Source organism: Trematomus bernacchii, unplaced genomic scaffold (genome assembly GCF_902827165.1).
Source record: "Trematomus bernacchii unplaced genomic scaffold, fTreBer1.1, whole genome shotgun sequence".
Taxonomy (NCBI): Eukaryota; Metazoa; Chordata; class Actinopteri; order Perciformes; family Nototheniidae; genus Trematomus; species Trematomus bernacchii.
This window is the reverse complement of record NW_022987720.1, coordinates 23,177,585-23,249,673: the sequence shown is the minus strand read 5'-3', so window position 1 is coordinate 23,249,673 and position 72,089 is coordinate 23,177,585. Positions and strand designations below refer to the sequence as shown.

General features: G+C 39.7%; 3 protein-coding genes across 4 annotated transcripts; 2 read left to right on the top strand and 1 right to left on the bottom strand.

Moving 5' to 3' along the window:
- The first annotated feature begins 27,294 nt into the window (after positions 1 to 27,294).
- Positions 27,295 to 40,010, top strand: sgsm3 (small G protein signaling modulator 3). Its single transcript, XM_034143362.1, has 21 exons — positions 27,295 to 27,456; positions 30,965 to 31,047; positions 31,347 to 31,432; positions 31,673 to 31,736; positions 32,904 to 33,115; positions 33,317 to 33,424; positions 33,679 to 33,822; positions 33,995 to 34,190; positions 34,429 to 34,574; positions 34,865 to 35,098; positions 35,273 to 35,455; positions 35,640 to 35,795; positions 35,909 to 35,963; positions 36,064 to 36,113; positions 36,262 to 36,414; positions 36,496 to 36,566; positions 36,841 to 36,889; positions 37,014 to 37,099; positions 37,230 to 37,352; positions 38,065 to 38,125; positions 38,275 to 40,010. Exons 2-21 carry the CDS (start codon positions 31,041 to 31,043, stop codon positions 38,356 to 38,358), a joined length of 2,268 nt encoding a protein of 755 aa, XP_033999253.1. The 5' UTR covers positions 27,295 to 27,456; positions 30,965 to 31,040; the 3' UTR covers positions 38,359 to 40,010.
- gtpbp1 (GTP binding protein 1) lies at positions 39,677 to 46,684 on the bottom strand. 2 transcript variants are annotated; one of them, XM_034143363.1, is made up of 13 exons: positions 46,312 to 46,684; positions 44,617 to 44,728; positions 44,330 to 44,510; positions 44,033 to 44,216; positions 43,747 to 43,911; positions 43,333 to 43,456; positions 43,046 to 43,160; positions 42,821 to 42,965; positions 42,505 to 42,687; positions 42,091 to 42,226; positions 41,599 to 41,777; positions 41,160 to 41,321; positions 39,677 to 40,716 (listed from the first exon to the last, which is right to left on the bottom strand). In XM_034143363.1, exons 1-13 carry the CDS (start codon positions 46,504 to 46,506, stop codon positions 40,603 to 40,605), a joined length of 1,995 nt encoding a protein of 664 aa, XP_033999254.1. In that variant the 5' UTR covers positions 46,507 to 46,684; the 3' UTR covers positions 39,677 to 40,602. The 2 variants fall into 2 exon arrangements, with proteins under 2 accessions (XP_033999254.1, XP_033999255.1); XM_034143364.1 differs by having other exon boundaries at positions 41,160 to 41,267.
- A 2,984-nt stretch (positions 46,685 to 49,668) lies between these two features.
- On the top strand, positions 49,669 to 54,581 carry lgals2a (lectin, galactoside-binding, soluble, 2a). Its single transcript, XM_034143402.1, has 4 exons — positions 49,669 to 49,759; positions 52,466 to 52,545; positions 52,882 to 53,053; positions 53,938 to 54,581. Exons 1-4 carry the CDS (start codon positions 49,754 to 49,756, stop codon positions 54,082 to 54,084), a joined length of 405 nt encoding a protein of 134 aa, XP_033999293.1. The 5' UTR covers positions 49,669 to 49,753; the 3' UTR covers positions 54,085 to 54,581.
- The last annotated feature ends 17,508 nt before the right edge of the window (positions 54,582 to 72,089 follow it).

Genomic DNA, 72,089 nt, shown 5'->3' with positions numbered 1-72,089 from the left:
TGTAGGGCTTCAACTTTCTTGTGTTGTTGCTCTGACCAGATCTCAGCCTTTACTGTTTGTTTCCCAGTGTCAGTTTGATTCCTGTTGGGAAAAATGGTTTATTGCTCCCCTTCCATAGGGAGGTCAAAGGTCAAAGTCAGCCCAATACCACTTCAGCAAAGTGGATGTTTTGTGTCAAGTGGGCCTGAACTGACTTGGCAGTGTAAAGCCTGAACCTCTTCACACCACATACTGCTAAAGGCTTTACCGATGATGATTCATTCGACTGAAAATGCAGTATACACATGTATGGTGTAAAACAGAGAAATCTTAGTAGCTCAACATTTGGTTGGTCAACATTGACATAAACAATAGTGTCATCTCTATTAATCAACATGGCAAAAATATTGGTTTACTTAACCCTCCTATTGTCTTCGTTTCCCCCCCCCCCTTACTTTGGTGTTCGTGGTCAAATTTGACCGATCCTGTTTTAACTGCTATTACATTAACACAAAAACCATTAATCATCACCAAATTTCATTTAACACCCTTTCAAACTGTAAATATTGTATCAGACTACTGGTATACATGAAAAACTGCAGTTAATATACAAAGAACAGACACTCAACATGTATTGCGTGTGCCAGGTGTGATCCATGTGGGGGGATGGGCACATAAGAGCGGGAAATGTGTCAAATTGTTCTGTGTGTGTGGCCGGTCGGACGACATGGGCCGGAAGTCACTAGCACCCCCCCCCGTTGATAATTCATTTGCGGTACCGAGGTGGGCCGGCGGTACCGAAGTGGGCCGGTCGAGAGTCCCGGGCTGATTTGTACAACCTGATCTCACCAGAATGCGTGACTCCACCACGACTCCTTAACACTGCATTGCGTGGTGGAGTCACGAACTTTGTTACATTTACGTGTCTGCACCACGCAAACAACGCCAATGTAAAGTGAATGAGGCTCCTTTGTCGTGGTGCACACACGCATTTCTACAACGTCCAGCAGTGAGCTTTTATTCTATAAAATGTTTTTAAAATCTACTTTATAGCTTGTAGTAACTCACAGGAGGCTTCTTTTATTTTATTTGTATTCATAATAATTTTTATTTTTCGTCAGAATGTATTATGGTGCATTATTCACCAATGTTTGTTCTCAAAAAACAATGTATTGTATGTAATACAACTGTGATTTTTATTAAATTAGTTCGTTTTTAAGGAAGGCCAGAGCTTCAGCTGTGTCAAAGAGATTGTTCCCTTTAGTTAACGTTATTTAAAAGATAATTATATTCCTATTTGATTAAGTACCCTTTATTTTGTTACGGACCCAAAGAGCTGAGCGTCCATTCCCATTGGATAACAGAGCATTTTACACCCGGAAGTAAGTATTCTCCTTACTGTCCATTGATTTTATTTACAGTGATATCTGCACTACTCATCAACTCAAAAACACCAGATTATCCTTGTTAATTACACAACATTGATTGGTTTAAATTGTGTACAATGCTTTTGTATTTTCCCCTTTCGATTCGGAGAAACAAATATGTTTTCGGAGTGTGTGGATGGTAGAAGACACTACACTACCCAGAATCCTCAGCTATTGTTCCGCTTTGCCTCAAGCTCTGTGATTGGTTGACCTCCAACTGCATTCCAATGAAAAAAACGTTTCGTCAAAGATCAAATCATACTTTATTCAGCAGTGCTTGCTTTACTCTTTGAAAGTCATCACATGAATGCATTGTAATGAATGGTTTGGCTGCATTAAACATTACACATCTGTCGTAGTTCTTTATTTATCTACAGAGATCGGGCCTCAGAATGGACCGGAAACTATTCTTTTACCGTTCTATTTTAATTTCACAATAAAGTTAGTAGTAATAATTTGTTTTGATATTATTGTTTTTTATTAACTACTAGACCGCTGGGTCATGTTAAGACCATCTGTTCTGTGTTGCTGTGGGTTTTTTACATCGCTTTTGTGTTACAAATATCAAAACAATAACAGAATATATCCGTCGTAAACTAAACCAGAAACAGCAGTATATTTTATTTTGTTAACACTGTAAACTTGACAGCTTTTTAACCCGCACCTCCTACTGGTTAAAGCACGTTATTACACGTTTAGAGTAATGCAATGCAGGTAGATTGGGTTGCTTTTTATTGACTGTTTTAAAATGCCTTTTTCTTAATGTCTTTCATTTTTGTAAAGCACTTTTGAATGTGTTATATTTGATGAAAACATTTAAATATTAAGAGTACATACTCTTAATATAGTGGGAAAGTGGAAGGTCAATGATATAAATAATATAGAATAGAAAATATCAAGAAGATACTGTAAGTGATCTCTACAATAAAACAGTTTAGTGCCTGATAGGAGGATGTGCAAAACAGACAAACTAATAAGGCTTTATTTAAACATTAAAGAATACTTTAGGTTAAGGTCTTCTTTTAAATAAGAAAAAAGCTTTGGGGGTATCTACAGATATTAAGCCTGACAAAGTACTTAACGTCTAATATATTGCATGGTTTGTTTTGGAACTTGACAATCAACTTTCCTTCAATGTTAACTATGTTGAAGCACTTATTTTAACTGATATTATACATATTAATTATACTCTTATAAGATGTATGTAGATAGTACAAGAAATGTGCAGAATATGTTTAATGGTGGAGGTACACAGATATCGATAGATGTCTTGTGATGCACTGTTGATGAACCTGTGACCCAAGTGTTTCATTCATTGCATAACTACACCGTAGTTGTGTATATGATATGTCAATAAACCTTAGAAAATCTTGAAATCTTGAAAGGGATGTGCAAAATAGCCATTATATACAGTTTTTAATTAACTATTAGTAGAAAATAACGAGTAATGAATATGCTTTAGGGATCTGCAGATAAATATTTAGTCTTCTCAAGCACCCACTACCAAATATCTCGCCTGATTGTTGGCTGAATTCACTGAATTTTACTCAGGTGTAACTAAAGTCTGATTTAAGGGTTGTTTATATTTCACATCATTAATCCAAATCTGTAAAGTAACTAAAATAAATGTAGTGGAGTAAAAATACCAGGTTAACCTTAAAGAAAGCCCTCAGGATTATAAAAGACCCCCATCACCCCAGCCACAAACTGTTCTGTCTGCTGCCGTCTGGCAGGCGGTACCGCAGCATCTGGACTAAAACCACCAGACTCAGGGACAGTTTCATCCCACAGGCCATAAGACTATTAAACACCTGAACTTAGAAACAACATCCATAACATTCATCTGGCTGCTACTTAGAAATGATTTATCTAATATATCATAATCCAATCACTTGTATATAGACTCGTATTGCACTATTTCACTTTTTACTATTTTACTATTTTTCTTTTTGTATTTACTTGCACTATTTGTTCTGTGTAGCCTATCTGTTTTATTGTGTTGCACTGTTGGAGGAGCCTGTGACCTAAGGGGGGGGGGGGGGGGTAGGACACGTTCTAAGCACATGGTGTAGTCCCATAGCTGAGGATTCTGGGTAGTGTAGTGCCTTCTGCCATCCACACACTGCGAACAAATATTTGTTTCTCCGAATCGAAAGGGGAAAATACAAAAGCATTGTACACAATTTAAACCAATCAATGTTGTGTAATTAACAAGGATAATCTGGTGTTTTTGAGTTGATGAGTAGTGCAGATATCACTGTAAATAAAATCAATGGACAGTAAGGAGAATACTTACTTCCGGGTGTAAAATGCTCTGTTATCCAATGGGAATGGACGCTCAGCTCTTTGGGTCCGTAATACAATAAAGGGTACTTAATCAAATAGGAATATAATTATCTTTTAAATAACGTAAACTAAAGGGAACAATCTCTTTGACACAGCTGAAGCTCTGGCCTTCCTTAAAAACGAACTAATTTAATAAAAATCACAGTTGTATTACACACAATACATTGTTTTTTGAGAACAAACATTGGTGAATAATGCACCATAATACATTCTGACGAAAAATAAAAATTATTATGAATACAAATAAAATAAAAGAAGCCTCCTGTGAGTTACTACAAGCTATAAAGTAGATTTTAAAAACGTTTTATAGAATAAAAGCTCACTGCTGGACGTTGTAGAAATGCGTGTGTGCACCACGACAAAGGAGCCTCATTCACTTTACATTGGGGTTGTTTGCGTGGTGCAGACACGTAAATGTAGCAAAGTTCGTGACTCCACCACGCAATGCGGTGTTAAGGAGTCGTGGTGGAGTCACGCATTCTGGTGAGACCAGGTTGGATTTGTAGTCCCAGTCCGCACCTGGTGCCAGGTATAATTCACATGGGGGGATTGGGCACATAAGGGGGGGGGGACACATCTAGAGTATGTGTGTGTGTGGGTGGGTGTTTGTGTGTGTGTTTTATCTGATCCGGATGGTTACTAATTCCTTTTCTTTATGGCGGTCATTTTTGACCGGGAACACCATGGGTGTTACAAATGGAGGACTGAACATGACTTAAGTATAAATAAATAAATAAATAAATGTGTAAATAAATGTATGAAGAAATACAGGAATAAATAAATAAATATGTAAATAAATAAATACAGGGATAAATAAATGACTAAATAAATACAGGAATAAATAAATACAGGAATAAATAAATGACAAAATAAATACAGAAATAAATAAATGTTGAAATAAATACACAAATAAAAGAATAAATAAATAAATAAATGCATAAATAAATATGGAAATAAATACACCAATGTATAAATAAATAAAACAGAACACACGTTATTATATATCTTTCATATATTTCTACATTTACTCGACATACATTTATTTATTTATTTATGTATCCGTATGCTAAAGAGGTGGGCGGTCCTAACCTCAGTCTGAAGCAGGATTGGTTACAGGAGTGTGTGATCATTTCTGGCAGAGGGCTATACTAACGCCTGGCTAACCGCGCTGATTCGAATGCAGGAGCTTTACTGTTTAGCCCTTATCTTTATACATCCATGGTTTATCCACAGTTGTAAGGATTATTTATGGGTGTTGGTTTAAGAGCCATTGGAGATCATTAGCGGACCATTTAGAAAACGGAGAACCAAAAGACTATGTCCTCTCTATGTCCAGTTTCGTGTGGAACGATGTATAGAGGACTTGGCTCAGCTCGACATGGATGTGGATGTTAACCCAGCTGTGTTTGAGAATTTTCAAGAGGTTGCCCGCCAACTTGAAATCCTCTCGGAAACAGAGGAGGCGACCCTTGGGCGTCCATCTTACATGTTGCCCCCAAACGTTATTGAAGCACAATAATTCGTTGGGGGCACACCGCTGGGGACATCGCGAACGGGTGTGCGAAAGAACAATTATTAAAGAAGCCATTATTAGCGAGTTGCCGTGGGTGTACACTGTACACAGAATGAACAGATGTGACTTGCCACGAATCTCTTGCTTCTGCCTGGCTCCAACAATTGGCGAATCCTGCTTCAGACTGAGGTTAGGACCGCCCACCTCATTAGCATACGGACACATAAATAAATAAATAAATAAATGTATGTCGCGTAAATGTAGAAATATATGAAAGATATATAATAACGTGTGTTCTGTTTTATTTTCGACTTTTATTTATTTATTTATACATTGGTGTATTTATTTCCATATTTATTTATGCATTTATTTATTATTTTATTTATTTATCTGTGTATTTATTTCAACATTTATTTATTTATGTATTTATTTCATCATTTATTTATTCCTGTATTTATTTATTCCTGTATTTATTTATTTATTTATTTACGTATTTATTTATTTATTCCTGTATTTCTTCATACATTTATTTACACATTTATTTATTTATTTATTTATACTTAAGTCATGTTCCGTCCTCCATAGTTACAAAGTTGACTAAATCATCCAAAATTCAATGAAAGTGGTGAACAGCAATTTGTTATGTTCAAATGTCTACTGTGAAGGATATCATACAGCCTTAATGCAATCAAATCTAAAACAAAAAAGTTATGATTGATGAAAGTAGTAAATTGGTCAGATTTGACCCGAAGACAACAGGATCCACTTGTTCATGTCTTTTATACATCAACATGTGTCCCCTCTGTGGAAAGAGATTCTGAAAGTTTCATGAAAAAATATTTGCTCACTTTTTGTCCTGATCCATTTATTTAAAAACCTGTCTGAAAATGAGCTGATCAGATTTTGGCCACTTTATGATGTCATAACGATGTGTTAACCAGCCAAGGTAACCCCCCCCCCCCCCCCCCCCCACCTTATCACCTGAATCTCCTCATCGAGCACCATTGTGTTCTTTTTAACCAAATATCTCTCAGAGGGGCGTGGGGAGGGGCTCCTTATTTTCATCTAAAGTATCAGACAGAGAATCAGCACTTTTCAAACAGGGCTGAAACAGAGGGGATTATGGGATGCTGCAATGATCTGTTTGGTGTTTGGAGCCAAACACTTCAGAGACATGTTTTGTATATATCTGAGACCTATAATATATTGATGAAAAACAGTATAATAGGGGACCTTTAATGCCAAAATAAGACAAAAACTGTCTACATGTGGTCTTAAATGAACAATAATGGTCTGTCAATGAGGCTTGATGAGTTCAAGTGTCATATACTCACCGTTTTCTTTTATCAATGTATATATTTTGGAAGGCAGCAGGATAATTAGTAATAAATAAAGCCAGAGTCATGATTTATTTGTCTTTTTTTTTTTCATCTCCATTGCCTATTGCCCTCTTTTTCCGGGGCATATAAACTTCAAGGTACCAGCATGAAAGTTATGTTGAGACCATTAAAAATGACATTTTCTTCATTGAACTGCATACAGGCCTCCTGTTTCTAAAGAGACTAGGGGCCTGAGTCCACAAAGCACCTCTTTTAGGAAGAAAGGCGCTGGTGAGAGCCTTCTCCCAGCCTTTCATCAGATAAACGCTGCCAGTTTTATTGTTTCATTTATGTCAACAATGTTCTGACAACACATCGCTGTGTTGTATGACAAACTGGCATGTGTTTGTACTCCGATATAAAATAATAAATACAAAATTAAATAAATGTGTCCAACTCGTAGCACAGCGCTTTTCCTCAAAGAGCCAAAACTGATTTTCAGGCTGGCAATAACTGCCAAAATATGATGATTTTGAATATAGGCTATTTTGGGATAAGTATTTCATTCACTGAATTATTGATTTTTCTCATACAATGTACTGTAGGCGTCATTATTTTTTTCTTTTAGGTCTTTTAAGTTCAACTTCAGATCTCTAAGAATCTTTTTTCATCACAAAAATCATCTTATATTTCTGCTTTATCTGGGGCATAACAATTCAAAACACTGGGAAGCAGAAAATACCATCCGTATTGTTAGCAGGGACCTGTGTAAGGGTTAGATGTCCACAGTTTGAGATATTTTCAGACAGGTGAGACTTTCAAGAGAAGCTACCCTGCCAAATTTCATTCAGCCATAGCATCCCCTGCTGGCAAGCAGTCTGTCGTTGTGGCACCATGACTTGTTTCTTCCTGTGTGAGCATCCTTAAAGTTGACTCACCGATATATATATATATATGCATTGGTTAGTGTTCATTTGTATAGCAATTGAAATGAATTGCTAGAAAATCTGCCAGGAACCTGCTGTGTTTTGGTACTCTCCCAATCTACAATGGAATAACTGACATTAATGAATCGTCTATGAGACAGTCCTGAATCACTTTGATTTAAGGACTTATATATAAAATAATGGTGAGTTAGTAGAGAACAGACTCGAAGATACTATAATGAATCATTGGTATCATTTCTGCTTCAAGTGTTTCCACTTACTTTTTTCATAGGAGAGTAAAACACACTATTATGTTTCCGTGTAGCTCAGATATTGTATTGATTTACAGTCTGGCTCACATGTTTCTCAATCATTCTCTAAAGTTCAGACGGTAATAAGCAATTAAAATGTTTTCCATTCATTCTTTAAATATTGAAAACCTTTGTGCAATATTGTAATCCAGAATATATTTAAGCATTTCAACAACATATCTTTGCTACTACCACATGGCAAATCACTCTAAAATCCTCTTGCATTTTTATAAATGTATCAATGGCAGGCTTGCTCTATGCCAAATATTTCACAGAGCTCTAGAGCATGAGCTAGCAAGCCAAACAAATAAATGTTCTGGGCATGAATTATGGCATTATTCATATCCATGTCTTGCTGCTTCAGCACTCCTATTGAAAGTGAAGCAAGTGAAAGACAGCCTTACATTTCATTACTATATTATAGTGGGGTACTAGCCACTCACCAGAGTGATGACTCATGGTAAAAATAGATAAATCAAACACTCTTCAGTCTTATGTGTGTGTATGTGTATGTGTGTGCATGTATGTGTGTTTGTGTGCGTGTGTGTGTGTGAACATGTGTGTTTTTACTCTGTGCAAGGATATTGTTCTTGCCTCCTGGTTTCCTCCCTACACCATGCAGATTCTTCGTGTGCAGCAGGGAGGGGAGCCAGCGAAGCGTGGCATTGCACTACACTGCTTGTTATCAGGTGGGGGAAATGAGGACAGAAAGTGGGCAGACGGGGCTGGTGAGTCGGGGGAAAGAGGTGAACGGAGGGGTGAGCACAGATTGAGAAAAATGAGGGAGAAAGGCACGGATGACTGGAGAGACAGAATGAGAGAGGATGGAGGGCAGCGGGCATGGAAAAATGACTGGGAGAGTGAAGAGAGGCAGACTGAGTGAGACTTGAATCTGTGCTGAGAGCATATAAGAGACACCATGAGAGCCTTGACTTCAATGAAGATGAACAGAGATGTGAGGAAAAGGAGAGAAGGGGAACATTCAATGATTTACAGGAGATCTTAGTTGCAGAAAGAAAAGTACTTTCTTAAATATAACAGCGGAAACAGATATCGTCCCTCCCCCTTAGCGTTTCTAAGAGATATTATTGTTGGTGCTGCTGTCAAACTTTCTTTTTTGCTAAGAGCTACCAACAACACTGGACACAATGCTTTTGTCAAGGTATCATATTTTCTGTCCGTTGATTTTCATATGAACAGGAAGATAAATATATAGCTAACTAGCAGCCAAGCTAACGAAAACAACTCTGAATACCATAGACCTAAAAAGCCCTCAGAGCTGTGGTTAAGGCATATTAAAAGACACAGACAGTGGTATTATTATTTCGGAGGTTATTACTTCCTGATACAGTCTAGTGGAAAGAAGGTCTTTTTTTTTATCACCCCCTCTTGGCCTTTTCTTCTTAGTCAACAGGGCTTTTTCGTTCGGAAGAGTTTCCACATCTGACCTTATATGGGGTTTTCCCTCACCTTAGGATATTGACCGTTAGCTAGTTTGTTGAGCTGGTTGTAGGGAGAACCTGATATATTATCAGGGGAACAAAAATGCTCTATAAAGTATAAATGTCACATCTCACAAAATGATCCCTTTAAAAGTCCCTGAAAATAAACATTTTCAGGGAGGTTCACATAGAGGACAAGTGATTAAAATGTCCAACACCTCAGAACTACAAACGAACAGCTGAACCCGGGGAAAGCAGAGTGGTTCAGAGTTCAAATGTCTGCAGTAATCCTATCACTGTGTAAAATGTACTTCAAAACTGTCTAATCTTTCCTGTCTTGTGTCCAGAAACAGTCAGTTGTTGTCATGTCACATGTGCTTTTAATGCCCAGAGTGCATCAAACCAGTGCTTCCACTGCATATGCAATGTACCTCCTATCTTTTACACACACACTTGCACATACAACATGTCAGCATATATATCAAAAAGAAGGAGAAGAGTGTTTTATCCCCCTGATGTTCTAATCCCTGTAGGCTTCATGTTTACTGCAGAGCTTGTGAGGAAAGGGATAACTAGGCAGCATGACTTTAGGTTAAACCTCTTCTTGATCACATTATCCACAGTCAAAGAATTGGCCAAAGGATCTTGAGAAAGGACAGTGTGCATTTCAAAAGTATTTAGTGTCGTCTTCATCTGGTCTGTGATAGTTTTTGTGTTTTGCGTGTCCATGTGTAGTTTTGCATGCATGCTTGCTCCACACGTGTCTCCGTGTGTAACTGTGTGCACTGTGCAGCATGGTAAAGTTATTTATTAAGACACAGACATTCAATATTTGATTTCCTGCCTGTGCTGGAGAAAGGATGAGTGAGGTGAAAGATCTTAAATATTTGATCAAACCCAGGTAGCACACACTGCCTCAACAAAGCATTCTCTGTCTGCTTGAAAAACAAAGCAATGCACTGACAAGAAATTCAAAACATTAATTCTCATTTACAGGCTTCTTGCACCTTTTTCTACAATTTACACTGCAATGTGAATGTTGTCATACAATCAGTACCTTACTTGGCTTTAAATCGAATAGCCTGCAGTTGTCCCAAGAGAAAATGCATGAGCACTGAAAGCTTTTGAGTTTGTAAAGTCATTATATTCACCCCATTTAATGTAGGTAATGGAAAAGTAATTCAGCCAGTCTCAGTGATTTTATGTACAAAGCAATTGAGTTCACCAACTAGGTAGTGTTTCAAATAAACCCTATACTCATAATAAAACTAATAAGTAACTCTTATACTGAAAACATCATCAGGGAGAGAGATTTTAATAAAAATGTATCAAGCTGAAGTCCAGCTGATGAAAAGCATATGATCTACTGCTCAATGGTACATTATAGGCTTAATGGAAATGTAAACTGCAATATGCACTTAATCATATTCATAAGGGTCAGGTCACATCTGGAGAATGAATAAATAAATAAAACCCTTCAGCATTCATTAGTTAGCATGTAGAGCATGCACTGAAAGCTTGCTTTTCGTATGACGAGAAAAGTCTTGACTTTTTTGATATTCTCTAAGGGAAAGAAGAGTGTTAATCTAAAAAAGCAACTAAGGGGTTTTATACATACATAATTCAGAGCATTAATATACAGTAGCAGCAAACACGTATTTGCTATGTGAATATATAGTTGTATATGGCATCCAAACAGGTCACTCTCCATGTGTGTGTGTTTCAATCAGAGTTTCTCCGTTATTTGTATTAATTATAGCTGGGTTGGCCATGCATGTATGTTAGTGGCTGTGAGTCCCTGATTGTGTGTTTCCCAATGGCTAGCTAATTTCCACCACTCTGCACTGGCTCATGCGATGGTTAATGCTGATTACGCCGTCATACTGTAAGCCATCATCCGGTCCCCCTCGATTGCCATTGTTAGCTCTGTCAGCACTGTTGCCATTGTTCGCATGTTGAAAGCCGTGTGGAGGCAATTACTCATTCATAAAATATGCTCTAAATGTATGTACTACCTTTAAGTCAACAACACAGCACTCTGGATTGACTACTCTTCTGATGAGGAAAACCAACACTTAGCGAAAAGAAATATGTTTTTGCTGACCTATATTGGTTTAGCAATTCACCTTGTGGCAGTGATGTAAAGGTGTACTCCAGGGTGTGTCAGTACACTGTGACATCACCGGTCTTACAGGGGTTACACAATTAAGACTTGACAAGTGCTTTCCTACCGGGTATTAAGTTAAGACTGAAATTATAAACAAGACGAGAAGTTTTTTCTTGTTTTAAATGGTTTTGAGGATGAAAGGTAGTATTGGTTTCAAACAAGCTCATGTGTAATTGATTATACTGAGTACGCACCCCTAGAAATGGAACTCAACAGTCCTGAACCGGTTTCATGCAATCTACAGTATAACGGAACTACATCTAATGTAATGGCATCACATATGCAGACACACTAAATCATATATTAGGGCACAATACTGTGTTTACCTTTAAAGGGCTTGTTTGTGGTGTCTGGAAGTTGTGTTGATATTTCTTTTTGCAACCCCTCAGTATGAGTACACACACCATTTCACAGCAATAAATAAACCATTCGCTCAAAGCTCATTGCATTGTCCTTTTCAAACACATGCTAAAATGCATAGAGACACGCATAAAGAGATCCTAACGAGAAAAGTCAGTTGCATTCTGAAGGAGATATTACCACAGAGTTGGGTTGATTCCACTGAAATGGGTGTTAAAAAGGTCTTTCTTCGTGTTACGGCTTGTGATTTTAGACATTGCATAACATCATGAATACTGAGAATTCAGTATTATTTTGTATTCGTCTCGTCTTGCTCCATCTCCACCTTCTTCTTCCTGCCTCCTCGTCTTCTTGTGATTTGCATGTGAATTAAAGGTGGCGTCTCACAGATCCCCCCCCACTCACTTTTAGCAATTGAACAGACCTACCAAGAAACATTGGCAAGTCTGAATGCCTGGATTCAGATGAGCCCAGCTGTTACAGACATATCCAACAACACTATCACTATCAAATGTGCCAAAAGAAAGTTTCCTCAGGAAGTTATTTCAGCAGAAAACTCAGTTAAAACATTTGTTATTTTACTTTCGGCATTCATTAAAAAATTATATTTCTTTAGTTACCACTGCGGTTAAAAGACATACAAAAATAATGTAAATATGTCATTCTCAAACTGTGCTTAAGATTTCTCCATACAGGAAGCATGTATGTGAGCTGATATTTGGAAGGCTTCATGTATAACCATGCACATATTCATGAACATGCCCTCAAGCAGACTACAGTACATTCTGTCGGTGAATGTCTCTGAGTGTTAACCCAAATCTAGGTGTTTAATTATGTCTATTTATCCTTGAAATGTTGAAAATATTTTACCTACATGTGGAGTTATTCAAACTGAAAGGCATTAGTGTTGCTTGTTCGGATCAGATACCCACCGGGGTGCGTTTTCGCAAAACAGGGTTTAATGAAGTCTCAGTGGTAGCATCTCAGGCGGTAGTTCCATTCAAATTGCTCCCAGTGTTTTAATCAATTCTTAGGTTGCACAATTTTAGAGTCTCTGTGTGTCTTTTGATGATGTGGATGTTTGTTATTCTTTGAACGGTAAATGTTAAAGTTCCATAAAACATGGTGTGATCTATGAGCTGCTTTGTGGTTTTTCTTATAGTAAACAGGATGTTGAGAGCTTTTTGTGTGATCTCTTACCCAAGAGCAACAAAAGAAAGGTTAAGTGACCTTTTTTTTAACTGGAGGGCACGTAGCCATACTCCCACTAACACATTTGACCATGACCTCTTATGCAGTAATATAACTGTATATAGGGACACATGTGTTTCTCACTGCTTGCAATGCATACTCTTCATTTTGTGACACACTCTCATATCCCCCCTACCACACAGTTACTCCTTCTTCCATTTTTGTTAAATATACTGCAAAAACAAACACAGAGACCCAACAGCATTTATCAGCAGCTAGTGTTGACAGAAAGTAAACAGCACTGTCTCTATCAGCGGATGTGTATCAGGGCTACAGGGACCCTATTCATTCCTATTATCAGTGATTACCATCACTGTGTGCTCCTTCTGCTCCTGATTTGTATCTGTGCCAGCAAGCCAAAAGACCTTCCACAGACACTAAAGGTTTCAACATTTATGTTCCCAATTATTATCATTTTCAATTAAATAGACAATTAGGTGCAACAAGAGGAAGAGGGGGATGGGTGTCCCTTTCAGAACTTGCCTAAAGGGTTTGCACGTTTGTTGGAATGAGGTTGTTACTACACTACTTGTGACTACAAGTCAATACATACCATTTTTAGTTGATGGTTGATGCAACATTTGCCAACATTCGGAGACATCTCAGAGGAGTCAGGTAGATTAGGCAAACTGATGTGGAGATTAGCTTTGAAGGAGGGTGATGAAAAGAAAAAAGGTGGAGCAACAAATACAAAAATATCATAAAATATAGTTAGAAAATATTAAAAGGGAGAGGTTTTTGTCTGTATGGTGGTAGTATGTATTAAGGAAACTAAAAAGGAGCCTATATAGTGCATATACACTGAAAAAAAGGACTTTTTGGCTTTGTAAATATTACTTTGATTATATGTTTAAATTCTACAATACATTAGTATTTCAGTAATTTTACTCCAAATGTCTCCTTTTATTTAATGTGTTACTTGTGTTTCTATGTAATTTTGAATCTTCATTTTGATAAGTGAATTTTAACAATAGCACCAAGTAAATATTACCTAAATTATTGTATTGACTGTACAACCTGTTAAAGCTATTAAAATGTACATGGGAAATGCAAGTTAACTGTGGGTGACGTCATAGGAGAGTATTTCCCGCACGTTGCCCCCGCAGACATGCACGGAGTGGACAGTCTACTCAGAAGGTTGACATTTGAGTGGAACTTGAAGACTGCTTGGTCGACCATTTCATTTGAATATTCATCGATGTGGAGTCATGTGAGTATGTTTATGTGCTTGGTTAACTTGTTATATTCCTATTAGCTTGTCAGCTGAAGTCAGTATTTGGTTATTAAAAATGTAAGGCTAAGTTAGCTAACATTAGCTGGTTAACTAGCTCATTATCGTGCTAGCAAACTTAGCCCGGTTTCATGCAAGTTGCACACATCAGATATAATATATTTTTTTTAATGGCTTATTTGAAGCTTCAAAGTTGTCGGCTACGACAACATTCGCCGTTTATAATGGAAACTATGGCGCACTTTTAAAAATTTGAATAGTTTTTTATTTCGGGAGAGGGGGGTGTTCATGGCTCCAGCTCGACAAAAGAAATACTCAACAGTATGTGCGACGCTACGTGATGCGGTCAGTTTCACTGCAGCCTAGAGAAGGACAAAGTGGTCAAGGAATATTATATTTGCAATTAAATATGAACAGCGCGATTTAAAAGGTAAGTGTGTCTGTGTGTTTGCCTCGATGGATTCACTGTTGGCGCTTTTCCAGTGCAGCACTTAGCACAGTTTGGTTTGACCCGGCCCGTAACAACATACTGATACCGGTTAGTAAAAACCATGAATTAATGCTTTGACAAGTCTGCGTTTTGTACTTGTTTCACTTTTGTCTAGTTTCTGAACAAATATGAGGAGCTGTGAGCTCTGAGTGCTAACAGCTAACGGCTGATGTTCCGGTGTGAACGCGGCTATTGAAGATTCCTGCAGTACAGGAAGTGACGATCCTGAACACGTTTTTTTCCCGGCCCCCCGAAGGACTCATCACGGAGGTGATGAGTCCGCTCACCATGCACTTTGGGTCGGCCTTGGTCAAGCCCTTTTGACCCCCCCAGCCTGGTTCTCGTAAAAGCCATTTTTCGCTCAAATGATACCATGGAGGAATGTAACGGGAGTTGACAGGGGACTCTCCCCGCCTCACGAGTGCCTATTTTCGGACACTTTTTTTCACATTTTCCCCGGTTCTATTCATTTTTATTTTGTTGGCTATTTCACCCGGTTCCTTCTAACTGGGACACTGCCCGGTCCGGGTGTCCCCCCACGGCCAGTGTCCAGCCCCCCCTCCCACTCATCCATATATTAACAGATTTTGACATGTTTTGTTGCATTTTTCTCCTCTCCGCTCTGTGATCGAATGGCAAACGCGACCCACCATGCCCACGGCCTAGTTCTGCTGCTCTGGCGGTTGGTTCTTCCGAACTGCGGGTTCGACTCTGATGACCGGGAGGGTGTGCTGCGTTGGGGTGGGGGACTTCCCCCACTTTGCGTGTCTCTTCCTTCCCGGCCGGCCGACAACGCACGGTCTGACGGGTCCCACCACGGGTCCCGCAGCGGGGTAGAGGTTCAGGGCTGGAACCTCCCCACCTCCGCCGCGGTGCACCCGGCCAACACGGTTGTTTGTCGAACCCGCCACTGTTGTCTAGCGGGTGTAACTATACAAGATATCGTTATTTATTTATATAAAAGAAAAAAAAAAATATATATATATATATATATATGTGTCATTGCGATTTTATTTTGTATTAGCGTGCATTTCCTGTTCGGAAAGTGGTGCTGTACTGAGAGTAAACAATACAATTGAAACAGTTGAGGGGAACGTGCACCTTTTGCACACAAACAAATTGCGTTTGTTTTGCTAATGTACCATTAGCTCCTGGGTTTTAGGCGGCGGAAGTGACGTAATCTGCCACCCAGGACAAGAGATAAAAATAACGCCATACTCAGAGAATGTATTCCTACGGTTTAAAACACATTATTGTACATTAAAGTTACATTCTGATGATTAGTGACATTTCATTTTATTTATTTCATTATTTGAAAAACAAAACACTTTCCACTAGGGAGGAAAAGGTCGGCGCCCTTTATTGACCAGCCGCCACTGATAACAATACTATTTCTGTGTCTCATATATATTCATCCTTTCATATATATATATATATATATATATTCATCCTTTTTTACTTTATATTAATTGCAATGTCTTCTATAGTAACAGTGACTTTAATGATATAGGGCTAACTAGATGTGCTTGCATTATGTTAGCTAATCATGCTTATCTGTTCCCTTCGCTTTTCAGTTTTGTTTTTGTTCTTAGGCAACATTTCATTTGATGGTTGGTGTTTTCCTCCAGCAGCCTGTTGAAATTACAGTGCCCTCTCACTGTACAACAGCATCAAGTTACAACAGCAAGACAAGACACCTGACCATGGAGGTAACTTTACAAATAATTGTATATTGTGTAGGGCTAGGTAAATTAAAAAAGTCGTCAAAACCAACATTCTTAATCTGTTACCGACCAAATTTCAGTCACATCGATAAGTTATGTGGTCACACTTAGTCTTCAGCCAACACCATACAAACAAAGCTAAATGTAAATACTGTCAAAAAATAGCAGATTAGCACAGCCTTTAAGTAGCGTTTAGTGTGCATTGGGTGGCGGAGGAAGGGAGATGGTGTGGCAGAGCTCAGAGAGGTATAAATTCTGCTGTCTGAGTAAATGTAGTGATACATTTACTCAAATTTGAAAAACACAAGGAGGTTAAGAAGCTATGGATAAAGCAGTTATGAAGAACCGGAGGTCTGTCATTGTATTGAAGGGTTGTATTTTGGATAAAAGTATTATTACGTTATTTTTACTTTGCGTATTGATTAGCCTTGAATGCAGTGACAAGTTGTATGTATACATGTGTGATAGAATTATTTTTTTAAATAACATTTTACATGATAAAAATGGCTCTGAATGTATATTGATGTGTTCATATTTAAGCAATAAATTGCAAGACAGTAAGTTCTGTAATTTACATAATTAATTTATAATGTACTTTCTATATATTTCACAGGTTACCAAGGGAAATTGAGTCATTCAGCAATTTTGTCTTCGACAGCTAATGCAGAGTAAGTTGATCAACTCAGTACTGTTAGAAGTTTAAGTTGACATAAATGTTTTTGTAACATGGTTTAGTTTCAAGAGGTTTAAAGATTGAATTAATTTGTGTTTTTTTCAGATTCCACTAGATGGGTGTGCAAAACATGTAGCTTTGAATCTAACAAAAGGACAGGATTGTTAAAGCACTACAGGCTAAAACATGTAAATGGTTTTAAGTTAAATGTTTATCAACTCATTTGTATGCACAGCTTGATCCTGCTTTGCATCCTTGCACCTAGTTGGTGCCTTCTTTTGTAGCAGGTTCAATTGACCATTACGCAACATCTTTTGCTTTCTCTCTACAATAATGTACTTGTCTGTTTTAACAGCAACATGTAGAAGATAGACGAGATGCCATCATCCGCTGCTTGATGGAGTTCCTTGGAGAGTCTACAGAGGAACTCATCAAAGACTACCAGGTAAATGTTCTGATGATTGTTGTATCCATAAACATGTTGTCTGTTCTTCAATATTTGTAAATGGATATCTCTACAGGTTAGTGACTCATGCTAGTATGTGGAAAAGGCATGTCTTTTTAATTAAGTTTAACATTTAGATGAAATAAATTGGTATTTAATATATTTAAAATAAAAGCAAACATTTTACTTTATTCCATTCATTCTTTTTTTCATTCTTTCTCTAATGATCTTTTTTTACATTCTGATTCATAATTTGGTTTTCAGTAGAATTGAAGATTTGAGCCTTTAAACCTCCGATCCCACCTCATTTTTGCTAAACTGAATCCAGTACTATACCAGCTTTTACTTCCTGCTTGGAACAGAGCAGCTTTTTTAAACCAAGAAATAAAAAGTGACTACAAATTCCCTACATAACTTACCTCGTCTTTATCTACAAAAGGAAAGGAACTATAAAATCAATAGTTAGTTAAATACTAGGGCTGAACGATTAAAAAAAAAAGATGTAATTGCAATTATTTTAACTGATATTGCAATTGCGATATCAGGAAATGATCATCATTATTCTCATTTTCATTGAAACCTTTTTAAATGATCATGGTGTGATTTTTGCGAGGATTTGTAGCAAACAAAAATGTTTTCTTTAGACTGTAGAATATGATGTGTAGGCATCTCTGCAGCACGACAATATTACATTTAAAATGCTACTTTGACACACATTTTTCCTTTTACAAATATCGCACCTGCTGCGATTTGAAAATTGTTGTAGGCAATATTGCAGTTTCGATAACATTTTGATTGATTGTCCAGCACTTTAACCTAATGAATCACCTTTTGCATATTCAGTCACTTAAAAGAAAACATGTACAGTATAGTGTATCTCAACACCAATTCACATGTTTTGACAGGATGTGAGCAAAGAAATCGTCAGAGAGGACTATGCTGAGCACGTCATGAAAATAGTTGTCCTCCGTGGAAGTGCAGCACACGAAGGCCCTGCCGATGTGTCCATCATCATCGAGGGAAGTGAGGTTCTTGATGACTGCAGATGTGTGTCAAAGGCTTGCCTTCTGCTCATGGGCTTCATATATGCAATGAACTTAAGTTATCCACCGAAGATGAAATACACTTTTGAGGTATTTCAGAAGCTCTTTCTTGAGCTAAATGTCCTGAAGATGTCTCCAAAAGTCCATGCATTGTGCAACAAACTTGTAGCCTAAGTGTATGCAAAGGTGTTTCTTCAACTTGCAGTTCAGAGGAAATACTTGGTATTTATGGTGTCTAGCAACAGTGACCTTTTTCATATGTTTTGCCTGAGCCCACTTTGTACAACTACATGTTTTGTATATTGTTAAGATAATGTTTCAAAACCTTGTTTAGGGGGTTCTTGACACAGCACTTTTTAGTTTCCCCTGGAAACAGTTTCATTTGTTGTGCTTTGAGTATTTGCAGCTCAATGAGGCACATGTCAAATTGGTGAAGATTTTTTCTTCATTTGATTGTGTTTTGTATGTTTTCTTGAGTGCGTTGAATTCTCAGGGCCACTGTACAACTTCATATTGTGTAATTATTCTCTATAACCAGGGGTGCACACAACTTTCTCAGTGAGGTACTCAGATGAGTACCTGGAGTCAGTGTTTGGTACTCCAACTTCTGGCGATTGTCAACGGGGGGGGGGGGGGGGGGGGGGGGGGGGGGGGGCGGGTAGTGGAGTACAGAGCTTCGGAGCTACAGAGTGTGCACGTTGTGATCAGCTGTTTTAGCGCAGGGCTGCTGTACAGACCGACGTTAACAGCAGCCCTGTCTGTGCACACGGAGACACGGTGATCTAACCGCCTTCTGGAAAAGCTTCACATGTACGTCGGTACGCAAATGCGCTTTGTGACACATGTGACGGTACGCATTTCAGATTGTTGCCGCGCATGCGTACCTGCGTACCAGTTATGTGCACCCCTGTCTATAACACTAAAAGCAAGGGATGTCAGGGATGAGTGATTGCACTTAGTTTTCTTGCAAAGTCATTGTACTGTATAGATGTGCTGAATATGATCAGGGCCACATGTGATTTTTTTTTTTTAAGTCGGAATTCTGACTTGAAAACTAAAATAATTAATGTTTTGAGCATGGCCCTAATCCTATTCCATAAAAATGACACTTTTGTAAATGTCATTGGACATTTTATCTGAGATGTACTGAAATAGATCACTGTGAATTCTGTCCTCAGGATCAGCCAGAGAATGTTGTTTTAAGAATGTTTCATCTTCACTGAGACTATCGGTAAAAAGTGTTCTAACCATTCTGTTTAGCTGCACCGATGTAGGTGCTGTGTGCACCAGATTGCATATGTTTAAACCATTGTAAACTGTTGCTTAGTCCTGGCTGGTACCAGTGTTTCAAAACATAAAGTTGCTGTTTTAAAGAGTACATTGTTTCATGTTTTGTATGCCCATATTTAACAGGGTATTGCTGTTAAAGGTAGAATACATATTATGTAAATATTACTTATATATTTAAGTAAAAAATACTATGCAATAGTGAGTACACTTTTAAATAGAAGAAGAAATATTATGTAAATATTACTTATATATTTAAGTAAAAAATACTATGCAATAGTGAGTACACTTAAATAGAAGACGAAATATTATGTAAATATTACTTATATATTTAAGTAAAAAATACTATGCAATAGTGAGTAAAATTAAATAGAAGAAGAAATATTATGTAAATATTACTTATATATTTAAGTAAAAAATACTATGCAATAGTGAGTACACTTAAATAACAAAAACAGAAAGCACAGTAAAGTTTACTTGTGTACCTGTTGTTAGAAACACTTCTGAACTGTAAGTAGAATTTACTTGAAATATAGGTTGTTAAATTTACTTACAATTTCTGCGTGGAATATTGTTACAGAGGTTTTTCTAAGTAAATGTCACTCCACTTTTTTTTCAGTGTACATATATTTTTAGACAACATTACATTATGTTATAGTATTTCCTTACATTGTCAGTATGTAAAATGTACACTAACCAAAATAAATTATTTTCATTGAGACACCAGAGGCGGCGAGAACACTATGACAAAAGGCCATCTGTTATTTACAGCATCATCACGACATTCACAACAATGTGGATTTAGCAATTTTACCCCAAACAACTTTAGTGACTGATGGTCTTTCTCTCACATGTTCCTTATCCTTCTGCTTTTTACCCATTAGGCCTTCATATCCAACTGAATGTATAACTATATCCATTATTTTCAAGGCGGAGGAGTGGTTGTGTACTCATGATTATTGTAACTGTGATATAAGTCAGCGTATAGATGGAAGAGCACACTGTTCTTTTATCCTCTTAGCAGCACTAAGAGACAAATATAAACCATTACTGTAGATGTGGCACACACGCATAGATGTGTAGACATAAGTCATGATCTCTCTCCTACCCTTTTTTTCCCAGAGACCTTTTCTGTCCCTATATTGGTTCCTCTCTCTTCCTTTTTACTCTTTAAAAATAATGGTGGAGTAACAGAGGAACCAATCAATCCATCTTGAAAGTGTTATTAGCATATTCATCTATTTCTGCTAATTGTAGTTTCAGTTAGCTCAAGGTTTTTCCACAAAAACATTCTCAAACAATGTTTTCTTTTGCATTTGTTGTCACTTATCACACTCATCCGCTAACCTTAACATAATGTTACGTCAAACTGGAATGAATAATAAAGAACTCTTGCCATTCAGCTCAAACTACAATATACCATCTAGTAAATTGAAAGTGATTAATCAAAACCTAGCAGTTCACCTATAAGGCAAAAGCAGACATGTCATTACACAGCAGATAATTATTAATGCAAGCATAACCGCATACATTACTATACTAAAGTATTTTATTAGGAAATGTTATGATTGACAGAGCAGGAGAAGCAGGAGTTGATGAAATGAGCAGTTGTTAGGCAAGCTGTCAAACAAACTCCTGCTTTCAGTAGACATACTTCATAGCTTATTATGTGTTCAAGTGTGAAATTGAAATGTGACGACCTGTCCTATAGGACTAAAGCTACGTTGAGTTTCCCAAGATGCCAACATTACAGGGCAATATGTGTGGGCTGTGTGCACGACAAATCCCTAAAGCCAATATACAATAGTATCCTCTGCTGGAATCCTGGTTGACAGTGATCCTTTAGAAACTCCCCCTGCCAAAACAACTGTGACTGGCAGGGAGGTACGTCACATAACAATTTCAGCCCATAACAAAAAATAAAAAAATTATTAAGGAACACTGAGGGAGCTGCATGGGGTTGCATTGACACTGATTTACTCAACTTTAATGCTTACCTTTTGAACAATTCTGCACAATACCACAGTTATGTGATTTATAAATACGTTAGGGTCTTTTACATCTATATCCCCTGTTCTCACTTGTGTACTGCTGGAGTATTGACATACTGTAGAATGGCATGGATTGGATAATCTTCTAGTCTATAATGGATTGTGAATCATACTATTTTTAGACATACAGTATCTGCCAGCTGCGAGTTAATCTGAACCGACGCTGTGACATACTGAGCAAGGGGTTCAAGGGTTAACAAGCATTATATTCACGGCCATAAATACAGGAAGGGAGGGGGCAGGTTGGAGGGATTTATGTAGCCATAACATCCATTTGTCTCTGTCCATCACAAACACAAATAATGATTGGCCTCCCACCCAACAAATGGCCACAGCAGATGGACAGAATGAAGTGTGGCTTTGCCAACAAATCTATATGCGCCAAAGAAATAGTTAAGTACAATGGAAAGATTGTTGCTTGCAATGTCTGCTGTTTGTTTTACCACTGGTTACATAATTTACAGGTTTGCAATCAATTGCAATCAAGTGATTGCTGCAATAGATACCACATTGTAGTTATGTTACTATACAGCAGATTACAGGTTTCCTGTTATGAAAAGACAGGTGTTTAAAGGTTTCTTGTAGCACTTTGTTAAAGTAGAAAAACTAAATGTTTTTTATTGAAGTGATGTATTAATGCGGGTCTTTTATGTGCTGCAGTGAAAATAGCATCTACAAATTCTGCTGTGGCTTTATGATTACTTTCCCTCTCCCTCTTTGGCTTTGAATTTTAAATCTCACATGGTAAATCGAGCTCTTCTGCTTTCCTTTGCGTCATTCCAACATTCACTGTGTTGTTCTCTCTCGACCTTTCAAGTTCACCATCACACTCACCTTTTTTCCATCACATCAACCCCCAGAGTGAGTGAACGTTTTTGGATTCTTGTTGCATCATTTCCCAAATGACTTGACCTTAATAAATGATAAAACAACCTGAGAAGGAAAATGTAGGTTTTTGTGCATCAAAGAATCATGGGACTCATGAGACTCCTGTCAATATTTGTGTTCCTTCACGTATATTTTCCTCCTCCTTTTCCATAACCCAGAAGTAAGGAACAGTTAACAAAATGTATATTTCTGTTTATCACACGTAGATGTTTTCTTTTATGTCAAATTGGCAACACAGGGACAAACATATTTCCTTTTCATTACCTGACCTGCTCTACCCCACATACAGTATAGATTTAACAATGCAGAATCATAAATGCATGCCACTCCCATCACAACACCCAAGAGAAATCACTTGCCATTGCACCCGATAGCCTCAGAGCCCTTGCCCTTTAGCTTCAATCCTCCTCATCACAGGAGAGATCCTCTGAGACCGGGGGAACAGCTGCGTGAAGCCCCATGATCCAGCCCAAGAGACCCAGCCCAGCTTAGTCTATCCTGGCCTTATATGCATAAATGATCCCAAAGGCAGAGGTCACATCATGCAGGTTGCATTAACTTGTGCACTCTGTTTTGCTTAAAGGGTGTCCAAAAGCTTTCTGTACAGAAGGAGACAGACTTAATCATGTTTCATTCAATTATTTCATTTTAGTTCAAATTATTTCCATATGAAAATAATAGAATGAGGACTCACAGGTCTCCTGCCCCCATTGTGATTTTATTATGCATGCTGGAAAAACATAGCACATACTGTGCATATGACAAAGTACATACACATTTGTATGCATGCATACACATAGATGAATACGCATGAACAGCACTGATAGATGTGAGCATACAAGCCTGTTTTCATACGCATCATTGCATGCTTGCACACATGCGCAGATGATGGCACAAACACACATTTAACCCTCGTATGGTGTTCATATTTGTGTTACTCAGCCAGTGTTCGTGGGTCTGGTGGACCTGCTGCCTTTTTGGGCTTCAATTCAACACAATCAAACTATTTTATGTTAAAATACTCAACAGATGTTTACTTCATCTCAATTACAAGCAATATAAACAGCATGGTTCATATTTGCCCTTTTACATTTGTTAGATCACATTAATGAATTAAAGTGCTACTCGTTTTTTTGCCCGCTGACCGGCTGGTCCTGTGGCTGATGCTCAATCTCATCCTCTTCTTCAAAGTCACTGTCAGACTCTGAATTCTCAGAAATGTGATCCTCACATTCTGAAGCCTCTTCCTCTTCCTACATCATCATCAAATGGTTCACTATCTTCCAGAATCATATGCAAGGCCCTCTGAGCAGAGAATGTTTTGGCCATCTTGATCAGATGTGATAAGGACCCAAACTGGCGAAGCTTTATTTATTGTGTCTTGCCCCAAATTTGCAGCTGGGATAGAGTGTGACAAAAATAAAGATTGGGTCCCGCAAGACACAATGCGGGAATGTGAGAGCAGACAGGTGTCCGTGCTTGAATGTATCAACAATGTTGCAACCTTGTGCTGGAATGGCAGGGGCAGAAACACAAAAGTCTCACACACACACACACACACACACACACACACACACACACACACACACACACACACACACACACACACACACACACACACACACACACACACGGCCCAGACAGGTGCACAGGACCTACAGTTTCCACACTTTTGTTAGCCCCGGACACCCTGTATGTAAAGTAAATGTGTAGGGGGGGGGGGGGGGGGGGGGTACAGTGGGTGGTCATTGAAAATGTGTTCGGATATATGTTCTTCACAGAAAATGAGCCAAGGCCATTGAGTGTGGGTTTGATGAATGTATCATATCATTTTCTTTATTTATTTATAGCTAAATAATGAAAACGGGTCCCACAGACCCGAATACCATACAAGGGTTAAATATACAATATAATCTACTCAAATATGCTCAACAAGCAGAGCTAATTGTATGCTGACTGATGTAATGCAACAGCACCATCTTCTGTTCAAATGTGTGAACAAGTGGTCCTTTTCTTTTTTTTCTCCTAACTATCTGTTGGCAGGCTGCTGAATCATCCAGATCAATGATATCTTCCATCTGATCCAATAACCATGTCAATAACACTTGGGCATGTTTACCAGTATCCGTGTGTGTGCAAGCTGTTGAGCTGACTAAAACCCACCCACGTACACACCAAGCCAAGGCTGTGAGCCTGAGGTTTCTCTTGCTTCATTTGAACAATATATCAGCCATTCTCAGCCCACGTCTCTTCTCCTCCCTCTACTTTTCCACTCTGTTTACCACCGTTTTTTTTTCTTATTCACCACCTTATGCTCGCCCTTAATTTTCTTTTCCCTCAGCCACACACACACACCTTTGTCGTTGTATCTTCTTTGGATCTTTCACTCATATTTTTTGTTTCACCCACACTTCCCTTTCTTTATTTCTCTCCCCTCCCTCTACAACGTTTTCTCCCACCCCTCCTCTCTGGTTCTCGATCTCTGTCTGTCTCCTCAGTCGTCCCTTGGCATCTCCCTCCGCCTCTCTCTGCCTCTGCCTGACGTCATAGCAACCGCAGTGTAAGATCCAGGGCTTGCTTGTCTGTGCCCATCATTCTGTCAAACATGACAGAGACAGCCAGACAAATGAGAACTAGAGGTGGTAGAGTAGGGGGATGGAGGTGGCAGAAAGGTAATGAACCACATTACAGTGATGTGTAGGGTCAATGCCTTATTTGGACTATTTGGCAAGCAAACTGTGGGCAAGGTCGGCTTCAGGCTGCAGTATTTGTAATGATATGACTCACTGTGGCATGGTGCAGCAAACTGACTATGCAAGCAATGCAAGAGGGTTAGAATGAACTGAAAGGCGTCATAGGGCAGATACAGAAGGGTGAAAGAGATTTAGGACAGGGTATGTAAGGTGACATCTTTGTTCTTTATGTGCAGTGTGTGGCAATAGAGGCAAAACAGGATTGCAAAAACGAAGGATAGGGATGAACTAAGTGTAATATGCAAAAAAAGAGTGAGATACGAAGTGATTTGCATTTTAAAGGTCTTTTGGCTCCTTAGTCAGAAGGCCATGCAACATGTGCTTACTTTTCATACACTCACACACACATACATACAGCCACATAACCTTGTTCTTTGGAAGAAATTAAAATGCAGTCTCTCACTGTGCAAAATGTGCAGCTCCAGCACCAAAGTGCCAGCTCCTGTCACGCATGAATCATCTCATAGGAGAATAGATGATCATTTGGTTTTAATGCCCATTTAGCCTGACTCCCAACCAACATGAGATAACACAGAACACTGTCCCCTAAGGCCAATTGGGACTACAGGAGCACACCAGACTCAATTATTATATCTTATCTTACAGTAGGTGTGTGTTTCAGGGAGCGTTGGTGAGTGTGTGGATCATGGAGGCTTGTTGGGGGGCTGTTAGAAAACATACTGCATACTGTAAGGTCTTCATTTTAATGGTTAGGCTATACATGTGCCAATGTAAAAAAAAACATTGTGTATGTATTACACTAGTGACATCTTGTGGAGCAATTATGTAAAAGCAATATGTTTCCACCATCAGCCTAACAGTTTTTAAAAGAAGAGATTCAAGGTTGGTTTCAAAATACTTATAGTCAACACAATTTCTTTTCACATATCTTGTCTAAACAATGAATGAATGCTACAAGGTTGGTTTCAAAATACTTATAGTCAACACAATTTATTTTCACATATCTTGTCTAAACAATGAATGAATGCTACAACCATGTTTTCCACTTCTTCTATAATTTATAGGCTATCCAAAAGCAACATTATTTTTCAATTCAATATTACAGATCATGTCTATCCATGATCAATTTTAGAACTGATACAAGTAATAATGCCAATGTAATTACTACTGACCAAATAACAATTCATCTAAATTGAATTTATAAGCAACCTTGAAAACGACCTTAATGTTAAACGTTCAACAATATTAAGCAAACATTAATATATTAATACATCTTCCTGTTATTTCCAGTCGTCTTATAACATGTATTATTCAGAAGGTTAAACACGTCATTCAATTTTCTTTTTAAAACGCTAGACGAAACACCCACCATACGTATGCAAACGCCCAGACTTCCATAACAAGGTTTTTTGTTTAACAAAAGCATGTCCAAAGGTGCTGCAGATTGAATCAATCTAACATTATGATTAGTAGCTACTACTGTTGTGCCTGGTTGGTGTTTGGGCAGGGGCTGTAGGCTGTAATGAATGAATGACATAACGAGCGAACCAGCGTCGATGGAGGAAACTAAAGAATGAATGGCACAACAGACGTCGTGTGCCTACGTCATCTATTCCTCTGCGGAAGGATATTTACAGTTTTCTGAAGTGTAGTTCCGGAATCTGGAACTACTTTTCAGGATAGGAAGGGGAAAACGTTAAGCGTGTAAGGATACAGCGGAGAGACACGTCGCTAGCAGGTGCACAACGCAGGGCAATCACAAATACGAGGCGTATGATGGTATAGCATATGGCGTTTACAATTTTCCAACGCTAGAAAACTAGGTCGCCACAAACTATAACCTTGTGCTTTCACTGGAATAATGTCACGGTAAGCTATGCTAGCAGGCTGTTGTCCACCTTTGTATGTACCGTTAACTGTTAGCTAAAAGCAAAAGGTAGCATATTTGGCTAACAGCTGACAACTCTTAGTGAATACATTAATGTAACATTGGTCCTTGAGACTAATGTTAGTAGTTAAATCAATTCATAAACATTGTTTATTGTCGTAGTGCACGTTTTGTGTGGCATAATAACAAATACATGTAAATGTACAGTAGTAGGTCAAATGTGTTGCCATTGAAAATGTAAATATTCCTAATTGTATAGACTGCCTTTGACGTCAGCAGGGAGCGTTTGACGTAACGTCCAGCTAGCTTAATATTAAACATTTTGCTGTCTAAAGCATATCGACATAATGTTTACATACTTACATACGAGTTTGCTAAATACTTCCTTCGCAGTTGGAGTGATATATATTTTTAATCGCTTATGGCTTTATTTAACAACCGTTAGTTTTTTTTAGCATCATACCATCTTGGTGTATGGTTTAGTTTAATGTAAGTATATCTTTATGTTACACTATAGCAGGCACTGCTTTACTCTTTGATCAACCCCGAATACTGAAACCAGATGAGTCACTTGTTGCTTTATTTGATATAATGTTTTAAAGCTTAAAATTAATAATCTGTGGTTCTGTAAAGACACCTCAGCTTAAAAGGAAATTGTTTTAGAGCTGTCACTTGTTGTTATATAGGTCCTTTTCCTGCAGAATGGTTTTCCTGCATGTTAACTTCCTGGAAAGCAGTGGATTCCTTATCCATTATTTTTCTCAATCTGTGTGTGTGTGAGAGAGAGAGAGGCAGACAGAAACATACAGTCAGCAAAATAGTACAAATAACTTACTATAATCAGCCAAAATGTAATTGTTGGGCACAAGCTGGTAATTCTCTGACTTGTTAATGGTTTGGTTTGATTTTGCATGTAAAAAAGAGACATGGTTATGTAGGAGGGTGTTTTCACCCGAGGGGAAAATGACTCACCATTATTGTTGTGGTTACTCAGGAACAACTGGAGGAGGTGTTGGGAAGGGGAGGGGGTGTCGTGGGGCTGGAAACGTTAGAAATTGTCAAGCTGAAGTAAAAGGGAGACTTTTGCTGCACACACACACACATACACTTGCCCTGTCTGTTCAGCAGGATGTTACTCTTTTGTTTTACTTTCGGCAGGGTGTTAACCACTGTGCAAACACAGGTGAGAACAGCCGCTCCTCAATAATGGAAAAGATGTTGTGGTGTTCAGAGTGAAATTGTAAAACATCCTAATATAGACCAAGACATGTCCTCTAATTTTTTTTTTTAATTTTGTATTGTTTCCAGGAGTTTCATATATTCACGAAGATTCACATCATGAGATTATACATTTTTATTAACAATGGCTCAGTTTGCAGTTGCTGTTTCTTTAGTATTGTTTGTATTTGGCCATTGGGGGCATTGTTGTGAATCAATGGGCAGCGCTGCTTTCTTTGTATAGGACTTTTGACAAGAGCCCATTAATGCAGGATTGTTTAGTTTAGATGAATACTAAACATTCAATGTGTTTATGAAGATGATGATACATCAGCTGATCACATTTTTTGGTGAACATTTCTGCTATGTAACCTGTACATTTATTTATTAAAAAGGATTAAGGATGTACTGAGAAAGAGAACATTTTAAATTGTACTTAATACATTTAATAGAATATCTTATTTATAAGAAGAAAACTATTTTATGTACATTTTGGAGCCTATATTTTTGAAGATATGTAATTGGATTGGTAACTTCGACCACAGTAACATCTGATACCCACCAAGCAACAAGCTACAAGCCATCATATTGTAAACAAAATAGTTTGATACAATTCGCATATTTGAGGATGCAAAATAAATGGCTGATTTATTTATGTTCATTTATTAATTGATTTATTAACTAGTACAAAACAATAAATCCTTATTGTCCACCCGTGTGGAAATATGTCTGCTAATCATTTAATAACTAGTAACTCGTGCTTCCCTCTGCAGCACCATTTTGCAGTTCATGGTTGATATGTGCATCAGTGTGCGGAAAGGGCTTAGTCGTGTTGGTTTTCTTGGCAGGTGATTTAAACGGTGTTCTTGTAAGAGAGTCGCTCCAAAATCCCAGAACTCCCCTGAGCTACACACAGAGCTAGCCCGAAAGTACTTGGCCATCCTCCAAACCTCAAATTGATTTCTCATCTCTCTTAAGTCCAAAATCCCTCTTCAAATGCTGCAAGCCTGCTGCTGGAATGAATCACTTTGGCATGCAGGGTGTTTGCATGCTGGTGAGCCTCGTTGCAGGTTACGCTTGTTGTGCTCTTATGTCTGCCCATGTATGTTAGTGCATGGTTTATAAGTGCTTACATTCTTAATTGTGTCCCCTTTAAACCCCCTAACTGTAATATGGGTTATGAACATGAAAACAAGATGTCATTACCTTCCAACTTCCCCTCCCCTTACTCAATAGCTTTATTGACGTAGAACTTGTATAACAAATTATTGGTAGTGAAATAGCGATTCAAACTAATTTAGAAAGCTCATTCATTGCAGGTATATTTGAGGTGCCTCCTTTCAGTTTTAATGTCTTCATATGCAGCAAATGTCTGATGCTAGAATTGTATGGAATGGTCATTCAAGCATATAATAGCCAGTGGGCCAATAGCCTGTGCTGAACATGTGAAAATGAAAAAAAAGAGCATTGACGCAGACACTTCTGTCCATTTAATTGAGTTTGTGTTTTATTTTTTAGACCAAATGGGGATCTAAGAAGACTAGCACAGTTGTGATTCATAAAGGAAAAACTGTTGACTAAATGGAAAAAATGAAAATGAAATGATGAGTAGTCTCACTGAATGGTTGTTAATCTTTGCCCAAGGACTTGTACCGGTATAAAAATAGATCGAGAACACACACAGAGTTAAGTAAAGTAACTAGCCTCTGGTTAGTACAGCAGTCATATGGCCATGAGAAAACAAAGTCCCTCCTTCTCTCTTTTGATTACATTACATTGCATTTAGCTGACGCTTTTATCCAAAGCGACTTACAATAAGTGCATTCGACCAAGAAGATACAAACTTGAAGAAAACAGTACATCAGGTTTCATAGAGCCAACACAGTGGCTTTAGATAAGCCAGTCCTTTATTAGTATATAAGTGCTTTGTTAGTCATTTTATTGCTCGAAGTGGAGTCGAAAGAGATGAGTTTTTAGTCTGCGCTGGAAGATGTGTAAGCTTTCTGCTGTCCTGATGTCAATGGGGAGCTCATTCCACCATTTTGGAGCCAGGATAGCAAACCGACGTGTTTTTGCTGATGGGAACTTTTGATATATTTTACTGTGCAGAACTTCAGAATCTCTTGCTTCAGTAAAGCCTGAAGAAGGAACAATGCTTGGATACAGGATGGTTTGACTTGAGATGGACTCAGAGGCAGGGTTTGGGATCACCTTGGAATTGAATCGCCAAACCTTTTTTTTTATTTTCTTCCTCCTCTGTCCTTTCTACAGAGTGAGCGCTATCTGCTGACCTCCTTTCACCAGAGTGACTTTGCAAATCGAGTCCATTCACTCTACTACCAACAAAATGTCAGGTAAAGAGTTTTTCTGTATCGATTTGGCGCAAAATAACATTCAATGTGAAGATGGGTTTCTGTACATGAACTTTTTTAATACACACTGACATTGAATAGTTGAAATAGCAAGAAACGTTTAAAATGTGATTTATTGTATTACATTTTTCTGTAGGAATACTTTACTTTGGATATATTGTGACGTCTCATTTGAGTTTTCTACATACTTTGCCATTCTCAAAATGCCCTTTATAGTTTTGATCACCTTTTCTTTTAAAGTACTAGTTTTTTTTAAATCTAACAATCTGTTTCTCCCTCAGGTACCTACACACCAGCCCCTGGTGGGCCCTTCTCTGCTCTCACTCCGAGCATGTGGCCCCAGGATATTTTGGCCAAGTACCATCAAGTGAGGATATGTCTTTATTTATTGTTTAATGTGCAAACCTTCACAAGAATGAGGGACACTAAAACATATTGAAAGGAGAAAAAGACAATTCTGGAATGAGAGGAGAAATTAAAGTAACAATCTGTGAGGCATCTGATAGAGGGACTGAATATTAAGACCAAAACTAGCTTTCACGGGTATTTCACAGTCACGTTTCGTTTAATCTACTAATGAACTGCATGTTCTCTTTTGTCTCTACAGAAAGACCCCTCAGAACAGCCTGAACTCCAGTATGATGAGTTTGGCTTCAGAGTGGACCCTGAAGGTAATGTTTCCACTCGCATTCACAAACTCCTTCATCTATTTTCTCCTCACTTGTAAAATTGCTAAATCCCAGTAAAACACACAATAGGAACTTTTTATATCTGAACACAGTAGCTAAATTATTTACTCAAATGCATTGCATGTGATGGCAGAGTTATGAGTGGAACTTTTGTCTTTTATGCCTGGGAGGGGAAAACGTTTTGTACCATTTTAACACTTCTTTTTGAATGGTACCAACTGAGTACATGTAATGCCTCCTATAAAGGGAGGTCTATTTTTGCCTTTGTTATTTAACCACTTATCTCTTATCAACATAACTTTCCCCTGACTCACTTCCCTCCCTATGTTTGGTTACATTAAAGGGGACCTATCATGCAAAATAAACTTTTTGTTGTCTTTTATACATAAATATGTGTCCCCGGTGTGTCAGGGAACTCACGCAGCGTCAGAAAATAAAAGCCTCTCTTTTTTCCTCCGTACCCAAATCTCTAAAAACGGGGCTACAACGGAGCTGATCCAGATTTGCGTCCGATATGACGTAATATCGGAAATGTAGGCTGGCTTTACACCCACGGCCCTATCAGAATTGCTATCAGAAACAATGCCTGACTGTTTTGGACGTAATATGGTCTGTGTTTACATTAGCATCGCTAACGCTCAGAGCTAACCTGTACTGGAGAGCGTGTGTGAAGAAGCAGGAAATAAAAAGGAACTCACCTTGTGGTATAACCGGCAAGAGAGAAAGCCTTTGAGCTCCATACTGTTTCAGCAATAATCCTTGATAATCCATGATATGGTGTTTCATCACGGCAGTATCTGCCGGTAGAATCTCCCGCATGAGCTCAGCCCCCTCCTTTCTTTTTTTTTTTTTAAAGCTTTATACCCAAAATCAGCACTTTTGAAACAGGAAGTGGAATAGAGGGATATGAGGCATGGCTAGAATGGGTGATCTGTTTGGTATTTTGAGCAAAACACTTCATAGACATGTTTTTTGTATATATCTGAGACCTATGCTATTGCCTAAAAATAGCATGATAGGTGACCTTTAAAGTTATACCTGATATTATTTTCCCATTCCTCAATTCAAGAGTTCGGCTGGGCTTTACTTTAATAATATTATGTTTATATAGAACGCTGCTCACCCCCATATATTACTCTCTCCTCACAGATGATGGGAAGCCCAGGTCCAGACTTGGCACTGAAGGTTCCCCCCAGCGTGAAGACCCCCAGCAGCGACTGCGCTGGCAAGCCCACCTAGAGTTTACCCACAACCACACTGTGGGAGACCTGACCTGGGATCTGATTGATCCTGTCCTCTCACGCTCTGAGCGGCTGCGTTCCCTGGTGCTGGGCGGTATCCCTCACAGCATGAGACCACAGGTAGGGACAGGGGCTCAGCAGGGACAACTGTTTAATTGGAAGTGCTACACATTGGGCTACTATACTACCCACATTAGCCTGTCCATTTTTGATATAAAAAAGAAATAGTTTTCACTAGAATGCTCCAGATGCCTTTGAGTATTACATGTTTGTTATCTCCAAAGTCACAAAACAGTGATGTAAAGATGCTTTGTTTGTTAGCTGTGGATGCGCCTGGCTGGAGCGCTGCAGAAGAAAAGGACCTCTGAGATCTCTTACAGAGAAATCATTAAGAACAGTTCCAATGACGACTCCAGCACTTCTAAACAGGTAAAACCACAATCTAATAACACCTGACCAAACACAAACCCATTGCAGAATTCCTACCAAGCATAGTTCTTGAGATCATGCGTACTAATTATTTAAAGTTGGAAACGGCTACTTAAATACAACCAAATAATCGTTAAAGGCATATTTAAATTAAATGTATATTTTGTATTATGTATTTAACACGTGACATGTCGTTTGTAAGACATGTTTCTTTCCTGAAATGTGATTGTTCTGTGTTCCCCTCTGTCCCTCAGATAGACAAGGACCTGTTGCGGACGATGCCAACCAACGCGTGTTTCTGTAGCATGAGCAGTGTAGGAGTGCCGAGGCTGAAGCGGGTACTGAGAGCCCTGGCCTGGCTCTACCCAGACATCGGGTACTGTCAGGGCACCGGCATGGTGAGAACACATTATACAGAAAGACTACATTACACTCGTATAATTAGACACACAGTTGTAGGAAGCACCTTCATCAAATGTTATACATTGTATCCTCGTCCTATTTTTGACTTTCTCCACCTTCACTGATACCCTTGTCGTTGTCCTGACACTTATGTGTTCACCCCCACAGGTGGTTTCCTGTCTGCTGCTCTTTCTGGAGGAGGAGGATGTTCTATGGATGATGTGTGCCCTGATCGAAGACCTCCTCCCTCCAGCCTACTTTAGCTCCACTCTGCTGGGTGTCCAAACAGACCAGAGGGTTCTCCGCCAGCTCATCGTTCAGTACCTGCCGGCCCTCGACCGTCTTCTGCAGGAGCATGACATAGGTAGGGGTTGTGGTGTTGAGTCAGAGAGGCAACATGGGCATTCAAAATGCATACTAACTACTAAAACTGCAACAGTTACTCCCATCTTTTATCCTTCTGCTGAACCTAAATTGAAAAAGCAAATTGTTTGTGAACTACATCCCATGATAGAATTGGTGTTTGGAATATAGAGCTGAGTAAAATAGAGTATAAACTGCATATAACATACAGTTTGTAATCCTTCCTTCTTTACATGCAGAGTTGTCGCTGATCACACTTCACTGGTTCCTGACCTCATTTGCCAGCGTGGTGGACATCCGTCTGCTCCTAAGGATCTGGGACTTACTCTTCTACCAGGGCTCATTGGTTCTCTTTCAGATCACACTGGGCATGCTCAAGGTCAAGGTAATTGCACTAAACTGCTTGTTTTTGTGAGTTTCTACTCTTAAATCAGTAATATTGTGCTGAGAGGTTTTCTGTCACTCAGTGTGGTCAGTAACCTACTGGATTTTCTTAAATAGAAGATGATGATAATGTTTTTTAATTATCCAAAAGTCATCTTACAGCCAAGTCTGCCAACAGACACACTTATAATGCCAGAAAACAACATCTAACACCAACTATTCTGTGTTTTTTCCTCCTAATGACAGTCTTTGTTGAATATTGATATTGTTTATTGTACTCTTCATTCTCAGGAGGAGGAGCTTGTATCATCAGAGAACTCTGCGTCCATCTTTAACACTCTGTCGGACCTGCCGAGCCAGCTGCGAGATGGGCCCGCAGTTCTCGGGGAGGCTATGAGGCTAGCAGGGTCGCTAACCCAGGAAACACTGGAAGCTCACCGGCACAAGCACCAAGCCTACATCCTCAACGAACAGGCGCAGCTCAGCAATGGAAACAACACAACATACACCACCAATCTCAACAAGGTCAGATTCAGTCTGTATGTCATATGAATAACTATTATAGAATAAACAAGCAACGTCAAGTTTGTGTCTAGCTGTACAAACTGGAGTCGCATGATCTGAGCAAATTAAGTCTATGTGTCCTTAATCTTGACTTTAAAACATTTTTTTCTAACAATCCTGTGTTTATGTGTTCAGGCGGTGAGGAGACAGTCTCTGCGCAGGAAGTCCACTCTGAGCTCCCTGCTGTTCGGGGAGGATGAAGCAGAGGCCCTGAAGTCCAAGAACATCAAGCAGACAGAGCTGGTGGCAGCCTTACGAGAGGCCATCACCCGCACTGCAGAGCACTTTCACTGTCTGGACCCTCGGCACTCCAGCGCTGTGAGTTCTCACACTGCAGCACAGGGACAGTGTGTATGTTTAATGGTTTCTCATGGAAAATGTATCAAGCAAAATAACAGGAGAATTGAAGGGGGGCCTCCCGTTATTTCCTGGCATGTTAGACTAAATGCTATTTATTTCTATCCATCACATTTCTATAACCAAACTTCTCCCATCTCTCTAGGAGCTGACTCCTGACTACTCCATGGAGAGCCATCAGCGAGACCATGAGAACTTTCTTGTAGTTTCTCGCACCAGACGGAGACGAGCTAAGGCTCTGCTGGACTTTGAGAGACACGACGACGACGAGCTGGGTTTCAGGAAGAATGACATCATCACTGTGAGTCATGCCCTGCTCGATGACTCACAGAAACCAAAAAAAAAAGCTTTCTGTGGTTTCTAACCTTTCGCTCTGAATCTGATACAGCTGTATTTTCCATCTTTCCCCTTCAGATCATTTCACAGAAAGATGAACACTGTTGGGTTGGAGAGCTAAATGGCCTAAGAGGTGTGTGGGGTTTTTTCTTAAGCATCAGCACCCTGTTGAATCGTTTTGTTTCTATATACTGTTACAGCTTATTGACATTTTCTATTGCGTTATGTAACAGGTTGGTTTCCAGCGAAGTTTGTGGAGATCCTAGATGAAAGAAGCAAAGAGGTATGGAAGCAGTTCATTATCAGCTTAATGAGAAAGGATGTTTTTATGCTTACTTTTAGGCGAGTATTTTAATGTTAACTCCTTCCTTCTGCTCACCTTCAGTGTCCTAAATATTATTATCGGAGACGCTCTTTGTGTCTGTCCCCAGTACTCTTTAGCAGGCGATGACTCTGTGACGGAGGCAGTGACGGACCTGGCCCGGGGGACACTGTGTCCGGCCCTGAAGGCCATCTTTCAGCACGGACTCAAGAAGACGTCTCTACTGGGAGGGCCATGTCATCCTTGGTTATTTGTTGAAGAGGTAGGAGATTAATATTTTCTTTTTAATATTGCAGGTGCATCAAACTCATCATGGGACTAATCCCTTCCTCTTTTCTCTCAGGCGGCCAGTAGAGAGGTAGAGAAAGACTTTAACTCTGTCTACTCCAGACTGGTGCTGTGTAAAACCTACAGGTAAAACCCTTATTTTTAAATAAACATTCAAGAGGAATGCCTCACCCAGGAAATGACAATTTGATCAATTACATAACCCCTGTTACCTTGGAAATACAATCTCTCGCTCAAAAAGCTTGGATAGAAACACAACCGGTTTAAAACCAAACAAACTTGGGATCTAACCCTTTACCTTCAGTTAGAACTAAAGTGTGCTCTGGCAAGGGCATCGGCTTTCAGTGTGTATGCCTGCAGCATAATAAGATAACGACTTGTTCTCTGCCGTATTTACCAGGTTAGACGAAGATGGGAAAGTACTCACACCAGAGGAGCTGCTGTACAGGGTGAGTGTCCTTAACTCAATGTGTCAAATCTGTAATTGGGTTTTCTTCAGCTTAATGTGCAGCTTGCCTGTAGGAATGAATGTTAGTAGAAAGTGATTGAGCGCCCTCTGTCTGCTCCTCCCAGGCGGTGCAGTCGGTCAACATGAGCCACGACAGCGCACACGCTCAGATGGATGTCAAGTTTAGGTCTCTGGTCTGCGTCGGCTTAAAGTGAGTTCTCGGGAGAACCGCAAACACACACACATACACACACATATGCATGCCTTCAAAATATGCTGTTAACACACACACACACACACATTGGGGCTGTTTGGTTCTTAACGGTTATCTTCCCCATCAGTGAGCAGGTGCTCCACCTGTGGCTGGAGGTGCTGTGCTCCAGCATGGCCGCTGTAGAGAAATGGTATCATCCATGGTCCTTCCTCCGCAGTCCTGGATGGGTACAGATCAAGTGTGAGCTCAGGTAAGAAACACCTGTTTTGATCTCAGATTAGAGCATATTTCAAGTCAAAGTTGAAAAAAAGCAAAAAAGCAGGAATGGCTAAATAGGATAAACCACTGGCAAACGTATTACTACATATCCAAAGCTTGCTTGCAATATTACAAGTACTTAAAGGTGGGGTAGGTAAGTTTGAGAAACCGGCTCGAGATCGCTAGAATTTGAAAATACACAACCGGAGAAAATCTGCCACTTCCTTATAGAGCCCCTCCTCCAACACACACGAATGCGCACACATGACCAATGAGGGCACGAGATAAGTTTGTGCCCAGATGGAAGGCTGACAGGCAGGTAGGCCATCCAGTTATTTTAGCCGGGCTGGCTAAAATGATTGGTCGTGCTTTTTACAGTACTACGGCTTCCACAGATGACATTTTTTTTTATGGATTTTTTGTCAAAGCACTTAAGATATTCATTGCTATCGGGATGTTAAGAGCATTCCATGGAATATAACAAAAAGTGTATCTCGAGCCGGTTTCACAAACTTACCTACCCCACCTTTAATACTCCACTACAGTATCTTCCACATTTACCGCACATAATCCAGCAGTTTAAACATATTAGTTTATACCCCAAAAGGACTTTAAACAACAAAAAATGAAATTGTGTAAAAACTATGGACACATTATTTGTCCAAAAAAACCAAACAATAAGCAGTCTACTGTTTTCTCCTCAGAGTACTTTCAAAGTTTGCCTTCAGCCTCTCCCAAGATTGTGAGCTACCTGAAAAGAAAGAGGTGAGCCCAACACTTTATTTTATTTCTTTGTTGTGGTCGTAAGGTACTTTATTGATTCTTTATATTTTAAATATTTATTTCAAATTCCGATTCAAATCTTTGAATATTCTTAAAAAAATCTAAATGTATTACTTTTATGTCTTTCCCAGGAGAAGGAGCAGAGACCCCTGAAGGAGGGAGTGCAGGACATGTTGGTGAAACATCATCTCTTCAGCTGGGACATCGATGGCTAGACACACACAGCAACACTCGCCTGAATCCTACTGCGTCCTCCTGTCTGTGTTTATGTGATGTCTCCTTATCTGTCACTTACAGACTGTCAATTATAATGAAGACACTGTTGTCTGCTACAGGAAGTGACTGCTTCATCTGTCACGTCACTGTTCAGCCAGTTCTGAAGCATGTGTGCATTAAAGTGCATACTTTATTTTACTTCTGTAGGAGATTGCACTACATGGTGAAAAACGATATATACTAGTAAAACACTGCAGTACAGATTAGTCTGTACCCATGAAACTGGAGCTCTCGTGTGTCCAGTACGTATAAAACTCCCTGCTTGACACTCAGCTTTCATAGCTGAGTGCAGGAGTGAGCGGTCACTCTCTTTCATTAGTTTGAAACAGCAGCGGGTCATCACCACGAGAAACCCTGGACCTTTAACACGGTATTAAATGCCACATTAACCTTTTAAATACCCAGATATTAAGACCAAAACAGAACATTCCTAAATATGGAGCTGTAAAGTTACAAATTATTTTTGAGAGGGATGTTAGTTACCTCAATTATCATGAACTCTACAAAATATTTCATTAACTACTAAATGTTGCACATGCCAAGTAAAGCCTTTTCAAATAGTTATACAAGATTATGGCTATGTGTGCTACCTTATCAGTGGTAGTGAAGTCTGCACTCGTATGACAACATGTAAATGACGCAGATAAATACTTTTTTGTGTTACAATCTATAAATAAATGTTAAATAGCCTATACAGTAATTTGTTATGTTTTTGTATATACGTGAATATATATTTTGCTTGTGACTAAATGTGCCCTTGCGAGTTAAAGCGATTTAACATGGGACTTTACGATTACCTTTAGTTCTGACTTAAAACTGCACATACATCAGGAAACAGGGACATTTTTGGGAATGTGTTTATTCAAACTGTTGAGCGTTCATGATGTTCCACTGTAAGAGGGGACTGGAGAAGAAGTATGATGTACTAATTCAAGTTGCAAAACATTTTCATTTGCATCATACAAAGGATGTTGGATTTACATGAACTGTCTCTTCCCCATGTGCAGAACATTGAATGAGCTTGTTTTTATGATCAGTCATTGTAGCTTGTGTAAAACATATTGTCAACAATTACAAATGTAATAATATTGTCTGGATCTGTAAAATATGGAACTGAGGACTGCACAGCTCTCCTTAATATTGAAGAAGACTAAGACCAATCCATCCTTATTTTTTCACTTTAACAAATCAAATCCATAGTATTACAATTGTATAATATATATTTTGCTGAAAATGGACATAGAAAAAGCCACACTGTTGAAGGTTCAGTAAAGCCTGTTTATTGATGGTCAGTTTTTTTAGAGTGTATTTCAAATGTCACAACATGTAAACAGCGACAGGCCATAACGCATGGGGTACTGGAGTAGCACTGCGAGTACTGCATGTCTTATAATCATGAGGAGTGACCGGACGATGTGCTGTATTTGTTTGTACTAACACTATTTGTATAACCTTTCTAACATGGCTGACTGACAGTGGAAGTATGATGGATTCTGCTGAATCTGAGGAGTGCAAGTGAGAGCAGAATGAAGACCATCAGAGCGAGCTTTCTGCATGTATGCCAAATAAATACCTGACAATTATAAAACGCTAACAGCTTATATTTTCAATATATCTGGAGATAAAACCCTATGTGCCCTCTGCTACATTCATTTCTGATTTGCATACATTTTGTACAATCTTTCCAATTGGAGCACAACTAAAAGCTCATTTACATAATATGCAGTATAAATAGTACATTAATTGTTTTTCATTGCAAATACACAAGGAATGCACGGAAGAGTTTCACGTATAGCTGCTCATACCGATGCTGGAACTGTTCAGGGGTTTGGCCTCCTTTCCTTGCCATTGACATCGAGCCAGAAAAATAAATTGTCAATTTCATAGAGGCATAAATTATGGGTTAAATAAAATAAAACATCCTGAGTGAGGCTTACCTCAAAAACCACACTGCTATCAATCACCCAAACTCGTTAAAGAAAAGCAAAGGCAGCTGATGATAAAATGCAGTTAGGGACACACCCCACTGTGTACCCTTTATAAACTATGACCTGGTGTCAAGAGGCAAGGAGTGATGAGACTGAGGAGTGTCTCGCTCCAAACGTCATGGTTTGTGGAATGAAGACACTAGGTGGTGGAGTGATATTATAGAGGGAGGTTTACAGGGGTTTGGGGGGGGCAATTCAGGAGCCTCCTGTTCCTGACGAGGAGGGGGCTGCTGTGGAGTTGCTGCTGTTCTGGCCTTTTCCTTTGTGCCTCTGGCCGCCCCTTCTCCTGCCACCTCCTCCAGACTTTGGCTGCAAGGGAGAGATAAGGAGAACATTCGATAAGGCACCTCCATGACCGAATATGTTATTTACTCACAACGTAACAAGATCACCCGGCTATGAACTCAACTATCTTGCTTTAGTCAAAACACAACCTCCAGTGTTCTTGTTTTAGTTTTAATCAACCTATTTCACCTTGTTCTCTTTGTTGCCCTCCTTTATCTGAGGGTCTTCATCCCCCTCTCCCTTTGGAAGCCAGCCACGCAAGCAAAGTGGGGTTGGGTGGGTTAAAAATAGTAGTGATGAAGTAATGAATGAGTGTGAGCGTGAGTGGTGGATAAGATAAAGCAAGAAAATAACCAAAAGGAAGGAGGACACAATGCAGTTAGAACAGAGCTGCAGTGTTAGGGCAAGTTTACATTAAGAGATTCACTACCTCACTAAATAGCACTTTATAAAGTGGCATGTCTCACCGATTGTGTTGCGTTTGGGCCAGCTGACTGTGATATCGTTGGAATGTCGTCCCCGGTTGCCGTGGTGCCGTCCTCTCTGCGCAGCGGTGCTTTCTTTGTGGACTGCATCTTGATTTGGGGAGGTTTGGAATTTGATGGTAAATTATTGGTAGATTGCAGCAGCTGAAAAGAGTGAGAGTCGATATAAGAGTCCGAAGAAGATAGAAAATCAGCTACTAGTGAGTTGTTTAAAAAAAAGTCGATATATTAAAAGTGTAATGTTTGTTGTTGTCTTTAAAAAATCTAATAAAAGTATTTCTGAGGAAAAAAAGTCGATATATTTGAGCCTGATGCCCCCACCAAGAGAAGATATCAGGTTGTTCATTCCATCATTGTAAAGGAGAAAAAATACACATATTATTCCTTGAATGTTCAGTTATGTGCCCTCACACTGCTTTACCTTAGTGATGGTTCCCACAGCCTTGGTGCGCCCCTCCCTGAACACCAGCCTCTGGTCGCAGTGCAGGTACTCGGGGGTCTTTATGAAGCGGAAATGGACCGAAGCCTTGTCCCCTGTCCGTAAGCAGTCTCTGTTCATAGACAAGATGGTGGCAGTCTGCCTTATGCTGCCACAGTGGACTGAGTGGAGGGTAAGGAGAAGGAAAAGAAACGTTAAAATGTTGTTTTGTATTAAAGAGTCACTTAATGGGAACTTATTGCTTAAGTGTTTCTTTGAGAGGGTGTTGAGAAATGGCCCTGTACTCCTATATAATCAAATATTATTCTTGATGACATCTTTTTAATCAAGTAATACATATTCAATGTTGGCTACTAATCTTGAAGGCAATTAAATGTTCAGTCAATAATTTAAAGCTGCTTTGGAAACCCACAGAATTGTAATTTTTCCCTCCAACTCCCTCCCTGTCCCTTCTTCCACACCATTGTTACCCACCCATGGCCTGGTATCTAGGGGATATCGTAGTGGGATGATGCAGTACCAGGATCTCAGCCTCAAACTCCCAAGTGGCTTGTGGGCAGACCTTCGGGGAAACCATCACCATACCCTTCCTGATGGTCGAACGCTTGATCTATACAAAGGGGTAAGGATTACATAAGAACCAGACAGAGGAAAAACATCAGAGGAATGTCAATTTTTCAAGACTGTTTTAATGATTTCTATAAAACATTTCTTAAGATTGCATGTTTTTTGAGCTGGAAAAGATGGAAAAAATTAAGGAAAAGAGTATACATTTGACCATTCAGGTTTTATAAAACCTTTCCCCCAAAATATAAAAAATCCACAGTTTGAACAGCCAGTTAATTAAACCAGACTTTAAAAAAATGCACTCCCAGATTTCCCCCTTACCTTTTTGAGAGCGAATGAGGCAGTCTGGCCCCCTCTGACCTCCTTCACAGGCATTCTCTTGCGGTGGATTGATTTCACAGCAATGGGGATGAAGCTGCCTAAGGGGTCCGGCCCTAGTAGCATTGTATCATTCAGTCGTATGAGTCCACGTAAAGTAGTGCCAGAAACTACTGTTCCCACTCCCTGTGATATAAAAACCGGTGTTAACATTAGAATTTGGTAAAGGTTCTCAATTGCGAGGTTTGCACCTGTAGCGTGATACTCCTCCACTATATGCTATTCACTAGGTTAAGTGATTTGTAACTTGGTAACTTACCGGTACAGAGTACGTGTCGTCTATCTGAAACTCAGCGGGCTGATCGTCTCTGTAGGACGTCCTGGAGGAGAGCAGGTTGAGAAACATCTTGAGCAGGTCCATGTTCTCCCCGCTAACATTGGAGATCTGAAAGATTGGACACATCCTGGGGAGGACAACACAAACATGTTAGAAAAGTTAACTGTTTCACTCTTACTCTGAATCTGGCCAGGATAGTCTTTGTACCTCTCTGAACTGAAGTTTGAAGCAGTGACTATTACATCATCCTTGTTCTGTACGAGGACGGGTATCTTCCTACAGCCGGGCGACTTCAGTAGCCTCTGGAGCAGCTTCAGTGTCTCTGTTAGGAGCAAAGTATCACAACAAGTTGAAGTGTTTAAAGTCGGGTACAGTACAACATTTTCATTAAAAGCTACGCCAATCGACACACACTCACTTAACTCATCCTATTGTTACATTGTGTTTTCAGATGTAAGAAAAAAACACATTTCAGAGTTATAAGAGAGACTGACCTTGCAGTATGTTGGCCGGACACATGTCTATTTTGGTTACCACTACGAACACAGGCACATTCAGGGCTAAGGCCAGGCCCAGGTGCTCTTTGGTCATCCCTACGATACCTGCATTACTGCCCACCTGGCGAGGCAGGGAGAGAGAAAAATCTTTGTCTATATTTTAATAAAAGAAATAAGCAAAAAGGGTATTTGTTGTACAATGTAGACACTGAGACATTTTACATTTGGGTAAATTATAAATCTTGTAATGGTTTCATCCAAAGTTGAAATGTTGAAACTGCTTGTGTAAAGATAGAAACAAAACATGCAGGCAGATACTTTCATGTTTTTGTAAAAATATGGCACACATTCATGATATTCAACAGCATGATAACATCATAATATGTCCTCCTTCCTGATCCCCCTTCTCACCATAAGCATGCAGAAGTCAGGCAGGTGTCCGGTCATCCCAAACACGGTGGTCTTGAGGTATTTCTCATGTCCGGCCAGGTCTATAAAGGTAATTACTTTGGAGGACTTCTCACAGATTTTAGTCCAGTCCAGGCTCCCACCATGACTATCTGGTTTGTTCACCACCTAGGGGCACACAAGTATTATTTCATTTAGAATGATAATGCTATTGAAACTTAATTTAACTCAATCAAATTAGCTATATTTCTGATGCTTAAACAACCATTCTTCCAGAAGCCCCTCTCACCTGTCCCTCCTGGTCGAAGCCCAGGATATCGTTGCCCACGCTGCTCGTCCTGCCGCTTTCCATCTCGTGTTTGTGTCTGAAGAGCTTTTGCCGGGCAAATCCCCTGCCATTGTCCAGCTCGCCATGCGTTAACACTCCCAGCAGAGTACTCTTACCAGCATCCACATTACCCACGACTGCAACCCTGAGAAAGAGAGGGACAGACATTTTAACCAATGTAGTGACAAAGAAAGGTGTTATGTCAATGGACATAATTGTAATCATGTCCCCTTTTTATTTTGATCTTTGACCACTCACCTGACCTCAAGGAAGTCCAGTTCACCCACACGCCGGCGGATCAGATAATCGCGCACCAAACCGGCAGCCTCATTTCGCTCCCGGAGCGTAATGAGATCAGCATCCACCTGCTCACACATGGAGCGAACTGTGGCTACTGAGGCCTCCATATCTTTCTCATCCAGACCCCAGTCACCCCCATCTACAACAGAGAGACACAGTAGACAGTTTAACAAGTGGACCCTATGATTTGTACAGGTTGTATAAACTGTTTCGGATTAACTGAAACTTAAAAGGTATTTTCTCACCTGAGCCCATCCCGACCACATAGATGGTCTCCCCACATCCCTCTTCCATCCTGTCCCGTAGCTGGCGAAGTAACGAGTCATACTGCTCTCCATTTGGGCTAACAAGTGCCAGCTGTAGGGTTGGTGCGTTCAAGGGAAAAGGAAACAGAGAACAAGTGGCTGTTGCTCGATGGTTGTTCGACAATAAATGTATAATCAAAGCAGATCCTTTATCCAATGAGTTGCAAAAAGTCATTCACTTTTGGTGATTGCTTAAAGTGAGATTGTTTTCATGAGAGACAGTGACAGGAATTAAAAGTCTCAGTTATGACAACTCTTATAATTACTATGTACTTTTCAGTAAAACGTAAACCAAGGGGGAATGGCCTAATCAAGAGTTGCACTACACACAAAATGCAGCTGTCTTTTTTCCCATGAAACACTCGGTTACATGTGGACACAGACAGCAATATTGACTAACTAAGTAAGTTAGGATAGTAACACAAGTAAAATCCAACAAAAGCACTGCTCATGCTACTTCAGCACAAATGTTAAGGCATGTTGAGCTGTTTATACCATGTTACAATTCAAAAGGATTGTAATTATTTTATTGCCGTATGTGAAAAATGTGCCTTCCTATTGCAGAACTGTGGTTTAATTGCTTATAAACACTCATAACATTGGATAACAGCCACAATTGAGAAAAATATAAATGTTATGCGAATGTACATTGTTTGTTTACTACTAAGAGAAACAGTACACATAAGTGTCCCTGAGACTCCTGGTTATTAATATTAAAGAATATGCAAAAACAGGCTATTGATATAAAGCTAGTTAATGGAGCATGGATCAAGGTTTCTATATTATTGTGCCAAAAGTGTGATGTCAAATTAATAATATAAAAATAAGTCAATAAAAGTATACTAGAAAACTATTCAGAGCTAGACCCAAGCAGAATAAATTGACAGGAGCCAAAGGAAGAAGGAGCTGCACCTGATGCAATCCTGAGCAATCTGCTTGAGGGTCATGTTACACCATTGTAATGTGAAATGTGACCCTTCAGGACACAAACCATAATTACTGTTGCCCTCATACAGGTCTACATCCATGTGAAACTCATTTGACAGGTCTTACTACTTAATCTAACCCTATTTATTTTCTTAGGCGTTCTTGCTGGTAAAGGTCCAGCAGGCAAGCCTGACCTTTATCTTGTTATCTTCTGTATTTCATCATCTTATGTGTTTGAATTGGGTTGACACACCACGTCAAGCCAATGTTATGGTCTGTTTGACAACAGTCTTACACGTTGCTCTGCCTTGCTTTAAACAGTAGCAGAAACAACATATATGGTTGTCTACAGACATGTTTTTGGCGGCATATGGTGCAATGAAATGTGTTTCGACTGATTAGTAATTAATGTAATGTTAGCGTTAGGTCAGGTTGCTAAGTGCCAAAGCATCAGCTGGGGCTAGCGTTAGCCACAACTAGCTACTTTATTTACCATCAGCAAAAGCAATAACATTACCCTGAGTCCAAAAAGTCAGTCGTTTATACTATAGGGTACTAAGGGTACTGAGTAATTGCAGATTGGAGCAGCATGATGTTTGGTAATAACATGGTAGTTCATGCAATAAACACATCATTTGTTTCATTCATTCATTTACCAGGAGCCGCTAACGTTAGCCTTGCACCGCTCCTATGACAGCCAGGGCCTACCTTGTTGGTGAAGTCAACAGGACGGTCCTCGGGCTCGCCATTGAACATGTCCCCGTCATCGAAGCACTCATCCCCGGCGTCGTCCTCGCATCCTCCCCGGTCCGGAGCAAATATGCTCGCAGGGACCAAAGCATCAGCCAACGCTATGGCGCATGGGGTTAAACCTGGCTCATGAGCCGCTGCTATTGATGCCATCGTATGCCAGCGTTGCAGAGATAAATGTCAACCTGTTCCAATTGTTGTGATGACTGCTGGCATCAAATACGCATAGAAGCAATGCAAGACCCCGCAAGCTCCACAAGCTACAGCCACAACACAGATAAGGTCAGTCAAACTGTATCTCCTCACTTTAGCCACCCTCTGCTTATTTATATGTTTTTAGTCCGCATTCAAGCCATTTAAAAATAAAATATCCACCAGCACCTTATCAATATTCATGAGGGAGGTGTGTGTACAGGCCTTTTTATTTCTTATCACCAATAGTAGTAAAGTAAATATGAATATGTTAGCAGTGTGCCAATAGCAGTCATATTATTACAAAGTGGACCCGTCCCTCTGAAGCAGGGCGGGTTATGTTTGAAATGGTGTAATCAGAGTGTAACAATCATGTACTACTAGCCTAATGCTGATGTAATAATGAGATCAATAATACATATCATTTCCCTGTTCCTGAAATATTTTTTTAGCTGTGAAACATTAACTCTCCTGGCCTTATGAGTTTGCTTTGACTGAAATAGAAAATACGTTGACAACAGTTTGATAACTAAAAAAAGTGTATAATAAAGAAATATTAAAGAAATGATAGGAATTCCTCTTACACCAGCAAGAGCACCTTAATCATTAAGAAAGTAAACAGCACTAGGATGTAAACCATGGTTGGGAAAGCAATTCAGGTTTGTGTCTTGGTGGGTCAAATTTCACATTACATTGGTATTGCATTTTCAGAAAGCAGATTACCCAGGGTTACATCAGAAAAGTATTCCTATTAACCTTTGGCTCCTATATCAATTTCATCGATTTTTGTCCAACTCTGATAAGCTGTGCAATATACTTTGATAAACTTTTCTATGTTTACATGTGACATCTGTGGAAATGAAAATGGTGACGTTAACCTTGTCTTTGTACCCTTTAACAATTGGTATCCTGAAGTACTGTAATCCTTGAAACAGATACTTTAATGTTACACTGAAGTGTTTTATAATCATTGAGAAAACAGTTGTCTAGTCGTTAAATGTTAAGAGAATGACACTGCAGGAACAGTGGGGGATATGGCTTCAAGTCTACGGTATTGAGTTTATGTAAGTTGCTTTGGATAAAAGCGTCTTCTAAACAATATCCAATAAACAGCCTTTTCTTCTTTTCTACAAATACCAATTGGACTTGCTTGTGAGTATTAATAACACATCCCAAACATACAGTTACATTTATTTAACAAAATCAACTGTAACAAATCTGACAGATCTTCTGGTGATTTTGTTAAATAATGTCAGGTCAAACAATTAGACTCAGGTTCGTATTGTAAAAATGTAACTAGCATGTTGGATGAAACATCTGAATATGATATGTGAAGTGTCAGTGCTCTTTTACTTTCGATTTCTTAAAAAGTAAAAATACACATTTGCAGCATCAGTCAACCATCAAATGTATTGCAGTTGCCCTCTGTGACCACTGGAGGGCAGTGAACAATAATATTTCTAAATATACTCAGGTTAAAACTAAACTGTGTGTGTGTGTGTGTGTGTGTGTGTGTGTGTGTGTGTGTGTGTGTGTGTGTGTGTGTGTGTGTGCGCGTGCGTGCGTGCGTGCGTGCGTGCGTGCGTGCGTGCGTGCGTGCGTGTTCTTCTTGTGAAAGGATGGGTTGTGATAAGATCTGCTGACTGTCTTAAGACTTGGTCTTGGGGTAAGAACGCAAATGAGATCTCTGTGCCATATTGAACTTTTGATCCAAGAACCACATACTTGTGGCTACGCATATTTAATATTCCCAGAGACATCATGTCCCTAGATTCATCTACAGTTGATGAAGCTTTTATCAGGCCAAGGTTTGCTGAGAAGGAGTTCAATTTAGGCAGCGCTGTGGCTGCCAAATCCTTGAATTGCAAAATGCCAGAGCTGAGCTAAATTCCACGGATGTGTAATTCCAAGCTGGAGTGTAATTGTGAATGTGTCGTCAGTGAACATAAGTTAAAACAGACGGCATGTTAGAAACAAATGTCATCAGAGTGTTGACCAGCGGACATGATTATAAACACTTCATTACCTTACTTCAAGGCCAACACTCTTGCATCCTTCAAAATAGCTCTCAAAGCTCCCTTATTCACTCTAGCTTTCAATCTCTAATCATCATCATCTGATTTTGTGTAAAGCATCTTTGAACATTAGGAAAAGCACTATACAAATCTAATGTATTATTATTATTATTATTATTATTATTATTAGAGCCTGCACACAGATGTGGCAACTGTCCACTCACAATAACTGGGTGGGCTACCATACTGTAGTTTTGAAAAAATTGATAATTGTAGGGTCAAATTCGTACAGAATGTCAAACAAACCCTATGACCCCTGTAACCCAAGTTTTTTTAAATCTTAGCTTAAGTCAAGCTTCTTCAGTAAACATATTGTATTTCTTCTATTCAAAAGTCTATTACAATGTAAAGGCTATTACATAAGTACAACTATATGATGCAATATGATGCAAGACACAGGTCACCACGAGAACAATTTCCAGAAAAGAAAGTCTATACTTTTTGACTGCTGCTCCTCAGGATTTTGATATTACATTACTTTTCATTGCATTGCATTACATTGTATTGAACTGTAGGGTAAGTGTCTGGCTCATTCTCTGTGAGTCACAGCAGCTGCTTCAGTCGTATGTCAGCAGATGAAAGTCATGCCTGATGCTGGCAGTGAGTCATAGATTCAGATCGTTTGGAGAATTTGACTCAGTTTCAACATTTCACTTTGGCCTCTTCCCTCCTAACTGAAGTTAACTGCAGGCAGGACTGCCTCACATGCTTGCCATTTGATCCTTCCGGCAGCTATATACAGTCAGTGCACATTAGGGCTCCTGGCCGTGCCAAATATTTAGTTGTCTCCCTAGCAACAAATGCATTCTATTTCTGTCTGGGGCTCTGTCCCCTCTCACAGTTAGACTCCACACCAGCGGGTCATAATCTAACGGTCTGATGTCAACAAATCAGTAATCCTCCTCACTTCACTGACATCTGCAATTATTTGTTAAGTACAAAATTAGTCATTTACAGACTTTAACAAAAATGTGAAGTCATTGGTTGGGTGGGCTGATTGTATTCGCTGCTTGGTTTGTCACTCAGATTGGAGGTCCCTCCCACACTGTATATATTCTCCTCAGAGGGTGCAGTGAGGCCCTGCAGCACTCTCACTTCTTCTCAGCTCCAGTTGACTGACTACTTCTGCAAAGATGGCTGTAAGTGTAATTTTAAATGTTATCCTGTATTGCTTTTACTTTGTATTTTGTGGCTTAAAAGGAGCAGCATTATTGGGTCTTATTTTAAGTGGCACTGACAGATGGTGAAGTGTCAGCTCACTCTGCTGTGTCGATGAAACTGAGCCAGCTTCCTATGCTCGACTTAAAGCAGAAACTAAACCAAAAACTGTAATTTGCTTTTGAGTTTTCCTGGCTCCTTACCTTTTATGGTCAAAATATTCACCACAGGCCACACGTGCACATTAGTCATGTTTACAAGTTCTTGAAACTGCTGCAAGTGCAAATGCTTGAAACCCTGCAATCTCATTTGATTACACTGGAACAGGAAGGTCTGTTAACATTTGTCCTTTTTATTTAAATCAGTCTTGATATCCATAGCTGATCACTAGCAGCAGTGCATTCTGGTCCCTTTTGACTCATAAAGTAGATTACAATGACGGCCCTGTATCACTCTCGTTTTGGTTGGCTACAGGGGAAAGCATGTGTTTAAAAGGGCACCGTGAGGTGGGAGCAGTGGGTTTAAATCACATTACAGGATCAAATTAAATGATCATGTGGAGGCTAGAATAGATGCTAACTACACTGTAATTCTCAAGCCTAGCTCCTGGAGTGATCGAATCCTCTGTGGCAGATTGTGAAGGCTTTTTTTCAGGCAATTCAGGGAGTGTCCCATGCACTATAAGATGTCTCATTTGTATTGAACTTACGGAGAAATTCCAGTAGAATGATATATATTTAGAGTAAAAATATATACAACTCACTTTATTTTTGGTAGATACATGTGTTTTACTTGACTGTGCATACTTGATTTTAGTCACTTCAAGCACTGATTTTGTACGCTCTCAGTGATGAGTTGAATGAATGAAATGATCTCTTACACAAAACAGAATGCAGATTCCTAGACAGTAAGGTATGGGAGGGATGCAGAGTGACTGCCAGGTCGACCTCACCCCACCCCACTCATCTCAAGCCCCAGTGCCATGTGTTATTCACATACTTTACGGCAGGGGTGCCAAATTCGGCCCGCGACTTCATTTTATGTGGCCCCACAAGAGCTTGCAAAGAATATAATATGTTTATTATACGGTTACATGCTACTTTACAGAAGCACGTTGCCCATAAACGACATGTCCCACAATGCATCTCAAATTTGACTTTTTCTCAGAATTTGTCTTTTTTTTGTCAAAATATGCCTTTTTTTCCTTAGAATTAGCCTTTTCTCTCAAAAATTACTTTTTTTTCAAAATGTCACTTCTTTTTTTTTGTTTCTCCAGAATGTGGCTTTTCTTTTAAAATCATATTGTGACATTCTCAGTGAAGAGACTTGCAATTATTTGCCCTAGACCTCTGCTTTCAGACGTAGTTAATTATGAAGTTATTACCCTATCCGATAATAATCCAATGCAGAGGCAATAATGTAATATAATACATTATTTTATATATATTCAATATTTATATATGTATTTTCATATAGTCTTAAAGTTACAACCGGCCCTTTGAGTGCAACCATAATGCTGATGTGGCCCGTGATGAAATTGAGTGTGACACCCCTGCTTTACGGTCAGACTCTGGAAAGAATGTCCTACCCATGCACTATACCTGAGTATTTAAAGAAGTTTCCAGGTGAACAATATCACGAAAGTCCTTAGGGCACTATGCCATTGCTCACTTCTTTCTGTGAAAGTTTGAATGCCTGCCCACGTAATCATCCTGACACTTTACTTGATCAACTAAGTAAACATTCTTTAGTTATTTTAAACGGGAGAGTGTGTACTTCTGTGTGTACTTCTGTTGACTGTATCTCACAGTTTTTTAAGATTAGCAAGGATTTTTTCCAACAGCTGCAGTGCATCAAATTCACACAAGTCATTACATTTTGTGTTCCTCTGTAAAGTTTGCAAGAACAGTATCCCAAAGGCAGTGACAACATGCAATTTGCTAGAAAAAGAAAGCACAATTTCTGCATTTAAAGAATCTGTTTCTCAAATGTAGGTGCAAATGGCAAAACACATCATATTCAAAGACATTTCACAGCTTCTGTCCTTTAAGAATCCAATTTCTCCTGTGCCCCATAGCCTTTAGCCACATGTTTCACTATATTGTGAAAAGCTGTTAACCCTCCTACAGTAGGCTTCTATATTTGTACATGTTGTCCTGGTGACAGCTAACAGTTCCCCAGATACATCATTTGCCAACATGACAAAATGTGGAACTGCAGGATCTGTGTTTCACAACTCAATTATAGATTGCTCAAGTATCATTTCCTAATCGTGGCACAGCTCAGTATTCCCTCGCCACATGTACAGAGGCAACGAGCAGAGGATTTCTGCTGTGCTCAGCCTTTTTCTTTCAACGTATACTTCCCATCCAGTCTTGCACTTAGGAAAAAATTACTCATTTTGAAGGTCTTTCTTAAAAATGTAAACCTCTGCCAAAATCTGCATAGAGAAAAAGGGGCTGTGGCATAAGATAGGACAGGAGAGAGCTGGAATATCTGATCAGGCGGCCAGTGGGAGAAAATTGAAAACACATGTTGTTTAATTTCTACGGATGAATAGCGGATTGGAGAATTGGCTGAGGCCACCATTCCTGCTTGTTGCCTGCAGCTGCAATACTAAATGGATCTAGTAAAACTCAAGTAGTATTTCCACACAATAACGCACTGTATTAACATCTGGTCCACAGGGTATGATGATAAAGAACATGTCCTTCAAGGTCGGGCAGACCCTGACCATTGTTGGAGTCCCCAAACCTGACGCTACAAAGTAAGTTGTTATCACATAATTAACAAAGGGTGGCTGAGAATCTCCTGTTTCCTTCTTCTTCTATACCTTCTGTACTTCTGAATTCAACACAAAGGCCATTCTACACACTAACACATAGATGGAGGTGTAATCCGTGATCAGTTACAGTCACTGACTACTTATCATCTCCCCTCAGTTATGTGGAGGTGATAAACATGATAGTTAGCGGGTGAAAAGAGAAACCACGCAACTGCTCAGTTTGTCTCAATATTTTGTGCTCTTGCTGCCCTCGTAGCTTTTTGAATCTAAGCAGCCATATTGAAAGGTAATACATGTTCTTGTTACTTTTTGCCACAGTTTTGCAGTGAATATCGGCCCCAACGAGAAGGATATTACGATGCATATCAACGCTCGTTTTAACGCCCACGGGGACGAGAATGCGGTGGTCTGCAACTCATACCAGGACGGCATCTGGTGTGAGGAGCACCGAGAGGGAGGCTTTCCTTTCTCTCTGGGAGAGGAGTTCAAGGTGAGAGGTTGTGTGTGTGTGTCTGGTATGTCCCATGCCTATTTCTGTCCTTTCTGTGAGAGTGACCTCTGTTGGAAAATGTGTGTCACTGCACCTCTGTTAACTGTAGTCATCTAAGCACAGCGTGAAGGACTTGCAGGCATCTGTGAACAGTTTATATACATTTGTCATACTACAGTTGTTTAGATTGTTATGTTACAGCATGCTTTGGCTAATTTCAATTAAATCAAAAATGACATGGACGAAGGATGAGGTATTATGTTTGAAATGTCCACCATTTAAAGGTCCCCTATTATACTGTTTTTCATCAATATATTATAGGTCTCAGATATATACAAATCATGTCTCTGAAGTGTTTGGCTCGAAATACCAAACAGATCATTGTAGCATCCCATAATCCCCTCAGTTTCAGCCCTGTTTCAAAAGTGCTGATTCTCTGTCTGTTACTTTAGATGAAAATAAGGAGCCCCTCCCCACGCCCCTCTGAGAGATATTTGGTTAAAAAGAACACAATGGTGGTCTAGGGGGAGATTCAGGTGATAAGATGGGGGGGGGGGGGTTACCTTGGTTGGTTATTGGCTAATGGTTACACAAGCCAGAAACTCGTTATGACATCATAAAGTGGCCAAAATCTGATCAGCTCATTTTCAGACAGGTTTTTATATAAATGGATCAGGACAAAAAGTGAGCGAATCTTTTATCCTGAAACTTTCAGAATCTCTTTACACAGAGGGGACACATGTTGATGTAGAAGAGACATGGAGAAGTGGATTTTGCATAATAGGTGACCTTTAATACATTGTACAATAATGCACTGTAAGCTCAGTATGTAACATCTTTGTCTGCATATTCTGTTCTTTTTTCTCTTGGTCTGTATACCATAGGTCCTCATTGAATTCACCCCGACAGAGTTCGTGGTGAGTTTATCAGATGGCTCCTTGATCCACTTCCCCAACCGCATGGGTGCAGAGAAATACTCGTTCATCAGCTTTATTGGGGAAGTTCGCATCACGAGCTTTGAGATCAAGTAAACCTCCATGCTGCCAGGAGTCTTTTGCTTTCAATTGTGTTTGTCCAGCAGTATGTCATATTTAGCCCCAGCTTTTAAGTTTGTGAATACCATGAGGTATCAGCAGTGCCTTTCATGTTTCTCACACAGTGTATGTGTGTAGGAAGAATTTGTTGAAATGTGCGTATGCAAGCAAACACAGAAACGAATATGGATACATAAGATGGACTCATACAATGTCATAATGTTCAGATGTAAACATCGTAACTGCATAACCTTCCTGAACACTTGACAGAGCTACGGACTGGAAAGAAACCAAACATACAATTGTCCCGTTTCATTTTTTCGCTTTGCAGTTTGCAATGTTTAGTTGAAATGTTTTGCAAAAAATCTAAACCGATTGTTATCTAAGGTGCCTTGAAATGCTGCATGTTTTCGTTTTCCCTCCCAGACATTCCAGATTGATATCAAAGTGTAATGCTTGCCTTTACAACATGAATAAAGCATATCCTTCATAAACATGGACTATGGTGACTGTTTAAACGTATTACACAAGCACTTTATATCGGGATTGATTGAGAAAACATCCCACCTCCTTGCAACATCTACACTGCAGTCTTCGTCAGACGGCTACGCTCATACTTTTCCTGACTTTGACATTTGACATTCATTTGACGAGCATATGCTCCCAATTAAAAAGTCACACATTCCCAAACAGTGAACCCAATTTCATCACAGTTTGGCTGGAAAGTTAATGATGCAGCAGGGCTAATTATTTGTTCTCTTTCTCTGCTGTAAATAGTTCTTAACGTACCTCACACCAAATCAACACAATTAGCCATGTTAGCCAGTAGATGTCGCCATTGCTATAGTAATGCAATTGACTTGAGAATGTTAGGTGAAAATGGTTCAGGTCACATAATGGTTACAACATTGTTTGAAGTTTCAACCTATGTCAATGGTCTCGGAAATTCCCCCCCTGTGAAATAGTTTGTTTATGCACAGATTGTCTGAACTTTTGATTAATTACTGATTAAACCTTTTCCATCTACTTCTTGACTCTCTTGAAATGGAATAGATGTACAATATTAAAGGCAACCAAGAGATATCCTTCAATTGTGCAAATATGTTTCAACTCAAGGTCGAGAAGAATGATGTGAAGTGATATCTTAAACAAAAATCCATAATCCGACAGTTCTATTGATCCCTTGATGACCAGCATAATGTGTTCTACATGTATGAAATGTCACCGAGATAGGAATACAAATCAAAACCAGGAATGCATCTCTGCAGTACCAGACACCATATTTGTATGTGTGTTTTAGAGGCTCGTGAGTATTATAATAATGTAATCTGATGTAACAGAAGGCAATGTGCGTGAGGCTGATTCAAGGAGAGAAGGATAGAGGAGAAGAGGTAAGGAAGAGAATTTTGAGTTACAACAGGTTCCAATGCTGTGATTCCTTGAAGTCAAAAGCTGAGAGAACCATGCAGGACAACCAGGACTCATTAACAGCTCTGCAACATGAGTGTGTATGTGGCTTTGATGCATGTGATCAGTCTGACACATCCAAGCTATACAGGTACATGCATGTGTTTGTGTGTGTGTGTGTGTGTGTGTGTGTGTGTGTGTGTGTGTGTGTGTGTGTGTGTGTGTGTGTGTGTGTGTGTGTGTGTGTGTGTGTGTGTGTGTGTGTGTGTGCATGAGAGGTAATCAGTGCTCTGAAGCTACCTGGCAGTGTCAAAGGTGCTCTCTCTGGAGGAAGAGAATGGGCAGATTTGGTTGCCATGATGATCACAATTCAGTCCCTGTCTTTTTTTCCAGTCTGATTGGTGCTCTTCCCTTTTCCCCTTTCTCTCAATTTCTCTTCCTTACTCACCACATATTTTCTTTTCCTACATCTTCTCGTTCTGATTCTTTTCTCTCTCTTCCTTTGAATCGCCTCCCCAGTCTTCCTCTCTCTCTCTCTCTCTCTCTCTCTCTCTCTCTCTCCTCTCTCTCTCTCTCTCTCTCTCTCTCTCTCTCTCTCTCTCTCTCTCCTCTTCTCTCTCTCTCTCTCTCTCTCTCTCCTCTCTGTCTCTGTCCTCATCAGCTGCAAACCCATCTCTCTTCCTGCACTCTTAATTGGAAATAAGTCATTTTAAACACTTCCCCTCTTCATTATTTTGTGGCAGACAAGATCAATATCCAGGGCTGTGCCTTGTAGTGTGTTTGTTCTGCATCCACTTAGATAATTTGAGCAAGGCTCGAGACTCACCTCTACCCCTCACTACTTAGTATACTCATAGAGATGGTAAAAAGAAAATAGTATATAGGGTGATGTGTGTGTGAGCCAGATTGACCGGTATACATTACAAAGGGAAGAGACACAAAGCTGAGTACCATTGTTTCTCAGAAAGGCTACATGAGCCCTGTGTGTGTGTGTGTGTGTGTGTGTGTGTGTGTGTGTGTGTGTGTGTGTGTGTGTGTGTGTGTGTGTGTGTGTGTGTGTGTGTGTGTGTGTGTGTGTGTGTGTTGTTTGTTTAGACACTGTGATGCTTGTGTGAAGGACAACCCTCCAGCTCTTCCGCACACATCCAATATATCACCTTAGGCTTTGATTAGCACATTCAAATTCAAATCACCTTGCTTATCACAGGCCCTGGAGGAACACACACACACACACACACACACACACACACACACACACACACACACACACACACACACACACACACACACACACAGCAGGCATATGCTGTGTTGTCACTTTTATGAAGCCGTTCCATGTGATGAGCACTGCGGATGTTGGTTTTACACATCCATGTGTTTCCTTCACCTGTGCCGTGTCACTTCATCTGTGTGTTTGAATAAATGTGCTGAAATGTGTGGAACAGAATGATTCACATCAGCTTACATAAAACCTTTGTCTATATTTAGCACCAGCATGACTCCAGATTTCTGCACCGAAGCTATCAGCCACACATTGAGATGTGCGTGGGCCCGCCCTGTGCTGACTGCGGTCCTGGATTCATGTTCGGCGTGCCTGCCTCACCTCAGGCTTGTTTTTATCTTAGCAACATGATAATACATAAACGCAAGAGAGCCTGTTAGGTTACAGCATCGTGATATGATTACCTTGGGGAGTTTAGATGGAGATAGGAGTTGATTTAGCCCATTTATAGGAACCATAACATGAAAACAAAGATGCAAAACATAGCTGCTGTGCAGAAGAAGACAGAAATGCAGGTGGGCTTGTAAGAGTTGTCCCCAAACAACACTGAGAATCGAGTCTCCAAACAATAAATGCAACAACAAATAAATGTGTGTTTGTGTCAATTGTTCCCAACTGAGGGTAAGATTTGTTAGATAATGGGGCACAAAACACCTTCAAACTGCATGCGTGTAAAGATGTTGGTTCATAAAGAATATAATGACTAGGGTTATAGATGATTGAATCGTGAGTCATAACATTAAATGAAGCAAGGTTGTTAATGTGGATGCCAAACAACAATAGAATCACTGACTTTTTTTATGGATTGTCTCATACAGGTTTGTCATTCTCTACAACTGAATGCTTGTGCAGTCTTAGACTGTATATATAAAGGTTAAGAGCATAGACTGTGTATATATAAAGGTTAAGAGCATTATCGCGGCGTGTAACAAAATAAATACACAGGTCGGATGTTGGTTGATGGGTAATTTAATGCACCACCTGGCGCGCACCATAAATGACTATATCAAACACACCCATAATGATGCAGGCTGGTCCACAAGCTAAAATTACTAAACGCTAATGCGGCATTAAGCAACAATGAGCCTTGTGTAGCCAGATACTGAACATATATACTGTGTGTGTCCCAAATTAGGCTACTTCAAAAAACGTTTGGCTGGAAAATATAGCCTCAAAACTGGTAGATAAAATACGGGCTGGTTTTGTCAACATTTGGAGGGATTTGAAAATATTTCAAAAACAAATTAAGCTGTAATTTAATGGTCAAAAACAGTGATACGATATCAGTAAACGTTGTAAACTTCCTGGCCTATTACTGACTTGTTTAGGCAAATGTTGGAGTTGTAATGTCTTTAGGGAAACACAGTTACAGTTTTACACTGGTTTCCGTCAAGGTAAACATTTTGGTTGGTTTTTATTGAATTGTGAAATTGAGATATTTTCCATCCGGATCTGGCAACCCTCCTCAAGGTGTATTCTTGCCTTCTTTAAAGTGTGCGCCTTTCGTGGGCCCAAATTGTTTGGACACTTTAAGCGGTGCAGGGCGAGCGAAGAGACTCATGAGCTGGTTATTTTATACTTTGGGAATAATCTAGCAGGATAATTAAAACTGAAGAAGATGGTGAAGAACTTCCCGGTGCTAAAAACTCACGGAATGACGTTCAGACAGGACAGGTGAGTGCAACAACGAACTTTTTGATAATGTCAACTAACTTTACTGAGTAGGACGTCGACAACAACCATTGTGTATTCGTGTTTTTTGCTCTTGTTTTGCTTTGTCTGTGGGCTGAAGCTGTCGAGTTTATATTGTCTTTACATCTCTGTGTTGGCTGTGATGCTTTATTCTGCTGGTAAATTGAGAATAATTGATTTAACAATATTGCACCCGTTGATCTTTCAGTTTATTCTTGGTCATTTTGTTTTTGAGTTGTGTCCTTCAATTCTTACAGGTAGGGTAGGTAAGTTTGAGAAACCGGCTCGAGATCGCTAGAATTTGAAAATACACAACCGGAGAAAATCTGCCACTTCCTTATAGAGCCCCTCCTCCAACACACACGAACGCGCACACATGACCAATGAGGGCACGAGATAAATTTGTGCCCCGATGGAAGGCTGACAGGCAGGTAGGCCATCCAGTTATTTTAGCCGGGCCGGCTAAAATGATTGGTCGTACTTTTTACAGTACTACGGCTTCCACAGATGACATTTTTTTATGGATTTTTTGTCAAAGCACTTAAGATATTCATTGGGATGTTAAGAGCATTCCATGGAATATAACAAAAAGTGTATCTCGAGCCGGTTTCTCAAACTTACCTACCCTACCTTTGAATCTTATACCGATAAGATGATTTTAATAGATGATTTGATAATGCACAGGTTGCCAAAGTCTGTCTATAAGAAGGTGATTTATTGTTGGTATGGACATCAGGACAGGCCTTTTTTAGATATATTTTTCACTGCCCCACTTTTACTTTGCAATGTGTTGTTTTCAAGAGAGTCTGTTCTATTAATATTTGTGTCTGATAAGGACTGCTGTTCAGTCAATGCCAAGTGTGTCATGGAGAAGAAATGCTGCAGTTCTTCCCATTGCAACTTGATATTCAAAATGGCATGACTGATATTGATATTCTTTGGTTGTGCACTCTGGCTGCTTAAACCTGAGCTCCATGAGCCGTGACCCTGACACGCAGTAGGTTATTCTCTGACACGTAGCCTATTGTATGAAATGTCTTTAAATATCTACCAGACTTACAGAGCTCCAATGCATTTGTGTATCTATCTCACTCTCTAAACGCCTTTAAATCCAGTAGTGGATTGCTGTTGGAGCTAAGGCCGTACATTCTCTGTTCTTTAGACTTTTAGCAAATGTAAACATACAAAAGAAAGCTTTTTTGCATTAAATTAGCTTCCAAATGTGCCTCTGTATTTGTGAGAAATCCGCTAAGGTGAAAGCCCAAGGGAACTTTCCATTTTGTCCCAGGCAAACCGCAAAACAGCAATGACAGCTTGGAGAGCACACTGTCATTGACCTCCCCTAGAGTATTTGTGTGAGAGACAGAGCGTGCATGTGTGTGTGCCTGCACAGCAGCACAGGTGACCTTCACAGAGAAAGCCCTTTTAAACATCAAGTGTCAGTCCTTAGCTGCAGTTCACCTATCTGGGTCATATTTGAAAGCTTATGTTATCAAACCTGCTGTTACATCCCGCAGAAGCTGCAGAAGCTGCAGAAGCTGCAGAAGCTTCTGAGTGAAATAGATGAGGCAGTCAGAGCATCTTTTTCAATTGGCGGCAAGCTGCTTTTACAACATGTGCAATCTGGGTTGCTCCATGTATAAAGATATATACTGCTGGTTTTCTATGTGTGTGACAGAGACCGAGAGAGAGAGTTGATGCCCCTATGATGTAGAGTAAATCGCCTATAAACCTCTAACCGGATTTGAAATGCACCTCACACACACACGCTGTGTCAAAGTCACTCACTTTGTTTATTCAAGTTGTCTCCTGGGCTGCAATGAAGCTCATCGCCGTAATAATGCAAACAGACATCTGGCCCCTGTGACTTTTTAATACCAATCTAAAGCATATGCAAACATCAGAACTGCTGGTTCGATGCTGCAGGCTAAACTGAGGTCAACCCCTAGTATCTGAAAGGGGATCCATAAGACCTGATGTTTATTCTAAAGTTTCAGACTTTGTAAACCTTTAGTGTGTCTTTCAGGAAGAATTGACGTTGCTGCTCAGCCAAACTCCTGCAGGAAAATACTGTAAATACTGCTGTAGACTTGTATGCTTTTTTAAAATAATGCACGTTTTTTACACAACTGATGAACTTTTCTTAAATAGTGTTCGAGTTTGTGCCCAAGGAACATTCATTCATTGTACAAAGTCACTTTGGAAAAATGTGTCTGCTAAATTCTAAAATGGAAATTGAATTTTGGCCAAAGAGCTCAGAAAAGTAATTACAATGCATTGATCTTCATTTATGTGGAATCTAATGGGAAACATCAATTCTCCTTTAGCAAGCATGTGATGAGTCACATTCAGGAAGAACCTTCATAAGTTAAATGTCAAGTCCACCTTGAAACAGCATTTTATGTCCCCATAAACCTGGACAGCATGACGCTATAATATTATCAATGTGAACACCTTTTAATACCGTTTAATTAAACTACTAATTTATAATATGGTCCATCAGGCAACTAGATGCTGAACAAAGAACTACATATATTCACTGCTTATGTAATGATAGTTTACTGTAATCAACATACATTCTGGAAGAACAAATGTACTCTTACATCAAGTAAAATGTGGGCTTAATTGTGGGAGTTCGATGATTCATTTTAGAATGCGTCTGAGGACAAACAATCTCATCAACGGAAAACAGGTTCTTTTCATTCTAAATGTTCAGGAATAAAAGAAGATGCCTTTATAAACTTTTTCTCCTCAGAAGTTGTGAGAGAAGCTGTCAAATTGTACAAAAACATTGTTCTAAATGACAAAACTACAGTGATGGAGCTGACAAGAAACACATTGTCATTGTGGGTGTGCGTCGGTGAAAAAATAAGCATAAGGAACCATGGCAAAGTTACGCTATGGCACCAAGCCCCCAAGAAGAGTGCAGGGCCGTTTCTCAATCGTGAGGATATTGGCTTCCAAGCCAATATTTCAAGGATGCTACGTCATCAAGTGCCGCCGAAGGACTGTTCCAATCTCCAGCATACTTGGAATTCCACCGAGGCCGCGTCCTTGGTTTGGGGGAAATTTCGAGGCTGCACATGGGTAGACTTCGCGTCCTTAAAATCCCCACAATGGTTTGCGCACGGACCAATTTCCCCAAATCTGTGGCGGAAGATGTAAGGCGGGGCCTCTCATATGACGCACACCTGCACACTTGCTAGCCTGTTCCACTCTTCGTTTTCCGAATGCCAGGAAGTATTCTTGCCTTGCTTCTGAAGCAAGATGCTCGGCTCGGCTGTGCTACCAAGCCAGCATCCTCGTGATTGAGAAACGGCCCAGGTGTTGTGCCGTAGGTTGAAGGCTTGCCGTAGATTGAAGCCCTGTTCGCGGGGACGCGCAAAGGTGACGTCATCGCCTGTATTGAGCGTTCGCCTAGTTTTCTAAGCTTTTTTCTCTCTTTTGAATGATATATTTCCCATCAAATTAAACAGCAAACGGCTGAATAAATAATGTGCATACAATTGCGAGGTGGCTTGTTTTAAGGACACAATCTTCGTATTGGAACAAACTTCCGTTTTTAAGTGTAGTCCCACTCTGTTATGTTCCTCCTTCCTACAGAACAGACAATGAAAGGATAAGACGTCATTTGTCAGTATAGTCCTATTTCTTAAAACCTTCTCTGTTGTTTAAGTGTCTGATACTTGATAACCACGAATAGTAAGCAATGATATAACAGTAATGATATAACATATATGATAATGTCAGACACTGTGTTATTTTCAATCAGGCCTAAAAGATAATGTGTTCAAACTGGCTTCACTCGCTTTAATTGTTCCTTTGAATGTAATTTTCCTCTGTTGTTTCCTACTCAACACATTTTTGTATTGTAATGCCACTCATATATATATTTTTTTTAAAGTGACATTGAATGTTTTGAAAGGTGCCCTAAAATAAAGTGTATTATTGATCTTATAAAGTGTATTATTGATCTTATCTTGTGGCTGCCGGATTTGGAACCCCCCCTATATCTTTGTCCAGGATAGTCACAACGTCACCAAAATCACACTGGTGTTGCCTGTTCCCCTCTAGTTTGTGCTCACAAAAGCATTTTACTCTGGGCCCAGCAGGTAAAAAACTAAACGGGGGCTTCCAAATCCGGCAGCTACAACACCTGCTCTGCCGGATATGGAAGCCCCTCTTTAGTTTGTTACCTGCTGGGCCCAGAGTAAAATGCTTTTGTGAGCACAAACTAGAGGGGATCAGGCAACACCAGTGTGATTTTGGTGACAGTGTGACTGTCCTGGACAAAGTTGTAGGGGGGGTGCCATATCTGGCAGGAGAAATACCTGCTCTGCTGAACATGTTATGTAGAGAACAGTGCAGATGTTCCCTATTGACACCAGGAAAAACCTAGTCTAAAATAAGGAACATTAATAGTGTGATTAGGGATGTCCCGATCACCTTTGTTTGCTCCCGATCCGATTCCGATCATTTGATTTTGACAATCTGCCGATACCGATTTTTCCCGATCCGATCTTTATGCAATGCATTAAGAGAAAAAAAAGGTAACAGATAATGAATGAATTCAGCTATCTTGGCTGTTATTTTTTTGGCCTTTTCACTGTTCTGGGGCAGTTTCTCTTTCCTTTTAAAAGTCTCTGAAAGTGTTGGTGTGTTTCAAAGCACATGGCTACTTAGCATGCAAAATGACTCATTCTGCATGTTAAGTAGCCATATGCTTTCGTGTTATCGGCTGAATCTTTATGTATTGATTAGATCATGTTACTGTTTAGAGTAATGTGTTACGGAGCCTTCTCTTCAATATTGTTTCCACATAGAGCATTTTGCGCTGCTCTTTTCCAATGTGGAAGCAGAATGTGTGAAAGCATACAGCACGATGCGGGGTGTGTCTCTAGACATCTTTAGACTGGAATAGCGGGGCCCAGTACGTTAACTCGCCTCGCAGCCGGTGCACACGCCAGGATAGAGGACATCAGACTCCATAGAAAACTTGCTCGAGTCCGAGTCCGAGTCCAAGTCGGAGCGTCAATGTACAAGTCGAGTCCGAGTCATCATGGGGGGAAAAATTCACGAGTCCGAGTCCGAGTCCAAGTCAGCGTACGCGATAATTCACGAGTCCGAGTCCGAGTCCAAGTCATCGTGCGCAAGAATTCACGAGTCCAAGTCCGAGTCGCGTCAATCAGTGCGCGAGTCCGAGTCGAGTCACGAGTCCCGAAAATCGGCACTCGAGTACTCCATCTCTGGCTTGCTGTGAGTGAAGACAACTGTCTCCCCTCTTTAAACAGTGACACCCATAGTGATAAACTATAATAGGCCTTAAACTCAATTTACCAAACCCCTTGTGTTTGTAAATACTGTGATTATAGAACAACATGAAATGAAATGCATTTTCATTGTGGGTTATACAAGAATATATTTGATTATATTTGATTATTATTTGATTATATTTGATTATATTAACTTTCGTTTTAATTATTCAACTTAATATGGAGACCTCAACAGGTTCCAGAGATATGGCAAATATACCCAAATGACCCCAGAGGTGGGTTTTGTTTTTTCTAAACCTCTCTAAAAAGGTCAAATTTCACTTGTTTTGCATCAATCTTGATACACGGTACTTATTATATGTTTTAGTTTGGATTCCTAAAGCTTTTAGTCTACTATCCCATCATTCAAGGGTGGTTTTCACTATAAGTCATGTTTTTTTTTTGGAAGGACACTATAATTTACATTTTTTTACTATGTTCAATCTGAATTTACTTTAAAATAAAAACATCTATATTGATTCTGACACTTCTACATCCAACTCACAGGTGTATCATTGCTTTGAGAAAAAAGATTATTAATTTACACCTTTTAGAAGTGAAGATATAGTCATTTGTTCTGGGCATGTCATTTTCAAGCCTGAAACCTGAAAAACATGCTTGGGGCTTAACAGGTTAAACAACAGAGAAGGTTTTAAAAAATAGGACTATACTGACAAATGACATCTTATCCTTTCGTTGTCTGTTCTGTAGGAAGGAGGAACATAACAGAGTGTGACTACACCTAAAAACTGAAGTTTGTTCCAATACGAAGATTGTGTCCTTAAAACAAGCCACCTCACAATTGTATGCACATTATTTATTCAGCCGTTTGCTGTTTAATCTGATGGGAAATATATCATTCAAAAGAGAGAAAAAAGCTTAGAAAACTAGGCGAACGCTCAATTCAGGCGATGACGTCACCTTTGTGCGTCCCGCGAACAGGGCTTCAATCTACGGCAAGCCTTCAACCTACGGCACAACACCGTTGAAGCAAATCTGCATAGTGGCCAAACGGTGGTACTACACGCAGGTTCTAGTTCGTGATGTCATTGGGGCACTTTGAAAGACTTAATTTGAATCATAGGGTCAAAAAGTAGTACAATGCTCTAAAAGCCAAATCAAGAGGTATTTTCCCTATCTATTAATTTGACTGAGCCAAAAGCAGGGGATCGGAGACGGGGCTTACGGAAAACTCAAGAACACTAGGGTTGCGGTCCAATAGTCCAAAAATCAGCTCCTAACGTCTAACCCTATCGTCTATCCCTTGACCTCTGTGTGAAACGTCACGGGGTTAGTGGATAGGAGAATTCAAAAGGACTTAGGAGAGTACTTTAGAGAATCCGAATGCACTTTCACTATTCGACGTGTTTATGATGCGCCAGCGGACGTCATAAATGTGCGTCTGCTGCTGTGGGGAAACTATGGAAACTACAGTTTTCTATACAGCGGACTACAACATGGATGTATAATAAGAACGAGGGACTACTGTAAACTCATCTAGAGACTCTGCACCGTGCTCTGATGCTGTTGTTTTATGCTTTATGAACGTGGACAACAGAGAAACATATTCTTCATGACCAAAGTTGGAATTGAAATAAAAAGGAAAGTGAAACTTATGCTCGTCCCCCTCTCCCTCCGGTCCACATTAATACAAATGATCCCAATACGTATGATTGTATGAAAAGATCTTAAAATAAATACTATATTTATTATAAACGTTAGTGCTTAACATCTATCACTGTGTATATCACCATTCAAACATCTTTTAAAAGTTTAACAAACCCCACACAGCTCAGTAAACACTGTGAAATGTTGACTTTATTTGATCATTTCAGTAAAAACTAACGTTCATATTTCTCTTTTTGATGATAATACTGATGATCATTCAAAACAAAGCACTTTGGCAACTTACCACATACGTTTTAAAATGCTTAATAAGCACCGTAACTTTCATGATATCATTTCTCGGTCATAATCGTTTGTTTCCGTGAACGGCCGACTGTTGTGTGACGGCAAATGCTGCAGCCGCAAGGCATTGTGGGGTAGCATGTTCTCCTCTCCTTTCCTAAAGGGAGGTCTAGTGGTTCCTAAGCTAAAGGAGGTTATAAAGGAAGTTTGAAACCTCCTTTCCTATAATCTAGAGCAGGGGTTTTCAAAGTGTGGGAAGGTGAACCTCCCCTCAGAGAACATAAGAACAGCCGCGCCCCCCTCCCAATTATTATTGCTATTTTTTAGTGGGAATGCTGACACAGCATTCCAACTATCTGTTATGCTACGCACAAAATTATTTATTATTCCGCCGGGTTATTTTGCGCTGCTTCTTCTCCCACATTGAACATCGCAGAAACTCCGTTCAAACATCAAAACGTTCAGCTCGGTCGGGAATCAATGGCTATTACTTTTATCATTCATAACTTTCATAATTCCAGAGATACATCTCATAATACATCCCATTTTTAACATGGAAGTCAATGGAGAACTCTTCAACAATCTTCATGCAACTTCAACTGCTAACTGCTCCTTCATACTTTCACTCAGAAACCTCATTCCAACTTTAAAATGTTACACATCTTTCTGACATTATTCGTGTAACACAACTTTTAAATCTGATTCTTACTTTTACAGATATTAAACATTGTTCAGACCTTGGTAAAGAGGCCTTCTTCAGATTTTAGAGTGCGTGATGTCACAGCTACGTAGAGTGGAGGACAGATTTAATTTTGCCTTCATATTTTCTTTTAAACCTGCCATAATTCCAAAACCCTACATTCCTGAGACATAATTCTTCATGACAAACGTAGGAAAACATCTCGTAGCTTGAAAAATGAAAAATAAATTAAGCAAAATAATTAAACAAAATGCCTCTTGAGGGCATGAAGTGACAAAAACTTTCAACATGTCTCCATTAAAACCCATTGTAAATTCAGCCTCATCTTTCCCCACCACAGCAGCCGCACACCTTTAGTTAATCTGCCAAAAAGGCCACATTATTAACCCGAAAGTACACAAAAAGTACACTTCAGATGCTCAAGTTCCTTGTCATGCTTCACGCTTTGAAATTTCACCGATATCTGTTACGGTTCTTCAACAAAACGGTCACATGTAACAGGTTTAACTCTCATTCAGAACAATGAAAATGCTTTCCTCTCACTAATCACCATGGAAACCTTTGATCTCTGGACACGTCGTTAGCTCAAATATAAACACCTGTGTCATGGAACACGATGATGTCATAACTCCAATTGACATAATTAGAGCAGCAGACTAATGACGTGGTCACTGGAGTTTAACAGACTGTCTCAGCCTATTCTTTTCCATCTGATGGAGACTTGATACTGTCTTCAACATGTTCCACATATTTTAGACATTATTGGTGACGTATGCTTTTAGTTCTAAAGTTTTCAGTTCAAATATTCTGCTGCTTTTTCATGCATTTAGACTTTTATTTTCTTGTTCTTATTTCACATTCAAGTCCCCTCTATTCATGAACCCTTTAAAGTACTCAGCCACACCACTTATATACCACGTGCAACTGTTGCTATGTGAGTTAATCTTTCAAATACAAGGTTGCTTGTTTGATTCAAGCTCTTGTAGTCAATATGTCAAGGTATTTATCCCTAACATTTTATCAGTTAACTAATGTGTATCTCGAGCCGGTTTCTCAAACTTACCTACCCCACCTTTAACAAACCTGTTACAAATGTGTTGTTCAACAAATTTGAGCCTTTGCCACATTTATTTGATCACCATGGAAACCTTTGATCTCTGGACACGTCATTAGCTCAAATATAAACCACAAAGCAACTCTCATAGGAATGAACGGGGACCCTCCTCCGATGCTGTATCCAGTTCTCTTTATACATCCATGGATAGCACCTTGTTAGTTTGCTTACTGTGGATTTTAAACATAGAGAAGGTTTCAAACTTTTTTTTTTTACATCCTCTTCCCCGTCTGTCTGTAAGTCCAATGTTGGCTTGCTTTGTTCAGCAGCTTGCTGAACGTGTCTTCCTTTTTGTCTCACAGTTGCTTTCATTTAAAAGTCACTTTCGTTCCGTGAGGGAGCGGTCCCTCTCCTGTGTTCCTGTGAAACATGCTGTGAGAGTTGTTTTCATGTTTGTGAGGAATTGGAGGTTTGACAATAAGGGCAATTGGAAGATAGACAGACACCAGGGCTAATACTGATTTTAGAGGGGGAAATTGACCAAATAATGATATAATTGCCAATAAAGTGAGTTTTTAAGATTTAATTAAAAAAAGAAGACCTTTTTTATGTAGATCGTGCAGCAATTTTGCAACAGAAGCTAACATAATAACTTAGTTAAAGAATATTTAACAATAGTTATTGTAACATTGTCCAATTCTAGAAATGAGCACTGAAAAAATAATATAACTACATAAACATTATTACAGTTTATTATCAGACCATTTTTGATCAATGAAACAACGTGAAACAAATACGATGTTAAAATAGGCAAATGTCAGCCGATAAACACATCTTAAAAAATAAATGTACCATATTATTTCTCCTATTCTGACATCTTTCATCCTCCCTATGGCTTTTCCAGTGTTTTTCTTTGAATCATATCCTCCTGTTTCAGTAGTTTGTGAGACTATATTTGGTCAGGACCTGTCTCTGTGTTTTATTTCCAACCGAATGGAAAAACATGTTTTATCTAGCAGCGATGACATTCATGTTTTTTTATGTTCCTGTTTGTATATCTCACCCTTCCATGCCTCACCTGACTCCCCCATGGCCCGGGCTCCTTCACCCCCCCCCCCTCTGAACTCATCTCTTCTTTTATCCGCTCTGTTGCCCCTCGCCACCACCTTCTCGCTCTCTCAACCTCCATCTACTTGCATCTCCTGAAGAAATGTGGCTTATAATCTCTCTCTTTTACTTCAGTTTTACTCACACTCGTCCCCTCAGGTAGGGTGAGTCAGGTGTGACCACATCTCTGGGCAAGAACTGCCTGGGTTAAGCATCACACACACACACACACGCACACGCACACGCACAATCCAATCTCTACAGCATGTAGCACGTATCCCCGAGGTTTCTCATTCAGATATGGGGTATTTTTCATTGTTTCTTGCCTGGCTTTTGTTCCCTCAACAGCCATTCTGTGGTCTTCCTAAAACAGTCCAATGTGTGTGTATGTGTGTGTGTATGTGCTTGTTCACGAGGCATTTGTAGTGTCTCCGGACTGTTTAAATGCTATGCAAGCTGTCAATCTGAATCAGTCAGTGGCCGAGCTCCATACACCCACACAGTGTGTAATGTTGTGCCATCAGAACACACACACACACACACACACACACACACACACACACACACACACACACACACACACACACACACACACACACACACACACACACACACACACACACACACACACACACACACACACACACACACACACACACACACACACACACACACACACACACACACGTCGTACAGGATACAACAATATTGTGAACGTTTATGAGATGCCACGGCTATCAATCTGAGTGTGACGCTGGTTCATGTTTTACGGGTGGTAGCAGATACAGCTCCCTCTTTCATTTCTTATTTCATCCCCCCCTGTCCTCCGCCCCTTTATCTGCTTCTTCACCCCTCTACCAAATGCAACCCCTCACTCTCCCACCTTTTCCCGCCTCCATCATGAAACCACAGTGGCCTCCGCTGTGCTCCACTTGCTACTTTTCTTGCATGTCTCTGTGGATGTTTGGATCGATAAGACCCAACTGCGTAATAGAATTAGCCTCTAATGGAAAGTACAAACTAGCTTTCTATTTACTAAATCCCTCCAGGGGGTTTCTGGGTAGGTAAAGAGCAGACTGTGAAATGAGACGTCAGGTTTTTAGCCTGTGTGTGTGTGTGTGTGTGTGTGTGTGTGTGTGTGTGTGTGTGTGTGTGTGCAAGCGTTTGTGCAGGAGAGGAAGGGAGATACTGTAAATAGACTTAAATTCAAGTTAAATTGGTTTAAGTTCTTCAGCTGATGTCTCTACGTCAGGTACATGGATTTTTCCTCAAGTGATGAGTGTGGCTTAGGACAGCAGGACCGAGAGTGCTTTTTAAAAATCTTGTAGATATGTTTTTTTATAGAGCAAACGCCTTAAACATTTGATATGATCTAAAATATTCCCTATCTTTAAAGACATAAAGGGTTTTCTAATAAAAGTCCAATTGGAAACAGCAATAAGTTGATGTGAATTAACAGCGTTTTTATTCAATAGTTTGTTATTAAAGACAAGTGCAATGATATTAACAAAACATTCCTGTATTTCTTTACACACCTCTTAAACACTTAAAGGTAGGGTAGGTAAGTTTGAGAAACCGGCTCGAGATCGCTAGAATTTGAAAATACACAACCGGAGAAAATCTGCCACTTCCTTAGAGAGCCCCTCCTCCAACACACACGAACGCGCACATGACCAATGAGGGCACGAGATACGTTTGTGCACAGATGGAAGGCTGACAGGCAGGTAGGCCATCCAGTTATTTTAGCCGGGCCGGCTAAAATGATTGGTCGTACTTTTTACAGCACTACGGCTTCCACAGATGACATTTTGTATGGATATTTTTGTCAAAGCACTTCAGATATTCATTGCTATCGGGATGTTAAGAGCATTCCATGGAATATAACAAAAAGTGTATCTCGAGCCGGTTTCTCAAACTTACCTACCCTACCTTTAAAGGTAGGGGTAAGAATGGAGAAACCAGCTCGAGTGCGCTAGAATTTGAAAGTATACGCAGCCGAAAAAAATCTGCCCCTTCCTTCAGACTTCCTTCCAGAGCCCCTCCTCCAACACACACGAACGCGCACATGACCAATGAGGGCACGAGATAAGTTTGTGCACAAGATGGAAGGCTGACAGGCAGGTAGGCCATCCAGTTATTTTAGCCGGGCCGGCTAAAATGATTGGTCGTGCTTTTTACAGTACTACGGCTTCCACAGATGAATTTTTTTAATGTATTTATTGTCAAAGCATTTCATATATTTATTGCTATCGGGATGTTAAGAGCATTCCATGGAATATAACAAAAAGTGTTTCTGAAGTGAATTCTACCTTTAAAGTTATTCTAGAGTTATATTCACAGCAGCTGAAACCTGATAGGAAGCAATTACAATTATTCAATAAAAAATATATTGTTTAGTTTGAAACACAAATGCTTGCAGCCAAAGCAAATAACTAACAGCTCACAGCTAAACAAACAATCCTTCAGTCCGCTGGGCAGAGCGTTACAGCTGGGGTTTAACAGACGCAGAGTTGTTATGTAATGTATTTATTTTTTAATCACCCAGGTCCGTTTCATGTGAACACTTTAGGATAACAAAATAAAACTTTTTGAATTTATTTCCTTTGACTTTATTGTAACCTTTCCCAAACTTGCTTATCTCCCCGTTGGTTATTTTTCCTTTTCTCTTTTGTACTTTCTCCTGTTTCTCCTCTTATTCAATAATATTCACTCTACTCCCCTTTGTGAACCCTTGATTCTTTGCTTTTCCTGTTTTAACCTTACTTTATTCAATTCCATTCAAAGGGACTTGATTTGCATAGATTACATTAAAACATGTTTACATTGTGAGATATGCCATGGGGCAATGACAAAAGCAATGTACAAAATGTTAAAATCGATTATTATAAGGAGCTGTGTGAACACATGTGTGTAGCTTTACAACATTGTATTCGAATATATAAGAAAATAGGAAAAGCTTACAATCAGAAAAAGAAAGATAAGTAGCTTTAAAGTGTTTTTTCTTTCTCTTAAACTTCCCTTCTCTCCTCTCTGCTAGTAACTTTGTGTAGTGGCATTGAAAGAGTAACATGACCCTCATGTGAGGATGCCTCAGCGCGGCCTAGACATGACTGATGTGAAACACACACACAGACATTCAAGGGCTTATCCACTCAAAGGTGAACACATGTCCAGTCAAGTGGGACTCTGAATGTTTCATAAGGACACGGGGGGGCACGGTTCAGGTTTCAGGTGTGCTGTGCATTTGTGCGTGTTTGAGGGGAAGACGCAAAAACTGGCAAATGCTTTAAATACAACATAAAACACTTATATTTCATGTAATGTGATATTATATAGAGATGGATGTAGTTTACTCGCTAACAAGTCAAATCTCCGAAGTTGTTAGACTAAACTCCTTGACAGCGGGGGGGGGGGGGGGGGGGGGGGGGGTTAGGATGCGTGGAAAAAGGTTGGACCCAAATGCAGACTACAAAAAAAGGTAAAAAGGTCTAGAAACCAAAAGCGAGCTTTATTTTAAAAGCTGACAAAAACATGGCATGA

Bases quoted from the DNA above. Each gene is read 5' to 3' on its own strand.
- sgsm3 (XM_034143362.1), top strand. The intron at 33,425-33,678 runs GTAAAACCACAA...TCTGTCCCTCAG, and splicing joins ACTCCAGCACTTCTAAACAG to ATAGACAAGGACCTGTTGCG. The intron at 37,353-38,064 runs GTAAGAAACACC...TTTTCTCCTCAG, and splicing joins CAGATCAAGTGTGAGCTCAG to AGTACTTTCAAAGTTTGCCT.
- gtpbp1 (XM_034143363.1), bottom strand. From the start codon at position 46,506: ATGGCATCAATAGCAGCGGCTCATGAGCCAGGTTTAACCCCATGCGCC. The intron at 44,511-44,616 runs GTGAGAAAATAC...TCTCTGTTGTAG, and splicing joins TGTGGTCGGGATGGGCTCAG to ATGGGGGTGACTGGGGTCTG. The intron at 43,457-43,746 runs GTGAGAAGGGGG...CTGCCTCGCCAG, and splicing joins CTGACTTCTGCATGCTTATG to GTGGGCAGTAATGCAGGTAT.
- lgals2a (XM_034143402.1), top strand. The intron at 52,546-52,881 runs GTAAGTTGTTAT...TTTTTGCCACAG, and splicing joins CCCAAACCTGACGCTACAAA to TTTTGCAGTGAATATCGGCC. The intron at 53,054-53,937 runs GTGAGAGGTTGT...TGTATACCATAG, and splicing joins CTCTGGGAGAGGAGTTCAAG to GTCCTCATTGAATTCACCCC.